Source organism: Mobula birostris, chromosome 7 (genome assembly GCF_030028105.1).
Source record: "Mobula birostris isolate sMobBir1 chromosome 7, sMobBir1.hap1, whole genome shotgun sequence".
Classification (NCBI taxonomy): domain Eukaryota; kingdom Metazoa; phylum Chordata; class Chondrichthyes; order Myliobatiformes; family Myliobatidae; genus Mobula; species Mobula birostris.
In genome coordinates this window covers 71989866-72061954 of record NC_092376.1, presented here as the reverse complement: position 1 = coordinate 72061954, position 72089 = coordinate 71989866, and the positions used below count along the sequence as shown (strand labels likewise).

At 43.0% G+C, this 72089-nt stretch overlaps 1 protein-coding gene across 1 annotated transcript; it reads left to right on the top strand.

Annotated features, from left to right (window-relative positions):
- The first annotated feature begins 13336 nt into the window (after positions 1–13336).
- LOC140200931 (high affinity choline transporter 1-like) lies at positions 13337–61486 on the top strand. Its single transcript, XM_072264578.1, has 8 exons — positions 13337–13520; positions 16226–16339; positions 21007–21162; positions 21266–21414; positions 24887–25030; positions 37880–38033; positions 54627–54844; positions 60956–61486. The coding sequence occupies exons 1-8, from the start codon at positions 13337–13339 to the stop codon at positions 61484–61486; spliced, it is 1650 nt and encodes a 549-aa protein (XP_072120679.1).
- Positions 61487–72089: the final 10603 nt, after the last annotated feature.

Below are 72089 nucleotides of genomic sequence, written 5' to 3'. Positions count from 1 at the left end.
ACAGTGGCCAGGTTATATCTCGTCCGGTCCCGGTGACTTATCCAACTTGATGCTTTCCAAACGCTCCAGCACATCCTCCACATGTGGAGGCTGGTAGATTGAAAAGTAAGAACCAAGGGAAATTTGTCCCTGTTCTGTCTGGGGTGGGGTGGGGGGAGAGCAGATGTCTGAGAAATGGGGCAAAGGCAGGTCCATCAACCAGGGTAGAGGGGAAGCCACATTGCCTGAAAGAGGACATGTCTGATGTCCTGGAATGGAAAGCCTCATCTTGGAAACAGACTTGGTGGAGATGGAACATCTCAGAGAAAGGGATGGGAACTTCCATGTTAATTCCAAGGAGCAAAAGTTTGCAACTGGCAGTGCTCCTTTTGGTAAATTCCTGCATACCACTGTCAAAGCCATCAGGTGGACAAAGTAAATAAACTATTTTCCTGGAAGCCTAATGAACACATTAAGTTCAAAACAATGTCTCAAAATGTATCAGTGACGAATTACATTTGTTGATCTGATATATAATAAAAACTCTTCACAGATACCTGGCGATCTCTATGGTGGAACTTCCCTCCTCTTCTTTTTTTGTTGCGTGTGCCCACGTGCGTGCAAGTCTGTGCATCTGCGTGTGCGTGCGTGCGTCCGTGATGATAGATTTTTCAAGGCATGGAGCGAGAGAGAGAGACTGTGGCGCACCATTCCTCACACAGACATTTTCGCAGTATTTTTCCCTTTATTTTACGAGGTCGAGTTGTGATCTCGACACTCAACCCAGCACGGATGGAAAGCGTACTCGGGGGCGGACCCGACTGGTTTCGAACTCGGGAACCTTCGCTCCCGGGTCCGGCGCCGATGTCATTGCGCCACCAGCCGGCCCTTCCCTCCTTCTCTGATGCCAATTTAACTGATTTTCCATAATGATGCAAATAATATAGTCAACCCAAAATGGCTGCATCACTGCCAATGATTATGGATTTCTGTGTTAAATGACTGAATGCGTAAATCCCAAATTTGTTGGCGCTTCAATGAGCAATGAACTCAGCCAGAATTGCTGGCACAACATTCTGAGCAATGTGTCTGTCTCATAAACCTTTGTCTTCCATTTTATTTATAGTTTTGTACAAATGCAGGTAACGTTGCAAATTCTTCACTGAAATGTCGACCATCCCCTCTGCTTCCACAGATGTTGCTTGACCTGTGAGTTCTTCCAGAAGTTTGTTCTTTGTTCCAGATTCCAGTGGTCGTTTGTGTCTCCTTAATACAACAATGTTGCCCTAGGAGACTGAACATCTCTTCACAATGCCCTGCTACTGTGTCAACAAACTTAACATTAATGCCACAATGAAATACTAAAGTACGAGCTACTAAATGAAAATTTTCAGCTTCCTTTTGTGTGCTTTTAATTATTTTTGTGGTTGGATTCTATTTCAGTTAAAAAATCTTATATACATGATTCCAAAACCAAAATCTCTTAGCTGTCTTATAAGTGAAGGAAACTGCCCGAGACAAATATTCAGCAAGTGATTGAAAATCATATGTGAGCCTTGGGGCGGGTGAAGTTTCAGTAAAGAATTAACTGATCTTCATTACTTCATCATTGATGACCTAGGAAAGAATTTTGAGAATTTTATTAGAACAGTACAGCAGAGAAACAGGGAATTCAACAAGCTTTGTCTCATTAACCACATGTCAATCTGAACTAATCCCATCTGCACGAATATGAACTATATCCCTGCATTCCCTGCCTATTCATGTGCTTGCCTAAATGCCTCTTAACCATGGTCATCACATCCGCTTCTAGCACCCACCCAGCAGCAGTCGCCTCTGCCTCTCATACACCCTAACCCAGGTAATGTCCTGGTGATCCTCTTCTGCACTCTCTCCAAAACCTCCTCATCCTTCCAGTAGTGTGGACAGCAGAACAGCACATAGTATTCCCAAATGAGGCCTAACCAACTTCCCAACTTTTCTCCCCGATGCCCCAACCATAGAAGGCAAGCGTACGGATCTCTTCTTTACCATCCTGTTCCTTCCGTTGTGCTTTTCAGGACGTTATGGACTCACAACCCAAGATCCATCTGTGTATCAATGTTCGTGAGGGTCCTGCCATTTACTGTATTTCACATATCAAAATACATCAACTCCCACTTGTCCAGATTCAACTCTGTCTGCCAGTTCTCTTCCAAACTTCCCTACTGATCTACATCCTGCTTCATCTTCGAAATCTTACTCACAGTAATCAACATCAATCAGACCACATACATTTTCATCCAGATTATTTCTACATTTTACAAACAACAATGGTTCCAGCACATTTCCTTGCTGTACCCTACAGACCTCTATTCAGAGAACTACATCAACCCCCATCACCACTGTCTTCTGTCTTCTGTGACAATTTGGATATAATTTATCAAATTTATCAACTCACCATGGATGCCATGTGACTTAATCTTCTGGACCAACTCACCATGAGGGACCTTTTCAAATGCATAACTGAAGTGCATGTAGACATCATCCACTGCCTGACCTTTGTCAATCGTCTTTGTAACTTAAAAACTTTGATCAAGTTTGTGAGGCAGGACCTAATGTGTTTTTATTTCCAAATGCGAGTACAGGTGGTGCCCAGGTCTTGACAAGCTTCTTCTCCTGAAAACTTTTCATAACTTGAACAGTTTGCACGTCAGAAATGCGGCTGCCTAACGATACATTTAAATAAAAGCAAGGCACGACCAAGGGAAACTTAGTTAGACCAGGGCATTTAACCCAACCATTCAGCTATTACTGCCAGCAGAGTACCCCCAATGCACAAAATACCTGCAGCCCTGCACCTGCCAGCAAGTCCACCCCTTTGAATGAGCATGGCTGTACTCAAGTTAAGTGTTCTTAACCCTTCAAGGGCCTGTAAATCCTCTCCCTTAGAATCTTCCCTGGTAATTTCCCTATCATTGATGCAAGGGTTGCTGGCCTTTAATTATTTGGCTTTTCCTTATAACCCTTCTTAAACAACATTGACCAGTCTCCAGTCTGCTGGAACCTCACTTGTGGCTAAAGAGGACACTACAATCACTCTCAAGGCTTATCTCTTGGTCCCCCAGTACCCTGAGATTAATTCCATCAAACCCTGGGCATGTATCCGCAATATATTTCAAGACAGCCTATACCACTATTTTTTAAATATTGACATTCCCCAGAATATCAATGTGCTGTACTTTACCTTAGGCACTCCAGCTCTGGATTTTTCCCTTGTAGTTTACTCCTGAAGCCTTCCCCTTGCGTTGGTATAACCTCCAGGCAGCTGAGTTTGAGATCAGAGTTTTCCTTCTCTGAAGTGAACTGCCAACCACGGCTGACGAGCCCCATCTGTCCAAAGTGACTGGTTTTAAGGCGTCAGTAACCCGCCTTTGCCCCTTCTCCTGTCAGTAGAAACAGTTTCACTGGGCTTAGTAGCAAAGCCACACGTGAGGGCCAGGAGCTGGACTTGGTAGGCACAGGCTATTTGAGGCACACGCCATTGGAGCATTTAATAAATAGTGGGAGCTTGTCCTAACTACCACCCCTGGCTATAATGACCTTAAACTCAAGTAAAACTTGATAATTAAAAAGATTTGATAATTGATCAGATTAGCTTGCAACATCAACCCACAGGTGAATTAAGGCCAGGAGTTAGTCATAGTCATAGTCATAGTCATACTTTATTGATCCCGAGGGAAATTGGTTTTCGTTACAGTTGCACCTTAAATAATTAAATAGTGATAAAACCATAAATAATTAAATAGTAATATGTAAATTATGCCAGGAAATAAGTCCAGGACCAGCCTATTGGCTCAGGGTGTCTGACCCTCCAAGGGAGGAGTTGTAAAGTTTGATGGCCACAGGCAGGAATAACTTCCTATGACGCTCTGTGCTGCATCTCGGTGGAATGAGTCTCTGGCTGAATGTACTCCTGTGCCCAACCAGTACATTATGTAGTGGATGGGAGACATTGTCCAAGATGGCATGCAACTTGGACAGCATCCTCTTTTCAGACACCACCATCAGAGAGTCCAGTTCCATCCCCACAACATCATTGGCCTTACAAATGAGTTTGTTGATTCTGTTGGTGTCTGCTACCCTCAGCCTGCTGCCCCAGCACACAACAGCAAACATGATCGCACTGGCCACCACAGACTCATAGAACATCCTCAGCATCGTCCAACAGATGTTAAAGGACCTCAGTCTCCTCAGGAAATAGAGAAGGAAATAGAGTTGATCTTGATAGCAACCCCTTTCTCCTGCTGCTTATTGCTTCAAGGTCCCTATATATGGCGGGAGTTTCTATTCTTCTCCCCATTGTCTGTCAACACACCTTTGATTCCCCCCACCCAACCACACCACTCAACTCACACCATCCTGCATGCAAAGCATCCTCTTCATCCTCCTCACAGTAATATCAATCATTCGTGCCACCTCACAGATGAACGATTTGCTGTAGTCTCACCCATCAACAATGCATCCAGATCTCCTTCCACTGTTCAGTTTAGAGAGGGCCCAGTACTCTACAGGAAGTGCTTACTGATCCACCCACCTGGACACAACAGGCTGGTGCAAAAAGCTTGAAGACAAGTAAATCACATTCAACCCCATGATCTAATATTCTTTGCTGTTCCTCCAAAATTTCCATCAATCATCTATCGATACATTGGGTATTCCGGAAAATCCCATCAAATTTAGTACTCTGAAACCTAGCTCATACATTCTTCATACTTTATTCACCCAGTGACTGACAAAAATGAAATGCATGTGCATTGTATAAGCGTACACTGATTACCAGAAGATTCCTGGGAGAAACGATATGTTAGTATTTTAGCTGTGATTTTCATCAGTATCACGGATAGAAATTCCTAATGAGAACGTAACCTTGGAGCAGGGCCGGATTAACCTAGTAGCAAAAGTAGTATATGCTACGGGCCCTGCATTTTCGAGGGCCCTGCACTAAATGCTTGCAAGCTGCAGTCTGGTGAAACCAGCATCTCACTGTATTCTCATGACGATCTGGCAACGCTGTTGTTTTCATGTTGGGGGAGCTGCATGCCGCATGGTATGTGTGTGCAGGCGTGTGTTAGCTCCTTGCTGTGTCGTGGTGACCTTTGTGCTATCTCCCACACTCCCAAGCCTCTGCAGCGTGCGCTGTTACGCCGCTGGAGGGTGCACCGCTGACTTTGACTGTGCGCTATGTTTTGCCGTCTGGACCAGTTGAAAGATTTGTGAAGTTTTTGGATATGGGAGGTCATAGTGCTGAACAGCTCACTCAAAGCTTGCTTGACTTTTTAAAGGAAAATGACATTGATATAAAAGATTGCTGTGGTCAAAGTTATGACAATGCCAGCAACATGAGTGGCAAGTATAGTGGCTTACAAGCATGAATTAAAGAGCTGAATGAGTTTGCGGATTACATTCCATGTTTTGCACATTTACTAAATTTGGTTGGAAAATGTGCTGCTGAATGTTGTGAAGAAGCATTAATTTTCTTTCAATTTGTAGAAAGCCTATACACATTTTTTTCCGCTTCTACTTATCGGTGGGATCTCCTTTCTGCTGCATTATCTGATGGTGGTGCTCATTTTCCCATTGTGAAAAGAATGTCAGATACCAGGTGGTCAGTTTGTGCAGATGCAACAAAAGCACTTTTACACAGCTTTTCTGCAATAAAACAAAGCTTGGATGACATTTCAAATAGCAATGATCAGAAGGCAGAATGTTGACAACAGGCTCGTGGACTACTTTCAACCATGATGAAGTTGGAAACAGGAATAATGGTCATATTGTGGGATCAAGTATTGCAGCATTTTCAAATGACCAGTGCTTCTTTACAATCTTCTGGCCAAGACTTGAACACAGCTTCTGCAGTCTATGAATCCTTGCATGGATATATTCAAGCTATGCGGTCTACTTTTTCAGACATGGAGCAGAAAGCCAAGGATCTGACCAAGTGTGAAGTTAATCAACAGCAAACTCGAAGAAAACACAAGCAAAATCGCGCGTATGATGATTTCACTCTTGATCCGCTTGTTGAATCTCAAACGCCTTCTCAGAAGTTTAAAAGCCAAACATTTCTTGAAACTATTGACAAGCTTGCTTTCCGCCCTGTCAAAAAGGCAGAAAGCTTATCTAAAGATGAACGGTGTTTTTGGATTCCATCGTCAGTTACAGTCGTTTACACATGAAGAGATTGTAAAGAGGTTATCAAATCTTATTAAATCATGTCCAGAGGATCTGGAAGAAAGTCTTGATGAAGAACTTATGCAGTTTAGTGAACTATTGAAAACTGATCTTGCTTCTCATATTGGCACCAAACAAGACCTTGTAGAGTCACAGTTGTACCGTTTGATAACTGACAATTCTTTGGAGTCATGTTTTCCAAATGTAGAAAATGCTTTGCGCATCTATTTGTCACTCATGGTTACCAACTGCAGTGGAGAACACTCATTTTCAAAACTGAAAAGGCTTAAAAATGAAATAAGGAGCACCATGGGTCAAAACAGATTGAACAATCTCACTTTAATGAGCATTGAACATGAACTTCTGCATGAAATAGACTTTTCCAGTATTATCAATAAATTTACTCTTGCTAAATCTAGAAAATGTAACTTTTAAATTGTAGTTTTGTTACTTTTGACATTTGAAATTGATACCTACATGTAAGTAATACTATTACTGAAGTGTCAGATATTTGTCATATTATCTGGCTATATAGCAAATGAAAAAAAAAGAATTACTTTACTATGCAAGTAATTAATTTATGTTTTAATACTTATGCGCATTTAGGGCCCCTTTATAACATATACTACAGTCCCTGCATTAGCTCAATCCGGCCCTGCTTGGGCGCCTTATTGACTGCTTTGAGTATGCATGCAGTTGGAGTCCCCGGACACCAGGTGGAGCAGTTGTATCTCTTTGCCATAAATATGTTTAGAGTGACTTGGGTGGCAGTTTGATGTTTATTTTTAGAAGCTTTTTTTATGATGCATGACTCCGGGGTTGTACATCTAATGGGTTCTTTTTTTCTCAATTTTCTGCTTAGTAGGTTTTTCTTGCTATCACAAAATTTTTTTTCAATCTTTAAGATAATGGTTTTTTTGAGGCATTGTAAATGTTGTTACTTCGATGTATTCATGTTATTTTTCCTGTATATACAATAAAAAGATTTGAAAGAAACAAAAAAAATAGGCTGACTTGGGATCAAGGATTTGCTTCCATGTTGGTTTTGTGGATTCAGTTATGACTAATGCAAACTGCAGACTTCCAAGATGAGGCAGGAGATACACAATGGGGCAAGTGGATTGGTGCTTGTGTGACAATGCTTTCTTTTCCGCCTTCGTGAAGAGCTCTTGAACTTGAGGTTCTCCATACCCTCCTCCATGCTCCTTTATTCTGAGTGGTGTCAGCTAGGAATTCCCAAGGTTCGTTGGAGATGTTGCAAATTTTCAAGCAGCCTTTGAGTCAGAAATCACTCAAGTACTCTCTGGAAGTTTGCAGGCTCTGACTTAGCGATGAGGGCCACTTCTCGGTGCATTGCAACCTCCTATTTCTTCTGTTCTCGCAAGGCACTTTATGTGTAAATTAAATAGATAGGCAGAACAAAGGCACTCAGCAAATGAGGTCAAAGTGCTGACAAATAGTAAATAGGCAAAATTAAAGGTACAAAAGCTAAATGCCCTACAAGATGAAAGACTTCACAGCACAAATAATTAAAAGCATGGGCACAGGATAATTAGATATTTAGCAATGATTGTCAAGGGGAAAGGAGGTGGAGTATTCAGGGGTAGGACCAGTGCAGTCATTACAGGAATAAAAGTGATCTAAGCTTGTCAGATAAAATGGACAGGTTGTCTATGGAGGAAAAGTTAGATAGGATAGTCACACACACACACACAATGCTGGAGGAACTCAGCAGGCCAGGCAACATCTATGGAAAAGAGTACAGTCCTGATGAAAGGTCTCGGCCCGAAATGTCAACTGTACTGTTTTCCATAGATGCTGCCTGGCCTGCTGAGTTCCTCCAACATTTTGTGTGTGTGTTGCTTGGATTGTCAGCATCTGCAGATTTTTTCCTGTTTGTGATGGGATAGTCATACATCTGTTGGAGCTTAGAGGAGTCAGTAGAAGAGACACTTAACTAGAAGGGCACAATCAACATAAATGAGACCCTGAGGGGTTTTGGTAGGGTAGTTGTGGAGGGAATCAAAATCAGGTTTATTTTCACTGTCTTAGATGATGTGAAATTTGTTGTTTTGTGGCAGCGGTACAGTGCAGACATAAATAACTATAAATTATAAAATAAATATATTCCAAAATAAAATAAATAATGAGGACCTTTCATAAACCTGATAGCAAAGGAGAAGAAGCTGTTTCTGAGGAAGTTTCCCTTTGTGGGATAATTTCAGAGTAAGGGGCCACTGTTTAAAAATAAAGGTTTGCCCACTAAAAACAAAGATGTGGCACTCTTTTCCTTTGAGAATTGTGAACCTTTGGATCTTTTCCTTCAAAGTAGAGTTTTGGAATATTTTTGCAGCAGAGGTAGGTAGCTTCTTATAAGCAAGGGTGTGAAAGAAGACAGGAATGCTGAGTTTAGGTTACAATCGCAATAGTCGTGGTCTTACTAAATGCTGGAGCAGGGCTTAGGGGCTAGGTGACCCACGGGTGCTCCAATTTTTTGTGTTTGTCTGTAGAATTGGAATCAATCTGGTTGGAGTTAAAAAAAAACAGCAAAAAGACAAAATCTTTGGGGGCAGTTATTGGTTGATCTTCGCTGGAGCAGAGATTCCCAAGGAAGGTGAGCCAGCACTCGAAGATCTGGGAAAAGGAACAGCTGCCTCAGAGCTCAGGGACACTCTAGCAGTGATCACATTGAAGAAAGGAGACAAGGCGGATGTGGTAATTATACAGGCATCTCCCTCCTGTCAACAACAGGCAAAGTGCCTGCACGTATCCTTGTCAACCCACTCCTTCTGCTATCTGAAGGATTACTTCCTGAATCACAGTGCCCTTCTAGAGATACCACGGACATGATCTTCATAGCATGCCAATTATAGGAAAAATGTTGCCAATGAAGGCGACACTCGTACTTGGCTTTCATAGATTTGACAAAGGCAGTTGACAAAGTAGCCTGCCAAGTCCTCTGGTGCATACTATCAAGACCTGGCTGCCCTGACAAGTACTTACAAATACTGAGGACACTGCATGATGACATGTCCTTCAAAGGGACAAAATGGTGGAGCAGACTCGATGGGCTGAATGGCCGACTTCTGCTCCTTCGTCTTATGTCAGCTTGAACTTGAAAGCGACCCTCTGCTGTGTTGCAGAGAGCAAGTGGCAGCTGTGAAAGGAGAGTCTGAACAACCAAAAGACTCTGTTACTAACCACACATCCCAGATCGGCCTCTACAGCCGGTGGAGGGCCCAGCAATATATAACCCCTCAGGAGGACATCTTACTCGACTCAAGTGACTGCTGGTACTGGGTATAAATCAGTAAATTCAAAGTGGGGAATTTAACTTACAAATAGAAGCCCAAATTAGCAGCAAAAGGCAAAGGACAATGTCATGAAATATGTAACAAACACAAGAAAGTCTGCAGGTGCTGGAAATCCAGAGCAACGCACGCAAAATGTTGGAGGAACTCAGCAGGTCAGGCAGCATCTGTGGAAAAGAGTAAACAGTCGACGTTTCAGGCCGTGACCCTGGTTTTCTGGGTCAATATGTTGAATAACCAGTGAGGGAGTTTAGACCTCATATTGTGCATTGAAAAAGGGTTAATTAATCATCGTTACAATGGGCCTTTACAGAAAAGTAGCCAATGACAGAATTGATTGAAAATGAAATTCAACCTGAAACTAGGGTCAAATAGGAATTGTGAGAATGTGAGGGGTGAGACGGCTTTGCTTGATTGGGAAACCAGATTGAAAGACATGATGGGGGAAGAAGTGTTAGCATTTCTGGGGCTGAAATGGCTGCTTCTCCAAACTCATCTATGGAACCAGCTTAAATTCCTCCATTTAATGTCTCTTTTTCTCTTTTCAAGTTGGCTGGGGTTCTATCGAAGTTCCTGATCTGCAACAGCACTTAAACTGCTGTTTTTCTGGGTGGATAAGCTCCCACTACTGGAGCTCACCGACCAACCAGCTGTTTTCTGACATCTCCAGTTGTGGCATGGAAAACACGGCCCTGCGGTCGAGCAGTTCCAGGTCGGGGCGGCTGACTGAGGCATCGCGTGGGAAAGAATGTCAGAATTTTGTGGCGGCAGTTGCTACAGATCTCCCCCTCCCCTTCCCCTCCTACCCCTCTCCCCCACTCCCCACCCCCCTCCCCTCCTGTCCACCTCCTCCAGGCTGAAGGGCTTGTTTTTTCCCTGTACTTTTCTATGTCTCTATGACTATCAATCCATGTTAACTCTCCTAGTATTATTTTCTGAGTTCCCTGTTACCATTTCCTTAATGATAAATTAACATAATCTTTCCTATAACTGGTGTCAATTTAACTAATCTGTAGTTACTTGTTCTTTAGAAACTAAAGAATTCCATTCAGTGGGAATTTTTTGAGAATCCATGGATTTTTTTTATCTTTGGAAAATAACAACCAGTGTGTTCACTGTCTCTATTGCTACCTCTTTCAAAACTTTGTGATGCGTATCATCAGGTCCCAGGGGTGTATCTGCCATTACTGGCCTTGTAAAATTAGTCAGCTCCATCATGGGTACCAGCTTCTATAGTATCCAAGACATCTTTAAGGAGTGGTGCCTTAGAAAGGCGGCATCAATCATTAAGGACCCCCATCAACCAGGGCAGGCGCTCTTCTCGTTGTTTCTGTCAGGAAGGAGGTACAGAAGCCTGAAGGCACACACTGTGCGATTCAGGAATAGCCTCTTCCCCTCTGCCATTTGATTTCTAAATGGACATTGAACCCCTGAACACCACCTCACTACTTTTTTATATTTTTTTTTGCTACTTATTTTAAATTAACTATTTAATAGACATCTATATACTTAATATAACTCAGTTTTTTTCCTCTCTATTTACTTATTATGCATTTCACGACATGTGCTGCTGATATTAAATCTCTCTGATTTTTTTTCAGTACTTTGTTACTTATGTTGATTTCTACTCTCCATTTCCTTCCCCTGACTCCCCTTAATCAACAATACATTCCCACCCTGTCTCTCTTCTAGTCTTGTCTCTATTACTTTCCTTTACTCCCAACTACTGAGATCAACCCTGAGAAATTAAAATCCTCTTTACCTGCAACCTATACATTAAACAAATCCCTTAATAATTCAGAAAATGGTCATGAATAATTCCTGTTAAACTACTCCATTTCCATTACATATTGCACAAATTCAACCTGCTGTAAAGGTCCACTGGCAGTAATGCACTTGTCTATAGTAGAGACCAACAGTATAAATTCAATCTGTTTCATGGAAGGAGGGCATCTATTTAAACACTGCAAGCTGCAGAGACAATTCACCCATTAAAAAAGGTGAACTATTAACATATTTTGACAGATGCTTTATAATCTCCCATTATGCCTCTTTGTTAACAAACTTTTATCTCCTAGTCATAAATTCTTACAAATAAAAAAGAGATTCATTTTGTTTCCTGAAATTCAGATACCTTTGATCTAAACTGAATAGATAAGGTGTCAACGTAGGTAAAAACAATCTGTGCTGTGATTTTATAACAATGATTGAAAACCAAAGCAATTCCAGTTTCAGAATGAAAGTAGCTTATTCCTGAGAAGGTGCATTAAATGCAGGTATGTGTTTTTGATATTATCCCTTTTTAAAATTAATGTCTTCCTTCCACCAGAAAAACTGGGCAATTTGCATTTATGACTATGTAGTACCACACTTCATGAAATAAGATGCTTTCTTAATTCATTGGAGAATGTATTTCAGACATGCAGAACTGATCGATCAGCTTAATCTCACAAAAACTCTGTGACTTGCTTTAATATATATCACGAATTCCGGCCTTTTGCTACTGCCCATTTCATGCAGGAGTGAGGATGATGCAAAAGTTTCTGACTGATGCTTTCAGTTTACTGAAATTGTTAAGACTGAAGGTTGAATTACCAGTCAACTCCAGGTGAAAACTGAATTGTGGGTGGAAGACTTTTGCATGTTTATGAAATCTCTTGTTTGCTGTTGTTTCTTCAGCCGGTTGCGCAGGAGTGGAGTCAATTTGCTCAATCACAATATTTTAATATCCTTTGTGGTGGTTGGGAACTTGACTTAAAATCAAAATCGGTCTTTCACACCTTCTTGGATATAGAAGTGATGAAGATGGTGGAAAACTTAAGGAGATAAAATTAATGGTCACATAGAAAAACATTGGTTCATAAGTTACAACCTGAAAGCATACAATTGAAAGAACATGCAAAGTATTTGCTCTCTTTCCATTGCATTGTATGAGTATGTTACAGTAGGAGATTTCACATTTGTGTGGATTATGTGGAAGAAGTCGCTTTGAAGCCATAGATCCAATTAGGAATTTAGATTTCTGGAAGGGTTAGATTATCACAAAGACTGATTACAAGAAGCAATATTCAAATTTCTAATAGTGTAATTGCATGTAGAAATTCTCCCAGTTTTAATTCAGCATGCTTTTCATGCCCTAACCAAACAGCAAATTCAATACATCAGGAACTTACCTCATACATCTACCATAATGTGAATTAAATAGTGACTAATATTTTATGATTACTTTTAGCTGAAAAAAGATACATTTTGAAATCAGGTAGATTAATGTTAAAGTAATCAATCGGTAAAAACAAGATGATAATCTTTTGGAGTATATTTCCCAGAGAAGAAAAAGAATTTCAGGATGTATATAGTATACATTTCTTTGACATTAAATGTACCTGTTGAAACCTATTGAGAGGTATCTTTATAACAAAAGGGTTGGTTTTGTACTTATTGTTTGATGTTTGTCTCCACACCTTGTGGCGCATCGGGAGGCAACCCTGCCATTTCTTTAGCATTTGTCTGTTTTTATGAGGCTGGGTTGCCAGCTCAACGTTCAAGCCAGACCAGATGGAAGTCATGCAGGAACTGGCTGGATTTGAACCCAGAACCACTCGCCTCAAAGTCCGGTGTGGATGCCACTACATCACCAGTCAGCTAGTTATAGTCATATGTGATTTTTAAAAATTAGTCATTAGAATGCAAACTAGTCTGAACAATGCAGTAAATTAATCTCAAAAAGAGGAAGGTTTTTCACACAAAATACAAATGTAAATACAATAAGAAGCTGTGAGTAAATGCTTAAGGCTGGTAACTATTCTTCATTCTATTGTAGATACTTACTGGGGAGAATGGCTGTCAATATCCTCGGACTTGTGGCTGTCATTGTTTTTTACATGCTGATTCTTGCAACTGGGATTTGGGCTTCTCGAAAATCAAAGCGAGAAGAAAAATCATGCCCTGGACCCAAAAGCGAAGTGGCCATGGTTGGAGGCAGGAACATTGGAATCTTGGTTGGGATTTTTGCAACCACAGGTACATTGAGACAAAGTGAAATTGCTATATGTAACTTTAAACCCCGAAATATCGAAGATGGACAACTTCATACTCGGAGCACATATCGAGCAGTTAATCAAAGTGTTTAATCTCTGAGGGGAATAATTCAAATATGTTGACCTAACTACCCCCAAAGGATCTTACCCAGTGCATCACTTCTTTCATATACCAACTTTTCAGGTTCAATCCACAAGTGAAAGGAAACTCAGCTGCTATACGGTCTGCCTTTCTACCCTTGCCACCTTGTCTCCCATTTAAGTTGATATGGGAATCTTATGTTTGAGATGTGTATTGAACAAACTCCAGAATAGGATGGCAAAGACAGAGATGATGATTAAATTGGGTGATGTGGGATAGAAAGTGGGCAGCAGAGTTTTGAAGGATATGAAAATTACTGACAAACACAAGAACTAATTAAGTTCAGTACAATCAGGGCATGCATATATGAAATGCCTTACCCATAAACAAAGGAGAGATCAGTGAAATTCCCCTGCCAACCCTTTCCACAGAACCATATTGGACAGAAAGGTATGAAGGAAAGAGGAAGTAAGAAAGCAAGACCATAAGACCATAAAACATAGGAGCAGAATTATGCCATTTGGTCCATGATCCTGCTCTGCCATTCCATCAAGGCTGATTTATTATTCCTCTCAACCCTATTCTCTGGTCTTCTCCTCATATCTTTTGATGCCCTTACTAATCAAGGACCTTTCAAGCTCCACAGTAAGTATACTCATTAACTAGGTATCCACAGGTGTCTATGGCAATGAATCCCACAGATTGACCACCCTCTGTCCAAAGAAATTCTTCCTTATCTTTGCTCTAAAGGGATGTTGTTCTATTCTGGAATTGGTCTCTTTAGTCCTAGACTTTTCCACTATAGGAAACATCCTCTCCAAGTCCCCTCTGTCCAGACCTTTCAATATTTATTGGTTTCAATGAGATTCCCTGTTGTTTTTCTAAACTCCAGTGAATATAGGCTAAGTGCCATCAAATGCTCATTATACGTTATTTTCATTCCCGGGATCATCCTTGTGGACTTTCTCTGAGCCTTCTCCAATGCCAGCACATCCTTTCTTAGACAAGGCGCCCAAACAATACTTCGAGGGAAGTCTGGCCAATGCCTTATAAAGCCTCAGCATTGCATTCTTATTTTTATATTCTTGTCCTCTCGAAATGAATGCTGGCAGTGCATTTGCTTTCCTTACCACCAACTCATCCTGCAAGTTAACCTTCAGAGAACCCTGCACAAGGACTCCCAAGTTGCATTACATTCCTGATTTCAGAATTTGCTTCCCATTTAGAAAATAGTCTATGCTTTTATCCTCCTACATGACCATAAACTTCCCTATACCGTATTCCATTCGTCACTTCTTTATCCATTCTCCTAATCTAAGTCCTTATGCAGACACCCTGCTATCTCAACACTACCTGCTCCTCCACCTTTCTTTGTATCAACACAAACTTTGTATTAGCCACAAAGCCATCAACTCCATCATCCAAATCATTGATAGATAACATAAAAAGAAGCAGTCGGAACATCACTCATCACCAGCAGCCAACCAGAAAATGCCCCCTTTATTCCCACACATCCACTGGCTCTCTTTTGTCTATCCTGCCTGTTATTTCCTCAAAGAATTCCAACAGATTGAGCAGGCGCAGCTTCCCCTCAAGGAAACCATGCTGACTTCGACCTATTTTAACAGATGCTGTACCTCCAAGTACCCCAAAAATCATCCCTAATAATGGACTCCAACCTCTTTACCAACCACTGAAGTCAGGCTAACTGGCCTATAATTTCCTCCCTCCTTAAAGAGTGGAGTGACTTTTGCAAAAGGACTGATTGTGGTTTTTTGGAGCCCTTCATCACCAGAGCAAATTCCAAAGTTCTTTAGACTAATGACATACTTTCTACACCTAGTCATTGCCTACTGTATGAAGCAGTATGCCAGAGAGTTCCAGACTGCTGCTTGTACTTTTGCCCCATGCTGGTTCACTGCATTCTTCATCCTCCGCACCTTACTGTTCTATGTGACTGAGCAGGCTCCAAGCTCCCAGTACACCTCAGGCATCAAGTCCGATACCATGCCGCAGGCTGCCCTGATGCTCTCTGGAGGGTAACTGGTCTTGAAGGCATTTTAACTGCAGTTAATAATAAGGGACATTTAAAAATCGTTCAAAATATTTAAATAACTAAGAAAATAAAATTAGTAGGAACCTTAAAAAGAGAACAAATTAAAAAAGCATGCAAAGCACTATGAAATAATTTAAAATGGAGCAAAATAAAATCAGTAAAGTTAGTTACGTTTTGGCACAAGCTTAGGTCAGAGTAGTCAGTAAGATGCACCAGCATCTGACTCCAAGGGTGTCTTGGACTGCCATCTTTCACCAGGTATGCATAGAAGCTTGAGACATGTTGGGATGCAGACAGCTATACATCAGTGCTTCCCTTTTGATACGTTGTCAATAATTTTACAATAAATTTAAATGGGTTCACAACTTCATTAAGCATGAAAATCATATGCAGACATATTCACCGCCACATCCAAGGAAGAATGGAACAAAATTTCAATCTAGCTGTATTGTACAGTAATTTTAAAAGCAGGTAAATATGGGCATGGCTACAACCTAACAAGTGTGAGCTAATGTGATTCATCTTACTTTTACGTGTTATGTTTTTACAGCAATGTGGGTTGGAGGAGCCTTCATCAATGGCATTGCTGAGATAACCTACCTGCCACATCGGGGAGTAAGCTGGGTGCAGGCACCTCTTAGTTATTCTTTCAGTCTTATTTTAGGTAAGAGCCAATAAACAAAACTCCAAATCATTGCAAGACAGTTCAAAGGTTAAAAGATTCAAAGGTTCATTTTATTATCAAAGTATACAGCTCTGAAATTCTTCAATTCTCCAGGTAGCTGTGAAACTGAGAAAGAGAAGGAAGGCAGCATGATCATCAGTGCTCACATCCCACCTCCCTGTAAAAAAACAAACCAAAACGGATCAGGCACGTCGACCCCAAATCCCTCCTCCCACACAAACAAACCAAAACGGATCAGGCACGTCGAACCCCAAATCCCTCCTCCCACACAAACAAACCAAAACGGATCAGGCACGTCAACCCCCAAATCCCTCCTCCCACACAAACAAACCAAAACAGATCAGGCACGTCAACCCCCAAATCCCTCCTCCCACACAAACAAACCAAAACGGATCAGGCACGTCAACCCCCAAATCCCTCCTCCCACACAAACAAACCAAAACAGATCAGGCACGTCAACCCCCAAATCCCTCCTGCCACACAAACAAACCAAAACGGATCAGGCACGTCAACCCCCAAATCCCTCCTCCCACACAAACAAACCAAAACAGATCAGGCACGTCAACCCCCAAATCCCTCCTCCCACACAAAAAAAACAAAACGGATCAGGCACGTCGAACCCCAAATCCCTCCTCCCACACAAACAAACCAAAACAGATCAGGCACGTCGAACCCCAAATCCCTCCTCCCACACAAACAAACCAAAACAGATCAGGCACGTCAACCCCAAATCCCTCCTCCCACACAAACAAACCAAAACGGATCAGGCACGTCAACCCCCAAATCCCTCCTCCCACATAAAAAAACCAAAACGGATCAGGCACGTCGAACCCCAAATCCCTCCTCCCACACAAACAAACCAAAACAGATCAGGCACGTCGAACCCCAAATCCCTCCTCCCACACAAACAAACCAAAACAGATCAGGCACGTCGAACCCCAAATCCCTCCTCCCACACAAACAAACCAAAACAGATCAGGCACATCAACCCCCAAATCCCTCCTCCCACATAAAAAAACCAAAACGGATCAGGCACGTCGAACCCCAAATCCCTCCTCCCACACATAAAAAAAACAAAACGGATCAGGCACGTCGAACCCTAAATCCCTCCTCCCACACAAAAAAACCAAAACGGATCAGGCACATTGAGCCCAAATCCCTCTTCCCACACAAAAAAACACAAAACAGATCAGGCACGTCGAACCCCAAATCCCTCCTCCCACACAAAAAAAAACGGATCGGGCATATCAACCCCCAAATTAGATTAGATTAAATTCAACTTTATTGTGATTTACTGAGTACAGATACAAAGCCAATGAAATGCAGCTAGCATCTGACCAGAAATGCAAAGAATAGTGTTATATACAAAATAACTACGAATAAAAAAGTAATTGCTACAGCACACAAATATAAAAGTACTGAGGCAGTACAACGTGGGTGCAAATCCCTTCTCCCAGATAAAAATAACCTGAGCAGATTAGGTGAAAAAACACAGAATATAAAAAGTATAAGACTGAAAAAATATTTAGTAGTCCAAGTCCACATTCCCCTGGGCAGCACTCTCCACAGCAGCAGCCTCTCCCCCCTCTGGCAGCATAGCAAAGCGATCAAGAGACAGGCAGCCAGTGCTCTCCCTCGGCACGTGCTTCAATTGCCCTCTTCGCTTTAGTCGGCAAATAATGGAAGCTTTCTCATTGATTCTGAATGATTGTTTGAAAACAATGAATTAATGTGTGTGACCATTAACAGTGCTGAATAACAAGAATGCTGTGAATGAAATTATGGTCAAAGAATTAAGTTCTAATGTAGTTTATTAAAGTGGGCCCTGGAACTTCAATGTGCTTCCTCTCATATCAATGGATCTTGGGCATTCACTCAGTATGGTTTGTTGAATTTTTGACTATCACTACATAGTTATGAACAAGAAGGTGAAAATCATGTAGTTTTTACAGAAGGAAGGTTTCAGAGTGAGCCGCAATTGATCCAATATAAAACACTGTTAGCAGAAATTCTGGGAGAATTCCTGGCAGTTTCCCATCAAGTACCCAAAAACAGGTGAGTCATTTGAAATCAATAATGGGTAGTAATAATAATAATAATAATAATAATAATAAATAATGTATTGATCCGAGTGGGAAGTTATTTTATTATAGCAGCATATTTAAAAGCACACTTAGCAATAATAAATATAATATTAACTAATAATAAAGTACAGAATAATAATATACACAACAATAATTTACCAATGTGCAATGATAATGTACAAAATTATAAAACAGATACTATTGTATTATGATGTCTGTTCTCCTGTCATATGGAGATGAACAGTTGTATATGCTCATTGCATTTGGTAGGAAAGGTTTTCTGTAATGATCCTTGTGACAGCGGAGCTGAATGAATCTGTGTGAAAGGGTGCTCCGCTGCTTCATCAGTAGGTCCTGCAGGAGATGTTCCTGATTGTCCATAATGGATAACAGTTTGTTACTGACCCCCTCTCCAACACTAACTCAAAAGAGACCAGGTTGCAGCCAAGGACGGATCCAGCCTGATTGATGCGTTAGTCTTTTTGCATCACCAGCGCTGATGCTGCTCCCACAACATGAAGCAGCAAAGAAGACTAAACTCACTACAACAGACTAGTAAAAGATCTCCAACATCCTGCTACACACATTGAAGGATCTCAGCTTCCTTAGAAAATAGAATCTGTTCATCCCCTTCTTGCAAACAGCTTTGGTGTTGGATTTCCAGTCAAGAAGATTAATTTTGTGAAAGAGTATAGTTATAAAATGGTGCATGTTACTGAACCATGAGCAAGCCATAAATGATCAAGTATTGAAAGGTGTTTTGCAATTCCATTCCTGCTGGCAAAGTGATTGGCTCTCGAACTCCCTCTAAAATAACCTTAAAATTAACTTAGTTCAAAAGCAGCGGGGGCTATGGGATAAGGGCTGATATGATGAACACCAGATCCTGTTAAGATGAATACATGAAGAAAGTACCAACCATTGAGCAACATTTGAGAGCTGAATACTGTACATCAGACAATTAAGAAGATTTCATATTTCCAATGGGAAAGAATTCAACAGGAATTGAAATTGGAATTAGTTTGTTGTTGTCCACATGTACTGAAGTATTGGGAAAAGCTTGTCTTGCATGCTATTCATACAGATCAGGTCTTGATAAGGTGAATTAAGGTAGAACAAGATCAGTCAATAACAAGGCAAAATAAAGTGTTACGGCTACAGAGAAAATGCAGTGTAATTAAACAATAAGGTGCAAAGTATTTGTGAGACTAAACACAAGAAATTACACAGACGCTGGAAATCTGTGCTGCAACGCACACAAGATGCTGGAGGAGAACAAGGAGGGAATAAACAGTCAACGTTTTGGGTCAAGACCCTTCATCAGGGCACTTATCATACTAGGGAACCATTCAGTATTCTTACAACAGTGGGGTAGAAGCTGTCCTTCAGCCTGGTGGTGCGTGCTTTCAAGATTTTATATCTTATGCCTGATAGGGCAGAAGAGAGAATGTCCAGCGTAGGTGGAATATTGGAACATTTGGATGAGAATGACGCAGATTTGAGAAGCAGTTTTTCACAGCTATCTCTCTGATGTTTCTGGGATTGTCCAGCCACACTCTACTGCAAGTGTCCTGAATTTCATGATGAAATCCTGCACCGACCGTGCACTTCGAAGAATCGGATATGCTGCTCCCATCCATTTCCTGGGTGGTCGAAAACCTGGTGCATCGCAGCGGTAAAATCTACATACTTACTGCAAGTGGTGGTTTTATTGTCCCGGTTAGCAGTGTCCCAGGTCAGAGTGTGCCCAGCCAAGAGAGAAATGATAAAAGGAATCTTGTCTCAATCCGTAGCATACAGAGATGGTTGGAGCTCAAAGTGTAAAGATGCACTGGGACAGAAGTTACGGACTCGAGTCAGCATTCAGACACCAGAATCCGGGGCTCCGATGGAGGAGGTGGACTGCTGCACGGTTGCTGTGTCTAGGTGGAGAGTTGGCTGAGATTGGTGAGCAAATGACCAGTGGTTTCCTGATGCTTTGGAATTGTGTTCTGTCGATGCATGACTCAGGCGAGCATACTCTGCTGGGTCAATCGTTGGATTCCTGTCAGGAAAGGTTGAGCGGGCTTGACCCAAAAGCAGAGCAGCAGAGACTATTGATCCGTAAATGATATTTTACTAATAAACTGCAAAATAACAAGCCATGCCGGGCCACAAAGAGAGAACGCAATAAGGCAACAAAGTAACTGAAAGCTAGGAACAACAGGTTGAAGCTGGTTGGTTTGTATGAGCGAAGGAGGATTGTGGATGAAAGCTGGGTTTAAATAGGCTGCAGGTGATGATTTGGAAACAAGTGGCAGGTGACTCCTGTGAGCTGGGTGGAGACTGGGAGGAACCTGCCTGTTCAGGCGTAATAGAAACTACATCCAAATGGACAGGAGATTACAACAGTTACCTGTAATGTATATACTAGAAATGTCATTCACAGCTGAAAGTACCATGCCAATACCATACCCCAGGAATGGTTAACTCTGGAGGAAGCCCGCAACACAGACCCCAGCTCAGTTACCAGTATTACCACCATAGGTTTTCCATCCATGAGTCTATTTTTTTTAAATCCAGGTGGCCTTTTCTTTGTTAAGCCAATGCGGACCAAGCGATATGTCACAATGATGGATCCATTCCAAGAGAAATTTGGCAGAGTGATGAGGGGCCTCCTCGTGATCCCAGCTGTATTGGGAGATATATTTTGGTCAGCTGCTATTCTTGCAGCACTGGGTAAGTTTCTACAAGTTGTTGGTTATATCCACAAATTGTTAAATATTTTGCTATAATTTTGTTGGGTACTAACAACAATTGGCACGTTTGGCATCTATTTCAGGAATGACAATGACTATAATTTTGAACATTGAAACCTATTTGTCCATCATCCTGTCGGCCTGTGTGGTTACAATATACACACTACTGGGTGGCCTCTATTCAGTGGCTTATACAGATGTAATGCAAATGGTCTTTATTGTCATCAGTCTGGTAAGTGCTTTCTATCTCTTATCTGATGTAGAAATTCTATCAGATTAGATTAGATTAGATTAAATTATGGGGACACTCAGTGCTCGTTTATTGTCATTTAGAAATGCATAAATGCATTAAGAAATGATACAATGTTCCTCCAGAGTGCTATCACAAAAAAAACAAGACAAACCAAAGACTAACACTGACAAGACCACATAATTATAACATATAGTTACAGAAGTGCAAAGCAATACCATAATTTGATAAAGAGCAGACTATGGGCACAGTAAAAAAAAGTCTCAAAGTTTCGATCGGCTCCTGATAGTCCCTGATAGCAGGCAACAAAAGGGAGAAACTCTCCCTGCCATAAACCTCCAGGTGCCAACAACTGTCGATGCATTGGAAGCACCCGACCACAGCCGACTCTGAGTCCGTCTGAAAACTTCGAGCCTCTGACCTGCCCTCCGACACCGAGCACCGAGCACTATTCCTGCCGAGTACTTTGACCCCATCCCGGCCGCCGAGCAACAAACAAAGCCGAGGATTCGGGGCCTTCCCCTCCGGAGATTCAGGATCACACAGTAACAGCGACAGCGAAAAAGGCATTTCAGAAGTTTCTCCAGATGTTCCTCCGCACTCTCACGTCTGTCTCCATCAAATCAGGATTGTGCACGGCACCCTACACGACAGATTACAGATATCATTCACCGGAGTGGCAACGCAAGCTGCATCACGCCGCCATCTTCTCCTCCTCTTTTGCTGTCACTAAAGGGTATTGAAACACTGGTTATACTCATTCTGGTTGTGAAATAGAAAAACATATTATGAGATTGTGGAGGTTTTGGCAGAGATGAGCTCCTTTTGTAACTTTGCTCAATCTGACCTTTTCAGTTACAGATCCTCCCCAGCGTATAAATGCTTAACATATGCACAACCCATCGCCTTTGGGGAACTGGCAGAATGGATTTGCCAGCTGCCACCAAGCTGCAGGTATCTTCTGCAACCTGTACAGAAGATACTGTCTACAGTATCTTCAGATTTAGAAGGACTGTCTGCATTGTTGGAATAAAAAAAAAGCAACCAACTCACAAAATTGGACACACCCCAGCACTGCAACATCCATTTTCTGCAAATGCCGGTTTTGGTAGGTTTATTACCTTGTGTGCAGTTACTCAGGCATGTAAGCAGCCATAAACATATTAATACAGTACATACTGGCTGACCAGATTAAAATCCCTTTTGAATAATAACGAATTATGGCTTGTTTTCAGGCTGAAACTTCTCTTTATTGAACAAAATATACAACAGAAAGACTGTGCAGAACATTTTTAAATTAATTGCAAGTCAGAGCTGCCTTAAAGACACCTTGTGAGAGGGGAGTAGAAACGGGTGCCTCAACAGAATTTAAGAAGTAAATGGATGAGCAATTGAATCACCACAGCATTGGAAATTATGGACTAAGTGCTGGTTAGTAGGACAGGCATTAATGGGTATCGATGATCAGCACGCAGATGTGGGCCAAAGGGTCTGTTTTTATGTCCTATGGTTCTACTCTATAGGAATTAATGAAAAAATATTCAGCTTTACCCCGATAAAGACTTGGTCTTAGCTTTTTTTTAAAAGCCCTTAACACCTTGACAATAGTTGTATTTTAGACGAGAACTGATTAATCACACTGACTCATGGGGTGTTTTATTTGAAGAGATTACAGTGAAATAAGTGGAAATGTTGGGATTGCTCAGAGATATGTAGAGTAAATGTGCCAGATGGTCTCCTTCTATGGGAAAGATGAGAAAGAGGAAAAATACTCGAAATTAATTTGTACAATTCCCTGGACACTATTTCAAACTGAAAAGTACATATTCAAGGAGATTTGGGGCTTTATTTTCCAGTTGCAGCTTTACAACAAATTACGTTTCATAATTTATTTGTTCACTTCATCTACTTCATGTCAATTAGGTGTTGTGCAAAATACATCTGAATCCTTAATGTCTTTACTTGTGTGATATTATACAGTAAGTAACGGTGATGAAGGGAAGACTGACGATCTGAATGTCTCCCAGAGGGCTACTGATTTCAGGTCCAAAATCTTGGCAAAAATTTGCTACCTCATTTAGATAACTTTGAACATTATTTTATGTACAGGATCCAACTTCATCAGCCGTGGTAACTTGTCAATAAAGTGAAGTGTGTAAAATATCTGAAGCCAGCAGATATCTTTTCTGAGGATCGGCAGTTTTTCTTGTCCATTTAAGAACATTGACAGATATCACTTCTCCAACTGTTTATAATCAGCTTTATAACTTTCAAAATTCATCACCAGTTGAACATTTTCAATGCATTTAATTGGTATTTGTATGCTCTGTCAAGGGTTTTGTAGAGAACAACAATCATTTTAACTAAACTCTCAGTGAAGCCCCTATGCAGAAGCCAAATAAAAGGCAACATCTCCATATTGATTCACTGGCATTCCTGAACAGTCAATCAGAATAGAAAGCTCAATAGCTTAGAATCAAGAGGCTGGTATCCCTCTTGATCTTAACATAATCTCTACACTTCCAATGTAGATTCATCAATATTTGCACTGTTTGGTCTCTGTCGTTTTCGCTGTATCTGCACCCAAAATATTCCATTCTTATTCTCTTTCTTATCAGTTGTGCACCTTTGTGTTTTGATTTTGTTGCTTCTGTTTTACTTGCCTAATCTGTGTCCTCTCTCCATTGAAACAAGCCCAATGTTACAGGCAGTAGCATCTCTTTGCTCTTCTCCCAAATAAGGACCTGTGTCTCGTGTCTCTTCCATTCTTTTTTCGAAAGCCCAGTTGATTCAAACCAGTTTCAGCCAGCCCATGGCAATTAGTGGGGTCATGCTCACAGACTTCTGGCCAATTCAAGAGAGCCTCAAGGACAGTAAAGACACTACATAGATTTTTCAACTGCAACGTGCAAGTCGGTTCCAGAGCTCAAGATGGTGTTCTCTAGCTGATCCCAAATCACTCCAAATGCAAGCAGTAAATTTTTGAGATAGGTATGTCATAAGAAGTCCACTACAAAGTACAAATGTGAAAGTTAAGGAAAAGTCTTAAACCAAATTTAGCATCTGTATTCGGCCTGATGATCGTACTGTATATTTATCCACTTTTTTATTTAGACCAATCCAACAAATTGAGTGGAGTCCCTGATCACTTGAATCTTCTACATGACATAAGGTTTTGAAAATGATGGGGTAAAAAAGCCATTAATTTGCAAAATAGTATCTCTTTCCTAACTATAATATTATTTTCCTGAAGTGTTCATAAAACTGAGAAGCATTGTCTGAGGACTACACTGTACTGTGCTATTTGCAATGGAAACCCCTTACTATATCTGAATGCTTAACAAAGAACTCAAATACTAAAAGTAGATTTAGAGACTACCTTTGTGAATGTGGATAATGTAAACCATGTAGAGTTAAATTATCTTACTGTATTGTATATTTTTTCTCCCACTAGTGGTTCTGTGTGCCTTTTGCCATTATGAATCCGGCAGTTGCAGACATCAAATACACCATGGTAAATGAACTTTATCAGAGCCCATGGATTGGTAAAATAGAGACGGATCAGATTTCCCGATGGATTGATGATCTTCTTTACATGGTTAGAACTCCTCCTATTTCGAATATGCCTTTAAAATGATTTGTTTTACTCTATAATTAAACTTGCCAAATCTCTCATCCCAAGCAAGACTTATTGCAAAATGTATTGTCTATGATGGCAGCACAGAAGTGTAGCAGGTAGTGTAACCCCCGTACAGTAACAGCAAACCTGTTTCAATTCCGCAGCTGTCAGTAAGGAATTTTTATGTTGTTCCTATGACCACAAGGGTTTCCTCTAGGTGCTTGGGTTTCCTCGCACATTCCAAAGACACATGGGTTAGAAGGTTAATTGGTCACATGGGTGTGCTTGGGTGGTGTGGCCTTGTTGGGTCGGAAGGGCCTGTTTCTGTGTTGTATCTAAATGAAAATTAGATACATTGTTGTATATAAATGTATATAAATGAAGTGTTGTATATAAATGAAAATGCTGGCTATCATATCATCAACCTGAAAGGTTAACCTTGGTTTTCTTCCCACAGATGCTGCTTCTCTTGGTGAATATTTCCAACATTTTCTTTTTTTTTCATTATTTCAAAGCATCAACAATTTTCTTTTCTGATACCATTTTCGCTCCTAGGAGACATGTTGATATGGGCTATGATACTGGGTCCATATGTTTTGGCACACATGATGGACACAAACTACATGCAGTGCTATGAACTTCATGCATGTTTCTCATGGTGAGCCTTGAACAGATGCCTGATGATTACTGTCAAGCTGAAATGAATAACTAAAAGGCGTAATTCTTGAACAGCTGTTGCATAATGGTTAACAGTTAATATAATTGGCGAAGATATGCAGTAAGACCAAACACTTGTTTCTGATAAACATTCCAGCTTTGGATACTGATCATTTTTTGTCTCCTTAGCTTTTGGGTTTATCAGCTTTAAAAATTGCCATTTGGTCATTCATTGTTGCCCAGTCTTCACCCTAAAAGCTCATTCTTATTTAAAAATTCTATAATACTAACATATTCAGAAATATATAAAAATACCAGCAATCAGTAGTTTTGTACCATTTCTTATCCAAAGTCAGTTTAAAGTCCAAGTTTAGTTATGTCTGAAGTGACCTGATTTCAGTCATTGTACTCACAGGTTTTAATGCCCCTGGGATCCTTCTTGAGTCAAAGCTTCAGAGTAATGTAAGCAATGTTCCTGTATGAATATAAATCTAACTTCATATGGGAACCCATCATTGCAAATATACTGGGTCATAAGAATTATTTTATTTTTAATCATATGAGCCATCATGATTCTACCATCTGCAGAGGACAGATACGAAATAAGTGGGAATAGCATTTATCATGCACCATAGAATTTAGCAGAGGCATGCATCTTCTCAGGTCACAGATTTCACTGAAAATCATAAATATTATGCTGTGAAAACAAAGAGAAAGTATTTAAACAATGGAACACTGATAACCCGCTTCATGGGTTTCCACATTACAGGTTATCAATGCAGTTAGGAGCTCACTTCTCCAAAGTTTCTCAAGTGCATTTTCAGCAACCAGGTAGTATATGTAATAGAGCAGTAGAAAAGAAAACTTAATTAATAAATCCCAAATGCTTTGGCACAGAGCCTGACTGTCAGCCACAGGTTTAAAGGGTAAGCAAATAGAGAATTATGGAATGAAGAGGAACTGGTTTGAAAGAGAACACTTCGGTAAATAATGAAGTGCCTGCAATATAAAATTGAAACTCCTAGTAAAAGTGATTTTTAAAATTAGCCACTAAATATATCGCTGGTTAATAAACTGTGCTGAGCCAGATAAACTTGAAGAATTAAAAGATGTAAAAACAAACTGCTAATGAGTATGTTTGAAGAATTATAACTATGGAAAATGAGGTACAGGAAGTTAAAGGAGAGATCAATGCCATAAAATATATTAACTGCAATGAAGTTCAAATTTCAAAATACATTTATTATCAAACTATGTATACATTATACAACCTTGAGATTCATCTCCTAACAGGCAGCCGCCAAACAAAGAAACCCAAAAGAACCCATTAAGAAGATGATTTAACACCCAATGTGCAGAGGAAAAGAAAGAAATCATGCAAACAATTGCAAGCAAATACTGTTCTGAACTGAAATCCAAGAAGAGAGTCCATCCACAGACTCTTAATTCAGCGCAGAGTCGAGGAGTGAGCTGAACCAGCCCGTCCTTCACCTCGGGTCCCGACACCTTGATCTTTTCAATTTGGCCCAGCAGCTAAATCGCCGTCCAAACTTTGGGTTCAAACACGTCAATATGCTCTGGAGTTCGGACCCTGCCACATTGATTCAACTCATACCCAACCTTTCCGATTCGAACAGCACTTAAATCGATTGGACCTCAGGTCTTCCTCATTCTCGGCTATGGGCCCGCTGCCTCGCCTCACCTCAATTCTGCAACATCGAATTGCCTCCAATTCCAAAGGGAAGTTACAGGCTATTATTTGTGATTTATCATTTACTGGAAAAAAAGAGTGATTTACAGATTATTTGCTTGTTTTCTTTGTTTCATTGACCACCAGCCAGAAGTCACTGAGATTCATCAGCATCATCTTAAACTGGAACAAACAATAAGGTTTGCCTAGTTAAATGCAAGGCTGCCCTGAGTTCAGAACATGGAAATGAAAGAAAGAGCAGGACACTTGGTGTCAATGTTGCCACAACAGAGTACAGGGGCTGGAGGAGGCCAAGAAAGTGGCACGGTGTACTTTACATGAAGGTTAACAGAAAGGACAAGGAAACGGGAGATAATCCTGAGGAGCTCCCAAAGAGATTTCCTAAGCAAATGGGCAAGAGCAACCATCCTAATGTAACATTTATGAACAATACTTAATGGCAGGATCTGACACAACCCGACGTTCGTTAAGCCTACCTGCACCCCTAAAAGCTTTTGGTTACAATGGTGTTTGGGTACTGCTCTGCAGCTATTGGAAGGGATGACTGACCATGGATGCAAATTGGTGTATTGATTTTCCAAAGCAACCCTGGGGCTTTGGTGGATGAGGTGGAGAGGAAGAGAAAAGTTCTGTGCCAAGAAAGGGGCAGGAAAGCCTTCAGGCACATAGTCAAGAAGTGGTGAGAAAAATGAAGCTGCCAGCACATAGATACAGTGTCACAAGATGTTTAACGATCACACAGACAAGCTCAATGAATACATCATCAAGTCCTCTAAGCCATGAAATACACTATCACCCATGATTCTCTGTCTCTCATTTACCAACCTTCTTGATCAATCAGGTACCTAACCAAGCTGCCAACTTCCCAACACACTAACACTCTGTGCCTAATTCCTTATCTCACAGCTTGCACACACTGTCAGCTATTGCACCACCGTGTGCATTTTCCCTCAGCATAATAGAGCTCACAGCTGTTTCTCTTGAAGGAAAATTTAGCACAGTCAAAGGCCAGCAGCAGTGAACTGACAGGGAATGAGCATTTCTCCATGACAAGGTGATGCAGCCTGAATCAGCCCTTCCAATAAAGCTGCTCAGGACCATCTTGTAAGTCTGTCTGCAGTCTCGTCAACTGGAAATCAGCAACCGCCAAACATTAGGGAGTACGCTGCTTAGTAGCAGTAGTAAGCTGCAGAATTAGAGTAGCATTTATTCACCTAGAGGAGAGTGACTATTTAGAATTTTGAAGAGGGCTCTGAAGGATCAGTATATCTAATACTGACATCAATACGTTTTTCAATAATTAAGGGAATGAAGAAATATTGGGTTATTCCAGGAAAGTAGTGCTATTGGAACAAGCCCAAGAGATCGAATGACTTAATTCTGCGTCTGTTTTGTATGTTCTCATTAAATTGCACAGTTGCTTAATCTCTGACGGAACCACCAGAAGAATGGTTCTCAACATTACTCCCAACTCTTTCTGCTTCTTTTATTCTTTGACGAGCTCCTCGTAGTCACAGAGTCACTTATGTGGAAGCAGGCTGGTCAGCCCAGCCTGACCACTCTGATCACTGGGCACCCATCTAGACTAATTCCATCTTCCAGCAGGTAGCCTTCAAAACCTCAGTGATTCAAGTGCTCTTCTAGACATCTCTTAAATAATGTCCGTTACTCTGCTTCCATCACTCCCTCTGGTAGTGTTTTTTTCCAGGTAGTCATCTCTCTGGGTGAAAACGGTCTCCTCAAGTTCTCTAAATCGCTCTCCTCTTACCCTAAATCGATGTCCTCTTGTTTAATTTACCTCCAATAAGTGGTTCCTCTTCTTGTCTATCATCCTCTTCTTCCTGTCTCGCTTTCTCCTCCTCCGCCACTCCACAGCTCCTTGGAAGGGCCTACCTCACAGTACTCTTGAGGGATCCAGTAAGTCTCCATGAACATGGAGATCTGTTCATCATCTGCTGAGTAGTCCAGTCAGCTTCTGATCTGACTAACATTGTTGGGGTAACACTCTGTGCAGTAACAGTGACTCCCCGGAGTGCAAACCAGTGGCCGCCGCCTAGGGTGTCACCAGTGTCCCTGCTGTTGCTCAGATTTCTGCAGTTCTGAAAGCCCAACACCATTGTTAGCTGACCATCCTAGAGTACTTCCACCTAAACAAAGGTGAGGGTAGCTGAAGCCAAGTCTTTCACCCCATGATTTGTTATACCTCTGAGTTGATTGTTACTCTGAAGTGCGGTATGGTGTCCCTTATAGATCCTGTTTGCAATGTTTATTTTGTGCTTGCTTTCATTTTCCATTTTGATCCAGTTTGATGGCATCGGAGAGAACGTAAGTTGGTGAATGGAGAATTGTGCTTGCGTTTTGTAGTATCACAGAAGAATCAGTGACCTCATCTATTTACAGTACTGCTGAAGGACAGAGCCAGAGCTTCACCATGGTGAAGTTGTGCTACATTCACCAGTCAGGTTGCTGTGTAGAGAGGTCTTCTCCAGAGCAGCATGGGGAGCTGAAAGCTTGGGTCAGATCTTCTGTGTACATGATCACAGCATGCTCCATTCCTTTACCTCGCTCCCTCCTCTCCAAGCTCCCCACAAGACTGGTCATTTTCTCCACTGATAATGTATTAAAAATATCATCTCCGTGTAAAGTTTTTGCTCAAGATACCTCTGCTTGGTTAGCTCTGTCATGGTCCCGTCTGGCAATCCCCCACCTTGCCATTTGCCTCAAGATTTGGGCCTCGATCACCTCATTTAGATTCCAATCATTCCCAGGTATCACTAACTACATGCACCTGCTTCCCATCAAACGGCAGGATAAAAACCCTGCGAGCACAGCAAGAAGCTGCCAGTTTGTTGGTCGACTCTTGTGAGAGCAAATCTTGTTTCCTATTCCTGAGAACTGTTAGTTCTAAGCTTCTCATCGTCTCCTGGATATCAGCTCCCTGTTCGCGGAGGTGCTACACCTAACGGCTCTGCCTCAGCATCTGTGTCCTGCACTTGGGTTCGTCCCCAGCCATGTCCTTGCAACAGAACGAACTGGCCAACATGAACCCAGCGGACATGAATCCTCTGCAACGAGCCCTCGCCAGTCAGGGCTCCCTATTGGGCTTGCACGATCAGCTGCTCCGGGAAGTCATGGAAAACCTCCGTTGCCTGTTAGTAGACGTAAGAAAGGTCAGTGAACAGGTCGACCAAGTATCCACCCATCTTACCCCGTCGACTCCGGGAACTCCGTCTGACCAGCCCAGACAGTTTGTGGTGGCGACGCCTGAGGCATCAACAACACGTCCGCTAAGGGAGCCGCGCATTCCTGAACCAGAACCCCACGCCGGAGATCTGGGGAAGTGCCAGGCTTTTCTGCTACAATGCTCCCTGGTGTTCGAGCAGCAGCCATCCACATACGCCACGGACAGATCTAAAATAGCTTACATTATGGGGTTGTTACGAGGAAATGCCTTAGTGTGGGCCACCGAGATTTGGGATAATCAGCCAGAGACCTGCTCTTCCTTCCCCACCTTCATCTCAGAAATAAGGAAGATGTTTGACCATCCCGTCCATGGTAAAGATGCCGCTAAGCGGCTACTCACCCTCCAAGGCTCACGTAGTGTTACCGAATACTCCGAGGAGTTCCGGATGCAAGCGGCCGACTCGGGCTGGAATGATGAGACACTCCAGGAGGTATTCCGGCAAGGCCTCTGTGACAAGGTAAAGGACGAGTTGGCGGCTAGGGATGACACTAACAGCCTGGATTCATTGATCTCCCTAGCCACCAGGCTGGACAACTGACTCTGAGAACGACAGAGGGAGAGAACCGGTTGTCCTTTGGCCACCCACAGCATGCTTTACCATCTACTCCCAGACCTAACCTCTCTCCTCCTCCCACTCCTAGAATAGCATCCGGCCCGGCCGTTTCCACCGCCCCAGGGGAGGGACCAATGCAGCTGGGATGGAGCCGTCCTTCTCCCTCCAAGCGGCTCCGGAGATTAAGAGCAGGGAGTTGTTTCTATTACAGTCAGTCTGGCCATTTTCGTGACACCTGTTCCCTTTGGCCAAAAGGGGAGGGCTCCCCAGTAGAAAGGGAGACCCTGGTGAGTCAGACCACATTCCCTTCTGTCCCCCAATCCCGGATGCAAGTCCAAGCCACTGTAAGCTACAACCAACAGTCCCTGTCCGTGTCTGCCTTGATAGACTCCGGTGCTGAGGGGAATCTGTTGGATGAAGATATAGCAACCCAGGCCGGAATTCCTCGAGAGCCATTGACTACCCCTTTGGAAGCCTGGGCACTGAACAGAAGACTTCTGGCCCAAATCACTCACTGTACCCCACCACTGTCTTTGATTCTCTCAGGTACAATTTAACTTGATCTCCTCCCCTCTAGCCCCAATAGTTCTTGGGTACCCATGGTTGAGCCGCCACAACCCTTGCATTGATTGGTCCACCGGGAGGATAGCCAGCTGGAGTCCATTTTGTCACACCACCTGTCTGCAGTCGGCCCTTTCCCCTGTGAAAACCACCTCGACCTCACCTGTATTTGAACCCCTTGACTTGTCCAGGGTTCCAGTGGAATACCACAACCTGGGACACGTGCTTAGTAAACAACGTGCCCTTTCCCTGCCTCCACACTGACCATACGATTGTGCTATCAACCTTCACCCCGGAGCTCCTCTGCCCACCAGTCGGCTGTATATCTTGTCCCGGCCGGAGAGGGAAGCGATGGAGGGTTACATCAGTGAATCTCTCGTGGCGGGCATCATCCGACCCTCATCCTCCCCGGTGGGCGCAGGGTTCTTCTTTGTGGGGAAGAAGAATGGTTCTCTATGTCCCTGCATCGACTACCAAGGCCTAAATCAGATAACCATAAAGAACAAGTACCCACTGCCTCTGATAAGTTCTGCGTTCGAACCACTTCACGGAGCCGCCATCTTCTGGAAGCTGGACCTACGAAGTGCCTGCCATCTGGTCCGAGTAAGGGAGGGGGACAAGTGGGAGACGGCATTCAATACCCCCTTAGGCCGCTTCGAGTACTTGGTCATGCCTTTTGGCCTCACCAACGCCCCTGCAGTCTTTCAGCCTTGATTAACGATGTACTAAGAGACTTTATTAACCGCTTTGTGTTTGTCTATCTGGATGACATCCTAATCTTTTCCAGCAGTCCCCAACAACACGTTCTTCATGTCGGTCAAGTCCTGCAGAGACTGGGAGAGAATAAGTTATTCGTAAAGGCGGAGAAGTGCGAATTCCACGTCCCCTCGGTCAGCTTCCTAGGTTATATCATCGAGACCGGACAGGTGAGAGCTGATCCTGAGAAGATCCGGGCTGTGACGGAGTGGCCCAAACCCACGGACCGCAAGAAACTCCAACGGTTCCTGGGGTTTGTGAAGCTTCTATCGCCGGTTCATCAGAAACTACAGTCAGGTGGCGGCTCCTCTGACCCGACTTACCTCAGCTGCCACACCTTTCCTTTGGAACTCCGAGGCGGACTCAGCATTCGCGGAAAAAAAAAGAGTGATTCATGTCTGCTCCTGTTCTGATTCAACCAGACCCCTCTTGTCAATTCATTGTGGAGGTTGATGCCTCCGACTCCGGGGTGGGAGCCGTACTGTCCCAACGTTTGGGCCCAGATCAGAAACTACATCCCTGTGCCTTCTTCTCTCACCGACTGTCTCCCGCTGAACGAAATTACGACGTGGGGAACCGGGAGCTACTGGCAGTCAAACTGGCATTGGAAGAATGGAGACACTGGTTGGAGGGGGTGGAACACCCGTTTATCATCTGGACAGACCATAAGAACCTTGAATATATCCAGACCTGAATTCTCGCCAGGCCCGTTGGGCATTATTCTTTGGCCGGTTCAGGTTTACCCTCACGTACCGTCCAGGATCCAAGAACGGGAAGCCGGACGTGCTGTCCCGCCAGTATGACTCCAAGGATGACACTTCCAGTCCTGAGACTATCCTCCCACCTTCCTGCGTGGTTGCCACCCTCACTTGGGAGATCAAGGCTAAAGTAAAGGAAGCCCAGCTGGACGACCCCCACCCTGGCAATGGACCCGGCAATCGCCTGTACGTGCCCGCCTCCGTCAGGTCCCAGGTTCTCCAATGGGGGCACACATCCTGGTTCTCCTGCCACCCCAGGAGTGATCGGACCCTGGCTCTCCTGAGGAGGCACTTTTGCTGGCTGTCCATGGAGGGGGACACCCGTTCTTATGTCTCAGCTTGTTCCATCTGTGCCTGGGGAAAAGTCTCTCATCGACTACCCGCGGGGCTACTTCATCCTCTACCTGTCCCTGGTCGCCCCTGGTCACACATCGCCTTAAACTTCATCACCGGTCTACCCCACTTCCCGGAGAAACACCACAGTCCTCACCGTGGTAGACCAATTCTCTAAGACGGTGCACTTTGTGGCCCTCCCTAAACCTCCTTCCTCTCAGGAGACCGCAGATCTTCTCGTCCGCCACGTCTTCCGCCTCCACGGAATCCCCGCAGACATCGTCTCCAATCGAGGTCCCCAGTTTGTCTCGCAAGTACGGAAGGCCTTCTGCCAAGCCTTGGGTGCATCGGTCAGCCTGTCATCTGGCTTCCACCCCCAGACAAACAGGCAGACAGAACGGGCAAACCAAGACCTGGAGGCGACGCTTCGTTGCGTAATGGCAAACAACCCATCGACCTGGAGCGACCACCTCCCATGGGTTGAGTACACCCACAACTCTCTGGTGAGCTCTGCCATTGGGAGGTCTCCGTTCGAGTGCTCCCTTGGGTACCAACCCCCGCTGTTCCCCACACAAGTAGAGGAGATTGCAGTACCGTCAGTTCAGGACCATATTGATCGGTGCCTTGAGAATTAGGAGGAGACGCGCACGGCCCTACTCAAATCAACCAATCGAAATAAGAAGACAGCCGACCGACACCGCATCCCGGCGCCGGAGTACCACCCTGGGCAGATGGTGTGGCTGGCCTCCAAGGAACATCCCGCTCAAGAACGAACATAGAAAACTCGTCCCTCGCTTCCTGGGACCATTCAAGGTTGAAAGAGTAATCAATCCCACAGTGGTCAGCCTAAAGCTGCCTAGATCCATGCTCATCCACCCAACCTTTTATGTGTCTCAGTTAAAGCCAGTTTCCATCAGCCCGTTGTGTCCCCCTGCCGAGACTCCCCCACCTGCCCATATCATCAACAACCATCCAGCATACACCGTCCGACGACTACTAGGTGTGCACCGTCGGGGCATGGTCTCCAATATCTGGTGGGCTGGGAAAGGTACAGTCCAGAAGAGCGTTCCTGGGTCCCCCGCTCCTTCATCCTACACCCTTCCCTCATCCAGGATTTTCAAGGAGACCATCCGGACAGGTCAGGAGGATCACCTGGAGGCTCCCATTGAGGGGGGGTACTGTCATGGTCCCATCTGGCAATCCCCCACCTTGCCATTTGCCTCAAGATTTGGGCCTCAATCACCTCATTTAGATTCCAATCATTCCCAGGCATCACTAACTACACGCACCCACTTCCCATCAAATGGCAGGATAAGAACCCAATGACCACAGCAAGAAGCTGCCAGTTCATTGGTTGACTCTTGTGAGAGCAAACCTTGTTTCCTATTCCTGAGAACTATTAGTTCTAAGCTTCGCATCATCTCCCGGACATCGGCCCCCCGTTCGCAGAGGTGCTACGCCTAACGACTCTGCCTCAGCATCTGTGTCCTGCACTTGGGTTCATCCCCAGCCACATCCTTGCAACAAGCTCATTATTAACTAATCTTATCTTCCTAGGAATTGTCTAAATAGGTTTTAAATAATAGAAAATGGAGAGAGATAACAGCTCTGATGAAACTTGCTATTCTTTTATCTCAAGCTTCACGCATCCACACAACTGCCCAGAGTCCTAAGGTCAGTCAGAGATTATACTCCTTCATGGTTCTGACCTCAGCAGAGGAAATCCCACATTCAGCAGTCCAAGTGTGCCATAGAATTTGCTGCCCTCTAAATTACTGGTAGCAGGTGCTGTCTACCATCACAAAGGTTGAGAGATCCCAAGCTCCACAAGAACTCAGTAAGGACTGATGTGAACAGCACACAGAGTGCTTAGGATGTAGGATGTTTGGTGGTTGGTGGGAACCTCCAATGATATGTCCACCACCTGACCTGTCCTGGCATAGTTGCTGACCACCAGGGTGGATAATCCAGACCCCAGCAGAAGGAGTCACCTATGATAGGGACACACCTAGGATGTAAAAGAAATGCTCAGGTCAGACATGGTGCAGGTTGATGGGAGTTGGGAGTTAAGATGGGCCAAAGGTTTTCAAGAGATATTAGAAACTTGGTTCAGAAAAAGAGAGGGATCTTCAATAAATATAGGCAGCTTGGAGTTAATGAGGTGCTCAAGGAATATAAAGAATGTAAAAAGAATCTTCAGAAAGAAATTAGAAAAGCTAAAAGAAGATACGAGGCTGCTTTGGCAAGTAAGGTGAAAATAAATCCAAAGGGTTTCTACAGTTATGTTAGTGGCAAAAGGATAGTGAGGGATAAAATTGGTCCCTTGGAGAGTCAGAGTGGACGGCTATGTGCGGAGCCAAAAGAGATGGGGGAGATTTTGAACAATTTTTTTTCTTCGGTATTCACTAAAGGAGAAGAATATTGAATTGTGTAAGGTAAAGGAAACAAGTTGGGTAGTTATGGAAAGTATGACAATTAAAGAAGAGGAAGTACTGGCGCTTTTAAGGAAGAAAAAGCTGATAAGTCTCCGGGTCCGGACAAGATATTCCCTAGGACTTCGAGGGAAGTTAGTGTAGAAATAGCAGGGGCTCTGACAGAAATATTTCAAACGTCATTAGAAACAGGGATGGTGCCGGAGGATTGGCATATTGCTCATGTGGTTCCACTGTTTAAAAAGGGTTCTAAGAGTAAACCTGGCAATTATCAGCCTGTGAGTTTGACGTCAGTGGTGGGTAAATTGATGGAAAGTATTCTTAGAGATGGTATATATAATTTTCTGGATAGACAGGGTCTGATTAGGAACAATCAACATGGATTTGTGCGTGGAAGGTCATGTTTGACAAATCTTATTGAATTTTTTGATGAGGGTAAAACGGTGGATGTTGTCTATATGGACTTCAGTAAGGCCTTTGACAAGGTTCCACATGGAAGGTTAGTTAGGAAGGTTCAATCGTTAGGCATTAATATGGAAGTAGTAAAATGGATTCAGCAGTGGCTAGATGGGAGACGCCAGAGAGTGGTGGTGGATAACTGTGTGTCAGATTGGAGGACGGTGTGTAGCGGTGTGCCTCAGGGATCTGTACTGGGTCCAATGTTGTTTGTCATATATATTAATGATCTGGATGATAGGGTGGTAAATTGGATTAGTAAGTATACAGATGATACTAAGATAGGTGGTGTTGTAGATGATGAGGTAGGTTTTCAAAACTTGCAGAGAGATTTAGGACAGTTAGAAGAGTGGGCTGAAAGATGGCAGATGGATTTTAATGCTGAAAAATGTGAGGTGCTACGTTTTGGTGGAACTAATCAAAATAGGACATACATGGTAAATGGTAGGGCATTGAAGAATGCTTTAGAACAGAGGGATCTAGGAATAATGGTGCATAGTTCCCTGAAGGTGGAATCTCATGTGGATAGGGTGGTGAAGAAAGCTTTTGGTATACTGGCCTTTATTAATCAGAGCACTGAGTATAGGAGTTGGGATGTAATGTTAAAATTGTACAAGGCATTGGTAAGGCCAAATCTGGAGTATTGAGTACAGTTCTGGTCACCAAATTATAGGAATGTTGTCAATAAAATTGAGAGAGTACAGAGGAGGTTTACTAAAACATTGCCTGGGTTTCATCCCCTAAATTACAGAGAAAGGTTGAACAAGTTAGGTCTTTATTCTTTGGACTGTAGAAGGTTGAGGAGGAATTGATAGAGGTGTTTAAAATTATGAGGGGGATTGATAGAGTTGACATGGTTAGACTTTTTCCATTGAGAGTGGGGAAGATTCAAACAAGAGGGCATGGGTTGAGAATTAGAGGAGAGTAGTTTAGGGGTATCATGAGGGGGAACTTCTTTACTCAGAGAGTGGTAGCTGTGTGGAATGAGCTTCCAGCAGAAGTGGTTGAGGCAGATTCTATGTTGTCGTTTAAAGTTAAATTGGATAGATATATGGACAGGAAAGGAATGGAGGGTTATGGGCTGAGTGCAGGTCGGTGGGACTAGGTGAGAGTAAGAGTTCAGCACGGACTAGAACAGCAGAGATGGCCTGTTTCCGTGCTGTAATTGTTATATGGTTATATGAAGGGCCTGTTTCTTTGCTGTACTTTTGCTCTGACTCCATGACTTTATCCGAAATTATATTTGCAATATCGTGATGAAACCATTCTATTAGCATTCTTTCCTTGATTGAAAGCATCATTGCTAAGTAATTGATTGGATAATTTGTTTTGTTCTGAAATGTTGGCTTCTCATTAATTCCCTGCAGAGTTTGGGAAGTATTCCTTGGCAAGTGTACTTTCAGCGAGTTCTTGCAGCATCATCAATTTCTCAAGCAAGAAAGATGTCTTACGTAGCCAGTGTTTTCTGCTTCACATTGTCCTTCCCTTCCATCATTATTGGAGCAGTCGCTCTATCTACAGGTAAACTATTGAAACACTATGTGATACATTACTCAGAGAAAATTATTTTGTACAAGATGCACTTAAATCCTTAACACATGTTAATTTGAAAGAGCTAACAACCACTCATAAGATATTATATCTATTCTATGTATTGCCTTGTAGATTCTGAGTGATATTTGGAGCGATTTGAATTAATACAAAGTCCAAATACAGGACATTGTAATCATTCAAACCAAAAATAGTCCTTTTTAATTCACAGGACTTCTGGCCAACAAGAGCTGAATCCACCAGAAAGCATCGGATCAGCATATTGTTAGTGAGCAAAAGACACAGCCTCCACCCCCACATAGTGACACTTAACATTCATCCTCATCGTCCTCTTCTTCCTCCTCTGCTGAGTCAGGTGAGGGTAGGAAAGTTGTTGTCGTAGGATCTAAAGACATGTAGCACTCAGTAGTTTCCTGTGGGCTCAGCAAGTGTTATTCCTATCATGTTAAGCATTAAGTTGAGTTGTAATGAATTACTGAAATAATTTTAGATTCCCACAAGAAACTTTTCACCACCAGCCGAACAATTTTCAGAAGCTGGGCAAGTAATGGAGAGCAGTCATGCCAAAACTGCCAAACTGCATTCTGAATTCCTTGGTCCGCCACCACAAGATCCAGGCACTACAGGCAAGCTTATTCTGGCTTGGAGATCTGGATAGAGTAAATAGTGTAAGTGACTCCTGTGATGGTTTGAGAGAAAATTGATAAAGTAGCAAATTCAAAGTGTGTTTATTCTCTCTACCAGATTGATAAAGTAGGCAGTGGTTTTGTATGTTTCCAGAATTACCCTCAGTATAGCAGATTATACAACACATTAACTAACCTGAAAAAAGCAGGTAAAGGAACTACAACCTCTAGTAACACACATCAAAGTTGCTGGTGAACGCAGCAGGCCAGGCAGCATCTCTAGGAAAAGGTACAGTCGACGTTTCAGGCCAAGACCCTTCATCAGGACTAACTGAAGGAAGAGTTAGTAAGAGATTTGAAAGTGGGAAGGGGAGGGGGAGATCCAAAATGATAGGAGAAGACAGGAGGGGGAGGGATGGAGCCAAGAGCAGGACAGGTGATTGGCAAAGGGGATATGAGAGGATCATAGGACAGGAAGCCCAGGGAGAAAGACGGGTGGGGGGGGGAGAAAACAGAGGATGGGCAAGGGGTATAGTCAGAGGGACAGAGGGAGAAAAAGGAGAGTGAGAGAAAGAATGTGTGTATAAAAATAAATAACGGTTGGGGTACAAGGGGGAGGTGGGGCATTAGCCGAAGTTGGAGAAGTCGATGTTCATGCCATCAGGTTGGAGGCTACCCAAACGGAATATAAGATGTTGTTCCTCCAACTTGAGTGTGGCTTCATCTTTACAGTAGAGGAGGCCGTGGATGGTCATATCAGAATGGGAATGGGATGTGGAATTAAAATGTGTGGCCACTGGGAGATCCTGCTTTCTCTGGCGGACAGAGTGTAGGTGTTCAGCAAAGCGGTCTCCCAGTCTGCGTCGGGTCTCGCCGATATATAGAAGGCCACATCGGGAGCACCAGATGCAGTATATCACCCCAGTCGACTCACAGGTGAAGTGTCGCCTCACCTGGAAGGACTGTTTGGGGCCCTGAATGGTGGTAAGGGAGGAAGTGTAAGGGCATGTGTGGCACTTGTTCCGCTTACACAGATAAGTGCCAGGAGGGAGATCAGTGGGGAGGGATGGGGGGGACGAATGGACAAGGGAGTCGCGTAGGGAGCGATCCCTGCAGAAAGCGGGGGGGGGGGGGGAGGGAAAGATGTGCTTAGTGGTGGGATCCCGTTGGAGGTGGCAGAAGTTACGGAGAATAATATGTTGGACCCAGAAGCTGGTGGGGTGGTAGGTGAGGACCAGGGGAACCCTATTCCTAGTGGGGTGGCAGGAGGATGGAGTGAGAGCAGATGTATGTGAAATGGGGGAGATGCGTTTGAGAGCAGAGTTGATAGTGGAGGAAGGGAAGCCCCTTTCTTTAAAAAAGGAGGACATCTCCCTTGACCTGGAATGAAAAGCCTCATCCTGAGAGCAGATGCGGCGGAGATGGAGGAATTGCGAGAAGGGGATGGCATTTTTGCAAGAGACAGGGTGAGAAGAGGAATAGTCCAGATAGCTGTGAGAGTCAGTAGGCTTATAGTAGACATCAGTGGATAAGCTGTCTCCAGAGACAGAGACAGAAAGATCTAGAAAGGGGAGGAAGGTGTCGGAAATGGACCAGGTAAACTTGAGGGCAGGGTGAAAGTTGGAGGCAAAATTAATAAAGTCAACGAGCTCAGCATGCGTGCAGGAAGCAGCGCCAATGCATTCGTCGATGTAGCGAAGGAAAAGTGGGGGACAGATACCAGAATAGGCACGGAACATAGATTGTTCCACAAAGCCAACAAAAAGGCAGGCATAGCTAGGACCCATACGGGTGCCCATAGCTACACCTTTAGTTTGGAGGAAGTGGGAGGAGCCAAAGGAGAAATTATTAAGAGTAAGGACTAATTCCGCTAGACGGAGCGGAGTGGTGGTAGAGGGGAACTGATTCGTTCTGGAATCCAAAAAGAAGCGTAGAGCTTTGAGACCTTCCTGATGGGGAATGGAAGTATATAGGGACTGGACATCCATGGTGAAAATAAAGCGGTGGGGGCCAGGGAACTTAAAATCATCAAAAAGTTTAAGAGCGTGAGAAGTGTCACGAACATAGGTAGGAAGGAATTGAACAAGGGGGGATAAAACCGTGTCGAGGTATGCAGAAATGAGTTCGGTGGGGCAGGAGCAAGCTGAGACAATAGGTCTGCCAGGACAGGCAGGTTTGTGGATCTTGGGTAGGAGGTAGAAACGGGAAGTGCGAGGTGTGGGAACTATAAGGTTGGTAGCAGTGGATGGGAGATCCCCTGAGCAGATAAAGTCAGTGATGGTGTGGGAGACAATGGCCTGCTGCTCCTTAGTGGGGTCACGATCGAGGGGTAAATAAGAGGAGGTATCCGCGAGTTGTCGCTGTGCCTCGGCAAGGTAAAGATCAGTACGCCAGACTACAACAGCACCCCCCTTATCGGCGGGTTTAATAATAAGGTTAGGATTAGTGCGGAGGGAGTGGAGAGCAGAGCGTTCCGAAGGAGTGAGGTTGGAATGGGAACAAGGTGCGGTGAAGTCGAGACGGTTGACGGTTGGCAGTTAGCGATAAGGAGATCCAGAGCAGGCAGAAGACCAGAGCGGGGTGTCCATGAAGAAGAGGAGGGTTGAAAACGGGAGAAGGGGTCATCGGTGGGGGTGGAAGAGTCCTTGCCGAAGAAGTAGGCTCGGAGGCGGAGACGGCTATATCTGGACTATTCCTCTTCTCACCCTGTCTCTTGCAAAAATGCCATCCCCTTCTCGCAATTCCTCCATCTCCGCCGCATCTGCTCTCAGGATGAGGCTTTTCATTCCAGGATGAGGGAGATGTCCTCCTTTTTTAAAGAAAGGGGCTTCCCTTCCTCCACTATCAACTCTGCTCTCAAACGCATCTCCCCCATTTCACATACATCTGCTCTCACTCCATCCTCCCGCCACCCCGCTAGGAATAGGGTTCCCCTTGTCCTCACCTACCACCCCAACAGTCTCCGGGTCCAACATATTATTCTCCGTAACTTCTGCCACCTCCAACGGGATCCCACCACTAAGCACATCTTTCCCTCCCCCCCCCCCTTTCCGCAGAGATCGCTCCCTACGCGACTCCCTTGTTCATTCGTCCCCCCATCCCTACCCACTGATCTCCCTCCTGGCACTTATCCTTGTAAGTGGAACAAGTGCTACACATGCCCTTACACTTCCTCCCTTACCACCATTCAGGGCTCCAAACAGTCCATCCAGGTGAGGCGACACTTCACCTGTGAGTCGACTGGGGTGATATACTGCGTCCGGTGCTTCCGATGTGGCCTTTTATATATTGGCGAGACCCGACGCAGACTGGGAGACCGCTTTGCTGAACACCTACGCTCTGTCCGCCGGAGAAAGCAGGATCTCCCAGTGGCCACACATTTCAATTCCACATCCCATTCCCATTCTGACATGTCCATCCACGGCCTCCTCTACTGTAAAGATGAAGCCACACTCAGGTTGGAGGAACAACACCTTATATTCCGTCTGGGTAGCCTCCAACCTGATGGCATGAACATCAACTTCTCCAACTTCCGCTAATGCCCCACCTCCCCCTCGTACCCCATCCGTTATTTATTTTTATACACACATTCTTTCTCTCACTCTCCTTTTTCTGCCTCTGCCCCTCTGACTATACCCCTTGCCCATCCTCTGGGTCCCCCCCTCCCCACTTGTCTTTCTTCCCGGACCTCCTGTCCCATGATCCTCTCATATCCCCTTTGCCAGTCACCTGTCCAGCTCTTGGTTCCATCCCTCTCTCTCCTGTCTTCTCCTATCATTTTGGATCTCCCCCTCCCCCTCCCACTTTCAAATCTCTTACTAACTCTTCCCTCAGTTAGTCCTGATGAAGGGTCTCGGCCTGAAACGTCAACTGCACCCCTTCCTAGAGATGCTGCCTGGCCTGCTGCGTTCACCAGCAACTTTGATGTGTGTTGCTTGAATTTCCAGCATCTGCAGAATTCCTGTTGTTTACAACCTCTAGTAGATAACTTTGACACTATGAATTCACTAGATGCACCACAATATCCCACACATTATACAATGGTTAAATTATTCTATGGAGCTGGCATGGAAATACTCCCAGGGACTACCTATATTGTGTGTCTTCTTCTGCTGTAAAGTCCTTCGAATTTGTATTCTCCCAGCCAGAAGATCAATGTGATAAGGACCTGGTCCAGGCAATGGATTGTCGGAAAGACTTCTCACCTTGACTGTTGGCAATAAGAAGATGAGTAAGCTTGTATAGGTTGTGTCTGAGGCTGTCCTTTTAACTATCATAGCACTCCCAATAGAACCCAGAGTTTTCACCATCTTATGGATACTGGATAACCATTCCTGGTTGATTCCTAGGAGAGTTGCCCTCAACTGGTGTAGGCATGGTGATTAGATAGGTATTGCACTGGAGGTTTGGTTTGGCCAACAAGAAATGAGTCATTATAAATGAAGAAAGAAGTTAGTTTACTGGCAGCCAGGATGTGATCTTTGTGTGTTGAAACATTCTTTTCAAAACCTCATTATTTCCAAAAAAATACATTAATTAATGAATGAGTCTCGTTCCAATTTTTCACTACGCTCCAGTTAATAAAGATTCAGTGTGGCCAAACTCTCCCTATAATTCAACCCCTCTAGTCCAGACAGCATCCTCATAAATCTCTTCTGCACCCTCTAGCTTTCCTATAACAGGGGGATCAAAGGAGTGGACAATGCCAATACAGCAAGTGTAGCAATACCAACATCTTATGGAACTGCATATAATGTCCATACACCTAAACTCAATGCCTTGACTGATGAAGGCAACATGTTAAACAGCTTCTTCACTGCCCTGTCTACTTTTGTGGCCATTTTCAGTAAACTGTACTCTGTGCTCCCAGGTCGCTCTGTTCCACAACACTCGTCAGCGCCCGATATTCTCTGTATGTCCCTCCCTGGTTTGTCTATGGAAACTGAAGCACCTCACACTTTTCTAGGTTGAAACCCCTTTGCCATCAATATCTCTTTGCAATTCATTGTAACCTGTCTCACAATCACCAAGACCCCCTAATTTAATATCATCAGGAAACTTGCTAATTGGGCCATGTACATTCACCACCAAATAATTTACATAAACAATGAATAACAGAGGTCCCAACACTGACCCCTGGGGCACCCCATTAGACACGGGCCATCTACATCCTATCATTGAGCCAATTTTGAATCCACGTGGCTAGCTTCCCCTAAATCCTACGCCATCTAAACTTCCAGTTCAGCCTGTCATGTGGGACTTTATTGAAGGCCTTACTAAAGTTGATAGAGACAAACATTCACTGCCCAAACTCAATTTTCCCCCTTCGTTACCTCTTTGAAAAACTCCAAAAGATTTCTCTGACATGTCCTTACAAAACTATGCTGACTATTCCTGATCAGGCCTTGACTATCCAAGTAAGGAAGATTTTGTCCCTCAGAATTCCCTCCAATAACCTCCCTACAACTGATTTAGAGCAATATGAATCTTATTTACTACCGTGACCACAGTGGCATAGTGGTGAGCTCGACTTTACTGCAGCTCAGGGCATCAGAGTTCAGAGTTCATTTCCGACGTGGTCAGCAAGGAATTTGTACAGTCCTTTCCGTGAGTGCATGGGTTTCCTCCGGGTGCTCTGGTTTCCTCCCATATTCCAAGGACACACCGGTTAGTAGTTAATTGTTCATAGTAAATTGTTCTGTGATTAGGTTAGGGTTAAACAGGAGAGTTGCAGGACTGTGCGGCTCATTGATCCGGCAGGACCTGCTCCACACCGTATCTCTAAAAAATTAAATAATATAAAAATAATATCAGCAGTATGGCCTTTTCATACTTCACCTCAGGATGGGCTTTTCAGCCTTAGCAGAGTTGACAAGGTGCACATGGAAAATGGAGGACAGAATGATTCTCAGATCCCCAGCTGAATTTCTGAAAGGTCAAACAACAGTTTAGTCAATTGATTTCCAGACTTGCCTTTGAAGTATGTAAGAACAGGCTGGGGTAAACACACTGAAATGCTTAGGGCAGTGCTTAGCCTGTCAGATCGGTTCTGTGAGATTAGTTGGCATATGGAGCAGTCGGTGCCCATGTTCTCTCCGGTGACAGTCCAAAGCCAGAAAAGCCCCAGGGTCACAAGAGATTCTACAGAGCTGGAAATCTTCAACATGCACAGAACTTTGGATGAACTCAGCGGGTCAGGCAGCATCTATGGAGGAAAATAAACAGTCAATGTTCCAGGGCCTTGGCCTGAAATGTCGACTGTTCATTTCCCTCCATAATGCTGCATGACCTAGGGAGTTCCTCCAGCATTTTGTGTGCTGTCCAGAACAGCCCTACTTCTAGTTCAGAAGTGATTGGATCCTTCACACCCAGAAGTGGTGCTGGTAATGAAATATAGGGACTGAGGGAGCAGGCTCCTGCCTCTGTTGAGTCCCAGCCTTAGTCATCTGGATCTGATTCTGAGAAAGCTGTAGCTCTCTGGACCAGCAAGTTGCTGCTATGCTATCAGGGAGCTGTTCCATAACAAAGACTACTCACTGAGAACTGTAGGTTTACAGTCTGGGCACACCATCCCCTGCTCTATAGGGTTGGCTATGCAGGAACTCAGACTGCCGTAGTCTCTAAGGATGTTAGGATCTCCCCTGCATTTGCTGGCTCTCCGAGACTGTCCTCGCCAATCTGCTTTGCCAGACTACGAGCACACTAATTAGGACCATGAAGTCTGGAGGCAGCCCTCAAGTAGACCAGCTCACTGCAGCATCCTTGAAAGACACTTGTACCAGAGCCAAGACAGCCAGACTACTAGCACCAGGCAGCAGACGCGGTTTGGCTTCTGGCAGGCTGCCAGCCCATCTCTAGGCCTGCACTCGATGGAATTCATAACATTGAGTGGGAAGTGGGGGTGGGGGGGGAATCTCATTGAAACCCACCAGATGCGAAAGAACCTGGATAGAGTTGATGTGAAGAAGATGGTTCCATTAGTAGGAGAATCTAGAATCATAGAAACATAGAAAATAGGTGCGGGAGTAGGCCATTCGGCCCTTTGAGCCTGCACCGCCATTCAGTATGATCATGGCTGATCATCCAACTCAGAACCTTGTACCAGCCTTCCCTCCATACCCCCTGCTCCCTTTAGCCACAAGGGCCATATCTAACTCCCTCTTAAATACAGCCAATGAACTGGCCTCAACTGTTTCCTGTGGCAGAGAATTCCACAGATTCACCACTCTCTGTGTGAAGAAGTTTTTCCTAATCTCGGTCCTAAAAGGCTTCCCCTTTATCCTCAAACTGTGAGCCCTCGTTCTGGACTTCCCCAACATCAGGAACAATCTTCCTACATCTAGCCTGTCCAATCCCTTTAGGATTTTATACGTTTCAATCAGATCCCCCCTCAATCTTCTAAATTCCAATGAGTATAAGCCTAGTTGATCCAGTCTTTCATCATATGAAAGTCAAGGGCACAGCCTCAAAACAAAGGCATGACCAGATAAGAAGGAATTTCTTCAGACAGAGCATGATGAATTTGTGGAATTTTTGTCACGGAGGGCTGTGGAGACTGAATAATTGGCACTGAAGGAAGAGACAAAGAGGTTCTTGATTGGTAAAAGGGTTAAAGATTAGGGGGAGAAAGCAGGAAAATGCAGTTGGAAATAAAAATCAGCTACGATTCAATGTTAGACCAGATCTGATGGGCCGAATAGCCTATTTCTGCTTTCATATCTTATGGACACGGTGTAGTACTACAGCGTAGCTTTCAAACATATGGTAAAGCACAAACACTAAAGGACTTGAGTGGTGAATAGATTTTGTTTCAGTAAGTTTCCCTTTCAATCAAATTACTTGTTTCAGTACAGTTGTTCCACTTGTGCAACTGTAAACTAAGTAAAGTCATTTTAATATAACTGGCTGCTGATTCCATTCACTCTCCAAAACTTCCAATCGGTCATTTAAAGAGGAGGGCAGTGAGTCGAGCTGCGTGAGGCCAATCTAAAATAACACATTATAAGGTCACGTGAAGCCATTGTTGTCTGCCTCCTTTACAGCATGCTGTTATTAAGTTAGCAATGATAAATGGGCTCTTCCAAATGATTCCAGGACTTACAACAGACAAATGCTGCAAAAAATTATTTTTTTCCAAAAATTGTAAACTAGAACAAGGTAATGTCACAATTAATGCAATCACTTTGGCAGAGTCAATAGCCAGTGAGGTGAAAGTCCGCTAAGTAGTTGGAACTACTTTTGAGGTAACAATTAATTCTCAAGGCTAACACGGAAGGCACATATAAGTAAAATTCTAGAGAAATATAAAAAAGTCCTTAATGTGCTCAGGGTCTTAGCTGGGTGTGATTGGGGTGCAAGTAGGAGGTTACTTAAACAAATGTGTATTGCTTTAATCAGATCTATCTTTGATTATGAATGTAGGTCAGCCTCACCAGCTGTCTTAAAGCCCCCTAGATAAAGGTCAGGCTCAAGCATTGAGATTATATTGTGGTGCTATTAAATCATCTCCAATTTTGGCATTACTGGCAGGAATGGGTGAAGAAACTTTACATCAATGCACACAAAATGCTGGAGGAGCTCAGCAGGTCAGGCAGCATCCATGGAGAAGAGTGCAGCTGACATTTCAGGCAGAGAGCCTTCAGCAGGCCTGGAAAAAAAAGATGAGAAGTTCGAGCAAAAGGGTACGGGGAGGGGAAGAGAGAATGCAAGGTGGTAGGTGATAGGTGAAACTGGAGGAGAAAGAGAGAGATTGATTGTGAAGGAGATAAAGGGCTGGAGGAGGGGGATTCTGATAGGAGTGGGTAGAAGACCATGGAAGAAAGGGAAAGGGGCAAACCACCAGAGAGAAGTGATGGGCAGGTAAAGAGATAACATGAGAGATAGGGAAATGGTGAGGGGGGAGGAAGTTACCAGAAGTTTGGGAAATCGATGTTCATACCATCAGGTTGGAGGCTGTCCAGACGGAATATAAGGTGTTGCTCCTCCAACTTGTGTGGCCTCATCATGGCAGTAGAGGAGGCCATGGATGGACATGTCAGAATGGGAATGGGAAGTACAGTTGAAATGGGTAGCCATCGGGAGATCCTTGGAATGGGTTAAAGATGTGACCTGATAATGTACTTCTGTGCTCTGATTTATTCTTAGTTTTGACATCTATTAAAAATGGTATTCCAAGTTGCAGGCCAGACGTTCTTCTTGAGTTGGACAACAAGGCTGCAGGGTCTAGGCTTGTGTAATAGTTTCACCTGAGTCCCTGCCTATGATGGAGCTGAAAAAAACAATGTTGCAGATATTTTAGCCAAGCAATCAGTTAAAATTAAGGATAAATGTATTGGTGCCTTTGCATGGGGGGGGGGGGGCGATGAAAACGTAGTTTAAGCCTCTATTCAATCACTGTGAGAACAAAGTTGGGATAGAGGAAAGAAAGGATGGCATTTATATAAAATTCAGAGGCTGGTGGGAATCCAAGTGAGAGATGGGTATAGAAGGAGAGAAGTTAGACCTACACATTTACATAATGGACATTTAAGGTTGAATAATTCTTTGTTCAGAATTAAAATGCACGATACAAGCATTCGTAGGGAGTGCACTTGTCAAGAAACAGTGCAGCATATATTGTTTGAATGCAATTCCTATGAGGTGCAAAGGAAACATCTAATTGTTAAATTGAGATCTTTGGGACAGACACAGTTTAACGTGGAAAGTTAGTTAGGATATCATTGCCACCATAATGTGCATTTGACTTTCTGAAGAGTATTAGACCTTTTGATATTATTTAAGTTTTCTTTTGGGGGGGTTGGATTTAGTGGGTATACTTCCTGTCTCTTTGCTTCACACTCCAACTCAGTAGGTGGCTCAATGCACATTATGTTGGCCTGCCAAACGCCATTAAATGTTACAAAAAGAAGAGATTACAATTGCACTACTAGTTGTCAAGCAACAGAAGACCATGCTGTTCTCATGTCTTCCTGTTTGAAAACTAGCTGCAATTGAAAAACTATATTTGTTTGAAGAACCACAGAAGAGTAGCAATAGGTATATTAGTTTGAAGCATATCGTTGCACTGCTCCAGTGTCATGAGACTTCGTGAGAGCACTAGGATCTGAATATGGTTGCAAAGCTATGAAGTTAGATCTATAAACTAATTTGGCCAGAGAATGGGAAACTGAGTGATAGGGCTGACAATGGAGCAGTTGGTATACAGTAGTGGGACTGTCAGGAAGGATGATAGGACAAAATTGCAGTGTAACGGGCAAAATCACAAAGGGTGACAAATACAGGACTGAAGGTTTTATATTTGAATGCATGCAGTATACAAAATAAGATAGATGGTCTTGTAGCGCAGTTAAAGATTGGCAGGTATGTCGTGAGAATCACTGAGTTGTGGCTGAAAGAAGATTATAGTTGGGAGCTTAACATCCATTGTACTGAAAGGACAGGCAGGTAGGCAAAGGGGGTGACATGGTTGGTAAAAATTGAAATCAAATCCTTAGAAGGAGGTGATTTGGGATCAGAAGATGTAGAATCCCTGTGGGTAGAGTTAAGGAACTTCAAGGGTAAAATGACCCTGGTGGAGATTCCATAGAGGCCTCCGATGGTAGTCAGGATTTGGGATACAAATTACAACAGGGGATAGAAAATGTATGTACAAAGGGCAATGTTACAATAGTCATGGGGGATTTCAATATGTAGGTAGATTGGGGAAAATCAGGTTGGTGCTGATTTTGGATCCCAAGAGAGAGAATTTGTAGAATGCTTATGAGATGGTTTTTAAGAGCAGCTTGTGGTGGAGCCTGCTAGGGGAACAGCTATTCTGAATTGAGTGTTGTCTGATGAACTGGAATTGATTAGGGAGCTTAAGGTAACACTTAGTGATCATAATATGATAGAATTCACCCTGCAATTTTAGAGGAAGAAGCTGAAATGAGTATAACAGTGGAGTAAAGGGAATTACAGAGGCATAAGAGAAGAACTGGCCAAAGTTGATTGGAAGGGAACACTAGAAGGGATGATAGCAAAGCAGCAATGGCTGGAGTTTCTGTGAGCCAATTTGGATGACAAAGCATAGATACATCCCAAAGAAGAATTATTCTAAAGGCAGTGTTGGAAACCACAGTGTTATTAATAATACTTTTTATAAAGATTGGTACTTTTTAACAAACTCATGTATTTTTCATAGTGTGTGGTGGTTCATCCCCACTCACTGGCAGAAAGTGGTATAGCAACTAAACTAATGATTTCCCTTTCTCATTTTTCATTGGCTAAGTGTTAGCACATTGCCCACATGATGTAACTGCTTTAATTATGTGTCCTATTAGCTAGTTTATTCATATCTAAGGTATTTCTAATCTTACCTATAAAAGTGATGGATTTTTCAGAGGCTCTATCTTATGCTTTTTTATTCCCTTGTCTTCTCATCCGCCTCTCAATATCATTTCTCGGCTCTTTATCTAGTTTGCTTATTATTTGTTCATACTCTAAATAAACTAAGATCTTGGAATTAGGAGTGCTTGGCATTCCTGACTCCCGGAAGAACCCCAAGGATCAGAAAATAAAGAGCAATCCAACAGCAGGATGACACAACCGTGGCTGACAAGGGAAGTCAAAGCCAACATAAAAGCATAACAGAGGGCATGTAATAGATCAAAAAATAGTGGGAAGGTAGAGGATTGGGAAGCTTTTAAAAACCTACAGGAGACAACTAAAAAGCTAATAGGAGGGAAAAGATGAAATATGAATGTAAGCTAGACAATATCAATCAGGATGCCAAATGTTTTTTTCAGATACATAAAGAGTAAAAGAGAGATGAGAGTAGATATCACACCACTGGAAAATGACGCTGGAGAGGTAGTAATGGGGGGCATGGAGAAGGCAGATGAACTGAATAATTATTTTGCGTCAGTCTTCACTATGGATGACACTTGCACTGTGCCATAAGTTCAAGAGTGTCAGAGGCAGATGAGGGTGCAGTTGCTATTACTAGGGAGAAGGTGCTTGGGAAGCTGAAAGGTCTGAAAGTAGATAAGTCACCTAAACCAGCTATGTTAAGAGCAAAAGGACTGCAAGGGACGAAATTGGTCCCCTGGATGATCAGAGTGGTAATCCATGTGTGGAGATGAAGGAGAACTTAGATCATCTTTTTTTGCATCTGTATTCACTGAGGAGATTAGCACAGAGTCTATAGAAATGAGGCAAAGCGGCATCAACTTTATGGACCCTGTGCAGATTACAGAGGAGGAGGTGTTTACTATTCTGAGGCAAATCAGGATGGATAAATCCACAGGGTCTGATAAGGTATTCCCTCAGACCCTACAGGAGACAAATGCTGAAATTTCCAGTACTCTAGCAGAGATATTTAAATCATCCTTAAAGACAGGAGTGGTATCAAAGGATTGGAGGATAGCCAATATCATCCTGCTTTTTAAGAAAGGATCTAAACAGAAACCAGGAAATTATAGGCCTGTGAGTCTGACATCAGTTGTGGGTAAGTTATTGGAAGGTATTCTGAGGGACCAGTATATGGGTATTTGGGTAGACATGGACTGATTAGGGATAGTCAGCATAGCTTCATGTGTGGTCAATCATGTTTAACCAACCTTATAGTTTTTTTGAGGATGTTACCAGGAAAGTAGGTGAAGGCAAGGCACTGGATGTTGTCTACGTGGACATTAGCAAGGCATTTGACAAGTCCTACATGGGAGGTTGGCCAAGAGGTTTCAGTCGCTTGGCATTCAAGATAAAGGAGTAAATCGGATTAGACATTGGCCTTATAAGAGAGGCCAGAGACTGGTAGTAGATGGTTGCCTCTCTGATTGGAGGCCTGTGACTAGTGACGTGCCGCAGGGATCAGTGCTGGGTCCGTTGTTGTTTGTCACCTATATCAACTATCTGGATGATTATGTGGTCAACTGGATCAGCAAATTTGCGGATGACACCAAGATTGTGGGCGTAGTAGACAGTGGGGAAAGTTATCATGGCTTGCAGAGGGATCCGGACCAGCTGAAAACAATGGGCTGAAAAATGGCAGATGGAATTTAATGCAGACAAATGCGAGATGTTGTACTTGGTGTTCTACCAACCAGGGTAGATCTTACAAGGTGAGCAGTAGGGCACTGGGGCGTGCAGTTGAACAAAGGGATCTGGGAATACAGATCCATAATTTGTTAAAAGTGTCATCACAGGTAGATCTAGTCTTAAAGAAAGCTTTTGGTTCATAGTCATAGTCATAGTCATACTTTATTGATCCCGGGGGAAACTGGTTTTCATTACAGTTGCACCATAAATAATTAAATAGTAATAAAACCATAAATAGTTAAATAGTAATATGTAAATTATGCCAGGAAATAAGTGCAGGACCAGCCTATTGGCTCAGGATGTCTGACCCTCCAAGGGAGGAGTTGTAAAGTTTGATGGCCACAGGCAGAATGACTTCCTATGACGCTCTGTGTTGCATCTCGGTGGAATGAGTCTCTGGCTGAATGTACTCCTGTGCCCAACCAGTACATTATGTAGTGAATGGGAGACATTGTCCAAGATAGTAAGCAACTTGGGACAGCATCCTCTTTTCAGACACCACTATCAGAGAGTCCAGTTCCATCCCCACAACATCACTGGCCTTACGAATGAGATTGTTGATTCTATTGGTGTCTGCTACCCTCAGCCTGCTGCCCCAGCACACAACAGCAAACATGAGCGCACTGGCCACTGCAGACCCTTCATAAATCAATATACTGAGTACAGGAGATGGGATGTTATGTTGAAGTTGTATAAGACGTTGGTGAGGCCTAATTTGAAGTATTGTGGGCAATTTTGGTCACCTAGCTACAGGAAAGATGAAAATAAGATTAAAAAGTACAGAGAAAATTCACAAGGATGTTGCTTTATACTAAAGTCATTAATATAACTTGAGAATAGTTGAAAGCCCAGGACTAATCCTCTGGAATTTCACATGTAACATCCCACCAAGCTGAAAATAATTTCTTTATTACTTTTCTCTTCAAGTTTGTTGACTGATCATCTATGCTAATATATTGCTATGTATATGCTAATGCTGCTAGGAGTGTTGTAGATGATTAGACAGCAGCTGAAACTGAGTGGTCAAAAAGCACAAAGACTGCAGTTGCATTTCTAGTTTTTTGGAAAATGCCAGAAATTCATAGATTCTTTAAATATAATAATTGAAACTCCAGTGCACACCTTGTTTTTCAATGTAAAGCAAACTCATTTATTCAGAATATTGGTGAGCTGTTCAAAAATTTAATAGAATAAATATGAACCCTAGATTGTGTTTTTTATGGATGACTATTTTAAGAGTTACAATAAACTTACCACCGTATAGTTATTAATTTGCTCTTCCTCCACTTCTGTCACCAGCACTTACCTTGTTCTATAATCTCATTCTGTGACCTAGAATTTGAAGCTCAAAAATACTATGGATAATTTGATCATATAATTAATTTGCGCACTTGGTCATCTCTCTGCTATTTTATTAGAATTATTGGCTCATTTAGTAAAGTGGCAGAATAATGTCATTTGGGCCTTCTTAAGTTTGGTCATTAACTAATGTTGTTCCAAATCTATGTTGTTGTCTAACTTGAAGCCCAGGGTTTATGGTTTTATGGAACTTGCTGAAGAATTCCTACTTTCTTAACTTCAAATCATTTTGGACTGGAATCAAACCTGGAACCCAGGATGAAAGGACATTTCTAACTCATTATATCACACTCTCTTCAAACTCACCAGGACCCAGGTTCCTGCACTCCCTTTCAACTCACCATTGCCCTAGTTCCCAGCCTCTTTTAATCTCAACTGCTTTTGTTTCCACACTTCGTTGAAACTCACTAGGGCCCAATCAAAAATACATTATTCTGACATAACAGTTATAATCCAGTGGCTCAGCCACTAAGCATTGATAATGAGCTAACCTTGTTTGATTTCATGGCTCCCAACATGCTTCATGACGCACTGAGGACAACATGAGGCAGAAGAGGCCACTGGGTTTCAGACAAACGTGGGCTGTGAACAGGCTTCTTAGAAGGAGAGATGATGTTGTTGAAAAAGAGTGGAAAAAATAGAGAGCGGTATAAAGAATAAACAGGTTAAAATTGAGGAATGGGGAAAACAGCGGATAAAGAAAATACTTCAGATCTTTTCTTTTCAGTCAGATTATCTATATCATAGGAAGGACAACCAATTTAATGTTGCTAATAAACCTCAACACCGTGGAAATCTCTGGTCTTCAGTTATGTAGGTATCAGCATCTGGCAAATCCAATGCTCAGAAAAGCCCTTAGAACTTAGAACACAGAACAACGTTCTGCGCCCTTTTAACCTACTCCAAAGTCAATCTAACCCTTACTTCCGCATAGCCCTCAATTTTTCTTTCATCCATGTCCTAATCTATCTAAAGGCTGTTAAGTGTCCTTACTTCTAGCACCACCCCAGCCGTGTGTTCCATGCACTTTGTCACCCTCTATGTAAAAAACCTACATTTGTCAGCAAACCCCCCACCCACCCACCCTCCCAAACGTTTCTCTGGTCACTTAAAGATTATGCCCTCTTGTATTAGCCATTGCTACTCTAGGAAAAAGGCACTGGCTGTCCACACCGCCATGGAACTCTTTAAATGTAAATATGCCACCTCCTTCATTAATAGGACTAGCTATCTGATCAATAATTTATTATTTAGTCATGAACACGAGGAAGTTCTGTAAGTATGTGACAGAGGCCTAAGACATATTCTGTTCCTGTTCAGAAGTACTCAAAGCTTGCTCATTTTGCATGGGCAGAGCTGAGGAATTTATGAGGTGAAAAGTCTGTTTAAGGATCTATTTTCTACCCACTATAACTTAAGGTATGTTCATGATTTTAGGCATTACAATCTCCTATTAAATAAATATTGATTAAAGCTGTGCTAAAATTTATTGTACTTTTTTCAGATTGGAATCAAACAAGCTACGGTTTACCCACTCCAAATGAGAGACAAGAATCAAGCATGATATTGCCGATTGTCCTCCAATATCTTTGCCCTGCCTATGTCGCTATGTTGGGAATTGGTGCCGTTTCAGCAGCAGTTATGTCATCTGCAGATTCATCACTTTTATCAGCAAGCTCTATGTTTGCACACAATATCTACAAGACTATTATCAGGAAAAAGGTGAGCACTGTGGGGACTGTGGATGAGCTTAGAGCATGGATCAGCACATGGAATTGTGACATTGTAGGACGAGGTTGCAGGAGGGGAAGCACTGGCAGCTCAATGTTCCAGGGTCCTATTGCTTTTGACCTGATAAAGTGGGAGGGCTGGCATTACTTATCAGGGGAAATTGTCACAGTATTGCTGAGACAGGACAGACTGGAGAGCACATCTGCCGAGACTTTATGTGTAGAACTGAGGAATAATAAAGCGATGATATTAGGGGGATTCCATTATAGACCACCCAGTAGTCAGTGGAATTTAGAGGAACAAATGTGTAAAGAGATTGCAGAAAGTTGCAAGATTCATAAGTTGGTTATAGTAGGTGATTATAACTTTCCATATATTTACTGGGACTCCCATGCTGTAAAAGGGCTGGATGGGATAGAGTTTATTAAATGTGTTCAGGATAAGTTTCTTTAATCAATATACTGTATAAAGAACCCAACTAGAGAGAATGTGATACTTGTTCCTCCTATTAGGGAACAAGGCAGGGCAGTTGACAGAAGTATGTGTAGGGAAACACTGGGTCTAGTGATCATAATGCCATTAGTTTCAAGATAAGGAGGAAGAAGGATAGGTCTGGTCCTTGGGTTGAGATTCTAAATTGGAGAAATGTATCAGAAAGGATGTGGCAGTTGTTGATTGGGACAGATTGTTTTCTAGCAGGTGTGCTTGTTAAGTGGGAAGCTTTCAAACGTGAAATTTTGAAATTACATGATTGTGTGTTCCTGTCAGAATAAAAGGCAATGAAGACAGGTTTGGAGAACCTTGGTGTTTGAGAGATATTGAAGCCCTGGTTAAGAAGAAGAAAGAGGTGCATAGCAGGTGTAGGCAAGTAGGAATAAATGAGCTACTTGAAGACTATAGGAAATGCAGGAGACGACTTAAGGAGGAAATCATCATCATCATCATCATCATCATCATGTGCCGTGACATATTGACGTGGGCAATCATGGTCTTATCCCTGACCACGATTGCTCTTGGCAATTTTTTCTACAGAATTTGTTTGCCATTGCCTTCTTCTGAACAGTGTCTTCACAAAACAGGTGGTCCCAGTCATTATCAATACTCTTCAGAGATTGTCTTCCTGGTGTTAGTGGTCACATAACTGGCACCAGCTGTACATCCAGCCTCCTCCCATGGCTTTGTGACCCTGACTGGGGGGTTGGGGGGAGGGGCTAAAAGGCACTACACCTTGCCCAAGGGTGACATGCAGGCTAACAGAGGGAAGGTGCGCCTTACACCTCCTTTGGTAGAGACATATCCACCCCATCCACCCAAAGAAATCAGGATGGCTAAAAGAAGATAACAGTAGTCATATAAGAGGTGGGGGGAGATCTTAACTGGATTTTTTTTGCATCTTTATTTACTCGAGACAGAACTGTTAATTGGAAAATACAAACATATTATTCTGCTCATAGCCTCTTAAAAAGAAGTGAATTGTGTTGGAACATAAATACAAATAACATCTAAAATTCCAGAAATCCTGCTAATCTGGCACCACTAAAGTCATGAGTGTGCTGGATTAACAGAGTTTTACTGTAGTGACCCTTATCCTTTCCACAAAGCTCATGATCCTTACCCAGTCTCCATTACCACCAACTATGAATCGTGCAATCTAAATCAAATCCAGAAGCTAATTGAAAGAAATACACAGGAGCTGGGATATGCTTTGTCTAGTTAATTTCTTTTCCTTTTTCTTAGTGAGGTGCTCACGAATGATGAATGGTGTGATAACGTATGCCATTCACATACTTTTACATATAACCTGCAATGAACTATGGAAACAACAAAGAATGTTTAATCAAACAATATATTTACAATATTACTCAAATATTACAGAAATGTTAAATACACTACACACCCCCCACTTAGCTATAAACTCTAACTTAATATAGAATGCATCTCAACTCAAATATGTAATGTATTGCTCTCGAGTCATATACACAGTATACCATATAATACAACTACTATATATAGACAGCATAGTAAATATTAAATTCTGCAATTCATGCCTAAGGACTTTATCGCTGTGAAGGTTTTCTTATCCTTGTGGGATAAAATCTTCCCTGACAAGGTGGTGTGGGGTGGGGGGGGGGGGTCACTCTGCTTGGCAAAGTGAGACTTGTGGCTTTGAAACAATCTCAGGTTCTGGGCTCTCCTCCATAGTGGTTGTAAGAGTTGACTTCAGGATTGCAGGAAGTTATTCTGACAGCTCTGGCCATCTTTCTTTTCTAACAATTGACTCTGCTCTCCTCAACCAATCAATGTGTCATCTCCAGATGGCATCAGACACAATCTCCACTGTGTAGGAGAGTGGTCTGTCTGCTTCTGTCCTTAATCTTTTGAAGTATTCATTTTTGGTCATCTCTGTAGTCAAGCTCCTCAATGTGTCTCAGCTGCTTGTCCTGCATACTCCTTCTGAGATTGGGTTTGAGGAGATCCAAGCATGAGTGGAAAGGATGACCCAGGAACAGCAGAGCTGGTGAGGTGTTGGTTGTGGAATGTGTTGCGCGACGATATACAAAGAGGAAATTGGCAAACTACTGATTCAGAATCAGTGTAGTGTGTTCTTCTGATGATGCTCACAGTGTGTTCTTTAAACTCTGGACAAAACTTTCCACCAAGCCATTTTTAGCTGGGTGGTACAGTGCAGATGTAATATGTCATATTCCATTTATTTTCAGGAATGACTGACACTGTTCTGCGACAAACTGTGGTTCATTGTCACTGACTAACGGTTCTGGAACACCAGACCTTGCAAAGAGGCTTATCAAAACATCACCAGTGTGCAAAGCTGTAGTGGAGGTTATTGGGAACATTCCTGGCCACTTGGTAGCTGCATCCACTACTCCTGAGAAATTTGAGCCCATGAATCCACATGAATTCTCTGTCAGGGAAATGCATGCCATCCCCGGGGATGGAGGAACACTGCTCTTGATATCTTCAAGTACTGGCATACTGAACAGTGCACGGCAAGCTACTTGATCCGCTGATCTATCCCAGGCCACCTGACAAAGCTTTGAGCCGACCACGCCTAGATGACAGGCACATAGCTCCTCCAACACTTTAGCCCTCAGCTTGGATGGTACAACTCTCAATCCCCACATAAGTCAATCCTCGTCAAGAGCAAATTCATCCCAGTGCTGGTAAAAATGGGGGAACTGGAATTTCTGCTGCACATTCCAGCCACTTTAGGTTGCCATGTAGACCTGAGACCGTGTGGGTTCTTTCCTGGTTTCACTTTGGGAAGATGTCACAGGCAAGCTTCACTGGACAATGTGGATCATAATGTGTGAATAGCGTCTAATGTCACCATTTACTTTACCCTTTTGAAAAGCTACCTCACATCGCTTGGCCCATTACCATTTCTTCCCGAACTATCAAAATGACTTCAAAGGGTGGAGCACAGTAGCCAGGTTGGACAGGAACAATTATACTAATTGACAAATCCTAAAAAGGACTGCAACTGTGCCATGTCTTTTGGCTTTGGGGCATCCACCGCTATTTGAGTTTTCTAGGCACACTTGAGTAATACTAGGGCATCAGTGATTTGACCATAGTTAGTGATGCTTGGTTTGACCATAGTTAGGGATGCTTGGTTTAAATTGTTCACACTTGTTGTGTCATGCTCTGATCCCATAATCTTCTAATCTTTTTAACACTATCTTGAGATTTTGAGGTTGTTCCTTGTTATCCTCACAAGTAATAATTATGTCACCCAGGTAAAACTGAGTACCTGGGCAACCTGTAACACCTGTTTCATAGCTTTCTGTCAGAGTACTGGTGCAGATGCTACTCCAAATATAAGCCTATTATAGTGATAAAGCCCTTTGTGAGTGTTTATAGTGAGAAACACTTTGGACTCTTCTTCCATCTCCATCTGTAGGTAGGTCTCAGTTAAATCCACTTTGCTGAAGTGTTTCCCTCCAGAAAGGTTTGCAAAGATATCCTCTACCCTGGGTAGAGGTTATTGATCTATTTTCAGTACAGCATTGGTAACGTTAAAATCAGCACAGATCCCGTCAGATCCATCCTTCTAGCCCACTGGAATCACTGGTGTTGCCTATGGGCTTCACTCAACCTTGGAAAGAATTCCTTCGGCTTCCACGCGGTCTAGCTCACTGGCTACTTTATCACTAGTGATATAAGGAACAGGATGGGCTTTGAAAAGCCTGGGTGTGGCATTTTCATTTAACACCATTTTACCTTTGATATGTTTGTGTTTTCCACTGCTATCCTTGAACACTGTTGTGGCATCATCCAATACATTTCTTAATTTGCTTTCAGTTGGCCTCTTTGCAGGGGATGTTGCAAGCAAATAGTGAATGGATCTCCAATCAAGTGTAGCTGTCTCAGCCAATCATGGCTCCACAATGCTGGCCCTCCTGTTTTTACCACATACAAGCCCAATGTGGCTTATCCGTTGTTGTATTTCACTGTTACAAAATGTCATTCCCATGGGAATTATCTTTTCTCCAGTATAAGTTCTTAGTTGGATATCTGCAGTCTCAGTTCATCTTTGAAATGCCGTTCAAACTCATTTTGCGGAATGACTGAAACAGCCAAGCCAGTGTCCAATTCTATTTTAATTAATTTGCCATTTACTTCTGGTATAAACCATATTGCTTGTCAATTGTTAGTTTTCACACTTGAAATCGTAAGACTACTCAGTCCTGCTCACTCTCTGCATTGTTGATTTATTTTTTTATCAACAGCATGCAGATTAGTGCTCTTTTCAAAACTGCAACCACTTTTTTTTTATCTTTTTCCCTTCCCTGTGCACTCCATTTATTTTTGTCTGGCTGACATGCTCTTTGAAGGTGTCCTACTTTGTTGCATTTTCTGCAAGTTTCGCCGTTAAATCTGCATTGATCTGGTGTACATGAACCCCTGTCACAACAGCAACGCAATTCATTCAGCCAGGCAGGTTTCTGTTTAGAGTTCTGTTTTGTTCACGCTCACTTTCATTCCTGACTTCAACTCAATTGCGTCTCTGGCTGCTGTTTCCATCGATGCAGTGATATCAACTGCTCTTTTAAATGTGAGCTGTGCTTCAGTTACGAGCTATTTTTGAATGCTTTCTTGTAAGATTCCACAAAATAAACAATCTCTAAGTGCGTCGTTAAGCCCATCACTGAACTGACAATGGTCGGATAGTTTCCTCACTTCTGCCACGTAAACTGAATTGGACTCCCCTTCCTTTTCATTCCATTGATGAAACCCAAAGCATTCTACAATCAACAATGGTTTTGGTTCTAAATGTTCCTGTGTTACATTCATGATATCAACAAAGTTCATTTTGGCTCTTTTGGTGGGAACAGTTAAACATCTAAACAAACTGTATGCTCTTCCACCTCTTACACTCAGCAACGCCAGCACTTGCTTCTCATTGGTTGTTTTATTTGTTTCAAAATACTACTCAATTCATTCAGAATAGTGTACATTGGCTGCAGGATATTTATTTGGATTAGCCATGAGACTATTAGCTAATGAATCTTTCCTTCAAATCCCACCAAAAATTCAATATGCAGGAATTTTATTTAGGAATGGCACAGTGTGTTGATTTGGATTTCCAGCATTTGAAATGTTCTCATGTCATGTGAAATGTATGCTGGGTTAATGGCAAATACGATATGCCACACATAGGAATATAAAAATCATGACTGATTAAACTGCATCATCTCTACGCCCCTTTCCCTGGTTTTGTATTTATTCCTATCAATGGTTCTGATAACCACAACACACTGATATTGGCGGAAGGTTGCTTTATTCTCTAGCACTAAATACATGTGAGAGCAGTGGCTGTCAATCATGCTTACCTCCTGCCTATTCAATTCCATTGATGTCAATGGGATAGCTTACAACCAGCGTCCATTGGTTGATTGTGTGTGTTGCATCAGTGACCAAGCAATAATCTCTCCCCCATCTCCATCTCCAAAGTGGATTGCTAGAGATTCAAAGCATAACTTGTGTTTTAGTAGAATGGTGTACCTATGAGTACCATAGCCCATTAATTATAGCAAGTTCTACTATATTATTAATCTGTTGTATTTACATTATCTGCAGGCTGCTGAGAAGGAAGTGATATGGATTATGAGGACTACAGTGGTCTTGTTTGGAGCTTTAGCTACCGTACTAGCAATTCTAACAAATTCTGTTTATGGCCTGTGGTTCCTGAGTTCAGAATTCGTGTATGCCATACTGTTTCCACAACTTGTTTGTGTCCTCTTCATCCCCAGCACAAATATCTATGGATCGGCTGCAGGATATTTGATTGGATTAACTTTGAGACTACTAGCTGGTGAACCTTTCCTTCAGATCCCGCCAATAATTCAATATCCAGGCATTTCCTTTAATAATAGCACATTTGAACAACATTTTCCATTTAAAACTTTCACACTGCTGCTGTCCTTACTTTCCACTGTGATGTTCTCATATCTGGCATCATTTGTATTTAAGAGAAGGATTCTGCCTGTAAGATTTGATGTTTTCAAAATTACTGAAAAAGTAAGAGAGGTGCCCACAGCACAAGATGAACAAATTACTTTAAAAGATTGCAGAATTGATGAACCTGAGGCTGACCAGAAAAATGTGTAATAACAATAATTATTATGTCATTGGTGTTTATTAACACTCTAATTAATATTCAACAGAGGTGCTGGGGTGCACTTTCCGCTTCACCTGTACTGCCACCATAATAGCATCTGAAGTATTATGAAAATCCCCATTGCTTGTGAACATATAAATACTCTTCTGTGCTACAGAAACAGGAGTCATCTCAGGGAATTCAGCCCCATTTTTTAAGCCTGCATAGTAACTGCAACCAAAATTTATCAAGTTGTGATGATTTTCATGATAATTACGGAGTGACCATCAGGGTCTTTCTCCACTTGCTACTCTCCTTCCTCATCAGAACTTTGAGTGTATATCTCTTACCCTGGCTTGCCTTCATTACCATCACCCACATTACAAGCACCAGAGTAATTGGTCAGAAAACTCAGTCTAAATAATACTGAGAAGAGATTAACTTCATATTGTCCAATACATCATTTCACAATATTCATGAGTAAGGCTGATTGGTATCTATGTGCATAAAAACTCAGTCCTGAGGTTTTGGAGGGTCAGCAGTAGTGAGATTTACTGGCTCTACTGGAACATAGATACATGACTGCCTGTTTCATGCTATCATCCGTCAAAATTACCAGGACTTTCACTTAATGAGCTCAGTGCGAAGATGCTATTGATGCCATTTATCAATCTTTTCCTGTAAGTACTCTTTCCGCTGCCTTTCTTTCTTTCTACTTCTGACAGCACCCTTCCTCCTCTCTAACCAGAGGGTCTCCCAATAGAAATCTCCATTTTTGTGTTTCACGCAAGAGAATCAACAAGTGTTCACCAGACATGAAATGTCGCCAGCTGGCATCCTCGTCGTGCATTCTGAGGGAGGATGGACTTGCATTGTTTGGCAAAGAGGATTTTCTTTTGTAAGAGCCAAATGAGTCAATGAGAGCTGGCTGAAAAGCTTTTAAATGTTGGTAAAGCCTGCGACGCCCAGTGAGTACATTCTCTCCATGCTGCATCTTAAAAACCATTATTAAACAATATACCCCAGTGTGGTTGACTGCAACTTGCAGCCATAAAGCATCTATAGCTGACCCCAGGTTTGTGCATTCTGTGAGAATACAAGACCAAGCTTCAACTGTATACAGGATTTCTATTGCAAATTAACAGCTTGGCGTTTGTCTCACACACACACACAGTAAGAAATGACTAACTCATGGCAATTACAGAGTTAATTTTATGTGAGTAGTGATCCTGGAGTTCTTATATTAAGAATCAGAGAATGTTCATATTATTTATATCTAAGTTTATTAACTACAAAGCATTAATTAGATCCAATTTAGTATTGAATTTCTAATTCAAAGAATTGTGTTGGTGCGTGGCCAAGTGGTTAAGGTGTTCGTCTAGTGATCTGAAGGTCACCAGTTTGAGCCTTGGCTGAGGCAGCGTGTTGTGTCCTTGAGCAAGGCACTTAACTACACATTGCTCTGCGACGACACCGGTACCAAGGTGTATCGGCCCTAGTGCTCTTCCCTTGGACAACACTGGTGTCGTGGAAAGGGGAGACTTGCAGCACGGGCAACTGCCGGTCTTCCATACAACCTTGCCCAGGCCTGCACCCTGGAAACTTTCCAAGGTGCAAATCCATGGTCTCACGAGACTAATAGATGCCTATAAGAATTCAAAAAGTAAGGATTTCAGGTTGTATACTGTTCAATTTAATTCTCTGATATTAAATTGAACCATTGACTTCTTGGAAAATGAACGTATTTCAAAAGAATGTACAGTTTTTCATTTTAATCCCCTCTTCAAAGAGAGATTGGAAGGATGTATGGATTAATTTTAGTAATAAACAGTGTCTTTGAAGTCTTTTGACTGACTGATATTCATAGCCCAGTAGTGCACCTGAGCACTCACTGCCATCTCTGTGACAATAACTGGGAACATCTTGTCATTAGAAAGAGCATTGGCTGAGCTTCCCAGTCAAAACTACCTTCACGCCTGCAACATAAAAAAATCAACGGATACAGAAGGAAATTACGATGAAAGATTAAATATTGGGACAACAAGCAATCTGCAGTAAGAATCACATGGGTCAAGCAACATGCGTGGGGACCAGGAATGGTGGGTGTTTTAGCTCTAAATCCTAGACCTTGAAAGATTGTAAAGAACAATCTAAGTTAACATTTATTTGACAGACTCTGTTAGACAAATTACATCAATATTCAATTACCAGTTTCATTTGATCTAATGTTAAGGAATAATCCATAGGATGCATCACAATTAATTTTGCATGGAACAATTAAACTCAGCTAGGAAAAATTACAAAGTTTCAACAAAATGAAAGTACAAAAGCTAATTCCTGACATCGCTGTAAATGATAGATGACAGTGCTGTCAACTGAAGTGGAGGAGAATTCTCAAACGAAGCAAATAGAATGCACACAAGAACACAAACGTAGACGATCATAACAGGTGTAATGAATGCAGAGAAAGTGGAGTCCTTGCAGGAAAAACAGATGAGACTTGTCCCTTCCACATAGTCTCTAGAGATCCCACACTTAGACTTTTGTCATCTCCCTTCCCAATGGCCAACGCAACAAATATTTATTATTATTGTGCATTGCCTTCTTTCCCATCAGCTGCGCTTCCTGCTCACTATGATGTCTCCTTCCAGTGAGTGTACTGAATACAGATTGATTAACCGTTTTATGGAGAACATTCATCCAAGATGATAGCATGATCCAGTCAATTCGTACACAGTCCATATCCCCCTCTGGTTTCTCTCTCCTCCCAAAATGATCCAATGCAGCTCAATGTAGTTTTGATTTGACACTCCAATCTTCTAAACTTAAGGTTGAGTTCAATTATTTCATATCATAACTATTGCCTTCATTTTACTCAACAGAACTTCTGCCGTTGATTTTGTTCTTCTAAAAGGCTTCTGCTTTTAGACCTTTACTTTTCTTTTAAACATGCTCCCAATATCATCATTTTGTTTTACAGATTATCCCTTTTAACATTTAATCTCTCCTTTCTTTGGTAAACCTTTCCTCCTTTCTCCTTCCCTCCCCCCTTTCCATCATTCAGTCTGTTAACCCTATAATTCTATTTCAGCAATAATATTTTCCCCCACAGTACAAACTTATCTTTCCTTGATTTATATTCAACTCCATCACCCTGTGAAACAAAGGTCACTGAATGTTCAGGGAGTGAGTACAACAGATGACTGATAATCACACACCAGTCTGAGCATGGCAAATCGAAAGCTTTGTTTTGGCGCTGGATTCCACCCAAGGTTTTCATTCAAAGGTTTCAAGAGCCAAAATGTATTTGGTCTTATCTGTATTTAACCAATTCACTGAGACTTTATGCTCAGGTCTTTTGATCTGCTTGAATTCTTACTAATCAACATTTTGCCAAACTGCAATTCAGTATGTCAATCACTATGCTGTTTAAGAGTTTTAATTAAACTTAGCAACTCCTGTGCTTTGCGTTGCGTTTATGTTATTTTGTGTTCCTTTTTGGCCATGTCATCGAAACTGATTAGGTAATGAAAGTTTTGCTCCTTGATGTCGAAATTTAACCCAGGATCCATTGCTAGAAAGAGGAGAGCTTATTAAAATAGATGTGCATTTTGAAAAAGGATTTAGCAATTTAAATAAATACATTCATGCAGTAAACTAAATTGAGAGCTTATGTATATTAGATGTTTTATTAGTAATGTTGTTTCCTGAAATCCCTGAGTGTTCTTTGGTTTTGTTGACAATGAAATAATGTTCATGTGTTCGTGGACAGCTCAGTAATCAAAGTTCAAGGCTCTAAGTACATTTATTATCAAAGTATGCATATGTCACCATATACTACCTTGTGAAGCATTTTCTTGCATGCATTTACTGTACAGGAAAATAAAGAAGTACAATAGAATTTATGAAAAAATCTGTAGACAAAGAAAGACAAACAGCCTATTTTCAAATGAAGATAAACTGTGCAAATAAAGTATAAGGAAATAAATAATACTGAGAACATGAGTTATAGAGTCCTTGAAAGCCAGTTGAGTAATCAGTTCAGAGTCGAAGTGAGTGAACTTATCCACACTGGTTCAGGAGTCTGATAGTTGTAGGGTAATAACTGTTCCTTACTCTAGTGGTGTGGGACCAAAGACTCCTGTGCCTCCTGTCCAATGGTAGTAGCAAGAAGAGAGCTTTGCCCAGATGGTGGGGGAACTTGATGATGGGCTCTGCTTTCCTGTGGCAAAGTTCCTCGTAAATGTGCTCAATGGTGGGAATGGCTCTGTCTGCGATGGACTGGGCTGTATTCACCACCTTTTGAAGACTTTTCAGATTCTGGGAATTGATATTTCCATACCAGGTTTTGATGCAACTCATCAGGATAGTCTCCACTGTGCATCTATAGAAGTTTATCAAAGTTTTAAATGACGTGCCAAATCTACACAAACTTCTTTATGATGACACTCACATGTTGTCCCAGTTTAAATCCTCTGATATGATAACAGCAAGGAATTTAAAGTTACTGACACTATCCACCTCTGATTCCCTAATGAGGATTTGGTCATGGACGTCCAGCCCTCCAGCTTCTTCTTGTAGTCAGCTCTTTAATTTTACTGACATTGAGTGAGAGTTTGTTGCTATGGCGCCATCATATGGTCATTGAAAAGTACAGCACAGAACCAGGCCCTTCAGCCCATCTAGCCCATGCCAAACCATTTAAACTGCCTCGACCCATCAACCTGTACCCGGACCGTAGCCTTCCATACCCCTACTATGCATGTACCTATCGGAACTTCTCATAAACATTGAAGTTGAGCTCAGATGCACCACTAGCTCTGGCAGCACATTCCACACTCTAATGACACTCTGAATGAAGAAGTTTCTCCTCATGTTCCCCTCAGTCTAACCTATACAATATTTTCTTATAAATCGGGTCCTCCGGTCCTGCTGACATCCTTGTTAATTTTTTCTGCACACTTTCAACCTCATTTACATATTTCCTGTAAATGACCAAAACTGCACCCGATACTCCAAATTAGGCCTCACCAATGTCTTGTACAAATTCAACATAACATCCCATCTCCTGTACTGAATACTTTGATTTCTGAAGGCCAATGTGACAAGAACTTTCTTTATGACCCATTCTACCTGTGCTGCTACTTTTGATGAATCATGTATCCATACTCCCAGATCCCTTTCTTCTCCCACACACCTCAGTGACCTACCGCTCACTGTGTAAGAGCTACCCTGGTTGTCCTACCAAACTGCAACACTTCGCACTTGTCTGTACTAACTTCCATTTGCCATTTTTCAGCCTATTTTCCCATCTGGTCTAGATCCTGCTGCAAACTTATAGTATTCCTCGCTGTCCACTACACCCCCATTCTTGGTGTGATCTGCAAATTTGCTGATACAATTAACCACATTTCCATCCAAATCGTTTAAATAGATGACAAAAAACAATGGACCCAGCGTAGATCCCTGTGGCACTCCACTAGTCACAGGCCTCCAGTCAGAAAGGCATCTACTACCAGTCTCTGGCCTCTCCCACGAAGCCAGTGTCTAATCCAGTTTACTACTTCATCTTGAATACCGAGTAATTGAACCTCTTGACCAGCTTCCCATGCGGGACCTTGTCAAATGCCTTGCCTTGATCAACTTCCTTGATAACTTCCTCGAAAAACACTATAAGATTGGCTAGACATGACCTACCATGCACGAAGCCATGCTGGCTATCCCTAACCAGTCTATGTCTATCCAAATACTCATATATCCGGTCCCTTAGAATACCTTCCAATAACTTTCCCACTACTAATGACAGACTCACTGACCTATAATTTCCTGATTTATTTTTAGAGCTTTTCCTAAACAGTGGAACACAGAACATAGAACTATAACAAATATAACCTACTCTAGAAATTGCCTAGAATTTCCCTACCACATAGCCCTCTATTTGTCTAAGTTCCATGCACCTATCTAGGAGTCTCTTAAAAGACCCTATCGTATCCACCTCCACCACCATTGCCGGCAGTGTATTCCACACACCCACCACTCTGTGTGAAAAACTTACCTCTGACATCCTCCTGTACCTACTTCCAAGCACCTTAAAACTATGTCCCCTCATGTTAGCCATTTCAGCCCTGGGAAAAGGTCTCTGGCTATCCACATGATCAATGTCTCTCATCATCTTATACACCTCTGTCAGGTCATCTCTCATCCTTCGTTGTTTCAAGGAGAAAAGGCTGAGTTCACTCAACCTATTCTCATAAGGCATGCTCCCCAATCCAGGCAACATCCTTGTATATCTCTTCTGCACTCTCTATAGTATCCACATCCTTCCTGTAGTGAGGTGACCAGAACTGAACACAGTACTCCAAGCGAGGTCTGACCAAGGTCTTATAAAGCTGCAACATCACCTCACTGCACTTGAACTCTATCACTGTACCATGGTTTATGAATGCCAACGCACCATACGCCTTCACAGCAGCTTTGAGTTTTCCTATGGGCACGGACCCCAAGATCGCGATGATCCTCCACACTGCCAAGAGTCATAACATTAACATTATATTCTGACTTCAAATTTGACTTACCAAAATGAACCACTTCACACTTACCTGGGTTGAATTCCATCTGCCACTTCTGAGCATAGTTCTGCATCCTATCGATGTCCAGCTATAACATCTGACAACCCTCCAGACTCTCCACAACACCTTCAACTTTTGTGTCATCAGCAAACTTACCACCGCCCTTCTATCTCCTCATTTCATTTAGGTTATTTATAAAAATCACAAAGAGGAGGGGTCTCAGAACAGATCCCTGTGGAACACTACTGGTCACCGACCTCCATGCAGAATACAAACCATTGTGACAAGAATACACATAGATAAAGATGTAGCTGTCCTGGGCTGGCACCAGTGGAATCAGCAGTTGGTCTGCCACCTGTCTTCAGGAGAGAGAGAGATAAGTAAAACAATGAAGCAGGAAGAGAGCTGTCAAGAGCGGCTCCCCCTTTGAACCCTGAACTGTTTGAAGTGATGGACAGGCGATACCCCAGCAGGGGGATAAAAAGAGACAGGTTCGCTAAGGCAGGACACACACACAACACCCGAGGTAACGAGACCCTGGAAGCGGTGCACCTCTCACAAGTCGCTGGGAAGCTTTTGGACGGCTGATCGCGGGATCAAGCCATTGTTGCTCAGGGTGGAAAGGCACGATCGGCGGGAACCTGGTGTGTGTCCACCCTTGCCTGGGTGCTGGGTTCACCGCAGAGAAACGATCGTATCTGGAAACGGAGGGGTCATGGTCGGTGACCTCAGATGACATCACAAAGGACTCGCCCGAAAGCTGACTGCGAAGGTCTGTGTGGAGGCCTTGAATATTCATTCGTTTTTGCTCTCTCTCTCCTTCCCCCACACTGTCCATCTCCCACGGCAGCGATTGCTGCGAACTGAACTGAACTAAATTGAACTGAACTTTGTGTCACTTTGAAACTGGTCATTTACCCCTAGACAACGATAGAGCTTGATTGATCCTGTTATCTGAATTCTGTGTACATGTATGTTTATCATTGCTGAACTGTTGCATTCATTATCCTTTTGATTAGAGTACTGTGTTGCTTGTTTCTTTAATAAAACTTTCTTAGTTCTAGTAATCCAGACTCCAACTGAGTGATCCATTTCTGCTGGTTTGGCAACCCAGTTACGGGGTACGTAACATAAGTGGGGTTCTCGTCCGCGATTTTGAACGCTAAATTTGGGACGGAGTAAATTGATTGGGTCAAAATTCCCAAAAGAAAGAAAAGACAAACAGCAGAAATGGAGGCTGAGGAAATTATAAAGGCGCCGATCATGGAGGCATTAGAGGATGCCAGGAAATCGGAATTGGTTGCTGTGGCCAAACGGTTGAATCTTGCTAAGGGGAAGTCAACAATGAGGAGGGAGGAGATACACAGAGATATCGTAGAGCACTATGTATCTAAAGGTGTGTTTCCCCAAGGTGAGCTGGAGGTGGTGTCTATTGAAAAACCTGGTGGAGACGCAGTACAAGGTGCAGCTTGAAAAACTGAGACTCGAGCACGAGTTCCGGGTATGGCAGTTGGAGCGAGAAGAGAAGGAGAGAGAGTTAGAAAGGCAAGAGAGAGAGAGAGACAGTTGGAGAGAGAAGAGAAAGAGAGGCAATGGGAGCAAGAGGAGAGACAGAGGCAGAGGGAAAGGGAATTTGAGCTGGAGAAGTTAAAGATAAGGGCCGAGCAGGGGCCCGTGCCGAACCAAGGTGGAGGGTTCTGGGCAACCCAGGAGGTTAGGCTGGTTCCCCCATTTGACGATACCGACGTGGATCGGTACTTGCTCCATTTCGAAAAAGTGGCTATAAGTCAGGACTGGCTGAGGGATAAGTGGGCTGTTTTGCTTCAGAGTGTACTGAAAGGGAAAGCCCAACAAGCTTACTCAGCTTTGTCCACGGAAGATGCCCAGAGGTATAAGGTGGTGAAAGAGGCCATCCTCAGGATTTATGAGTTGGTCCTGGAGGCATACCAGCAGAGGTTCCGGAATGCGAGGAAGCAGTGGGACCGCATGTATTTAGAGTTTGCCCGTGAGATGCAGACATATTGTGAGCGTTGGTGCGCCTCGAAGGGGGTAGAGGGGGATTTTGACAGACTGCTACAGCTGATCCTGATTGAGCAGTTTAAAGGTTGTGTCCCTGAGGGTATGAGACCCTACCTAGATAAGAAAGAGGAAGCCACGTTAGCCGCAACTGCTAAGTTAGTGGATGAGTATGCGTTGACGCATAAAATGAAGTTTGCCCCGAGTAAAGGCTACCAGAAGGGTAGTCAGGACGGTGGGGAGAGTCTGCCGGAAAAGTCAGAAAGTAAGCCGGGGACTAGTGAGAAGGATAAGGTAGACCGGGAGCAGTCTGGTAGGAAGTCTCCTGGGGTCGTCTGTTATAATTGCGGGAAAGTCGGACACTTTGTGTCCAGGTGCTTTGCCCCAAAGAAGGAGATGGGAAAAGGAAATACGGCGATTTTGACTGGCTGTATCGAGCTGGTAAACGAACCGCTAGGACAGGACAGGTCTGCCAAAGTTCAGGAAGGGCGCGAGAGGTTTATCTCGGCCAGATTGGTGTCAGTGAAGGAGGGGTTAAAACCAGTTCCAGTGCAGATCTGGAGAGACACGGGAGCGTGTCAGTCACTAATACTGAAGAGTGTATTAGAATTTAGCTCAGAGACCCAGACTGGGGAGGTCAAGGTCAAAGGTATTGGAGAAGAGACAGAGACAGTCCCTTTGCACCAGGTACACTTACAAAGCAACCTGGTCTCTGGACTAGTCATGATCGGGGTGAGATCCGAATTACCGATGAAAGGCGTGGAAGTCTTGCTCGGTAATGACCTCGCCGGGGGAATCGTGTTCGAAGCAGTGAGATTGACAGGTCAGCCTGCCAACATTGAGGCCCCGCCCATGGACTCACAAGTTCATCACGGGACCGCGGTAGTAAATTTAGCTGAGACGTTTCTGCCAGCCTTGTACGAGAAGTGGGTAGAAAGTGAAAAGAAGGAGTGTAGTGAAACAAGAGGTAGTGAGGGAGCTGAGACAGACTTAGCATTAGCCAGGAAGGAATTTGTGCAGGCGCAGGAGCGAGACGAGGGGCTGATGGTTTTGGTGGAGGAGGAAGAGCTAAGGAAGAAAGGGAAACCAAGTACCGTACCTGCAGATGAGGAATGGGGGGTGGTGCAAAAGAGTTATGGGGATGAGATTTTTAACCTGGCCCACAAGGTACCCCCCGGTGGACATTTTGCGGTGCTGGAGGAAACAGTTGGTGGAATCATGAAAGAAGTTTACCGGCTGCCCAGGAGGAAGGATGTTATTGATTATGACCGACGCGAACTGAGACGGTCACAGGCTTTTGATATGCTAACAAACCTAGTCGGTGTTAGCGCGGAAATCAATGAAGCTAGGGTCCCCCTGATAAGAGAAAAAAAACATTTTGAAAAGATGAGTATGGTATCGACCAGATGGGAGAAGGCTATTGTTTTGGCCAACTCTGCTGATAAGGTCTCTCCCTTAATCCCCAAACAAAGCGACTGTTTAGGAGAAGTAATTAAACGATTCGCACACGTGTGTTTGATTGTCCCGAGGCGATGCAAAGAACTGGGATGTTGGGTGGTGCTTGCCGCACTAGGTCAGCCTAGCGAACAACATGTCTATAGAATGAGTAATTCAGTGACTAAAGGGCTGACGAACACAGAGGTGTGTATTGGCAATGTAATACATGCTGTCTGAAGCCAGCTTGATAGTAAACCTTGAAAAAAATGAGTTCGGCCACACGAAGGTCACTTACCTGGGAATTGTGGTGACACAGGGGCAGCTGGCAGCGCTGCAAGCTAAAGTGCAGGCTATCTCTGACATCCCAACCCCGACAGACAAGAGGGCCCTCAGAAGGTTCTTGGGGATGGTGGGGTACTATAGGAAGTTTTGCAATAACTCTGTGGTTACTACCCCTCCCCCTCCTACTAAGCCCTTGCGAGAGAAAACTAAGTCGGAATGGGACGACCCTTGTTATTGTGGTCCGGGATGAAAGCAAGTGAGAGGGTACATTGATCGCAATTCATCAGTGTTTCTGGCCACTATGAAGTTT

Coding starts and splice junctions, on each gene's coding strand:
- LOC140200931 (XM_072264578.1), top strand. CDS start 13,337: ATGGCTGTCAATATCCTCGGACTTGTGGCTGTCATTGTTTTTTACATG. Junction 21,163..21,265: donor TGCTATTCTTGCAGCACTGG/GTAAGTTTCTAC, acceptor CATCTATTTCAG/GAATGACAATGACTATAATT. Junction 25,031..37,879: donor TTGATGATCTTCTTTACATG/GTTAGAACTCCT, acceptor AATTCCCTGCAG/AGTTTGGGAAGTATTCCTTG.